This window comes from Esox lucius, chromosome 11 (genome assembly GCF_011004845.1).
Source record: "Esox lucius isolate fEsoLuc1 chromosome 11, fEsoLuc1.pri, whole genome shotgun sequence".
NCBI lineage: Eukaryota > Metazoa > Chordata > Actinopteri > Esociformes > Esocidae > Esox > Esox lucius.
Window position 1 is genome coordinate 43,032,068 of NC_047579.1, and position 72,089 is coordinate 43,104,156.

General features: G+C 41.7%; 2 protein-coding genes across 3 annotated transcripts; both read right to left on the reverse strand.

Annotated features, from left to right (window-relative positions):
* Window positions 1–9,183: 9,183 nt before the first annotated feature.
* Window positions 9,184–9,729, reverse strand: LOC117595231 (leucine-rich repeat extensin-like protein 5). Its single transcript, XM_034295152.1, has one exon. The coding sequence runs from the start codon at window positions 9,727–9,729 to the stop codon at window positions 9,184–9,186; it is 546 nt and encodes a 181-aa protein (XP_034151043.1).
* Window positions 9,730–12,377: 2,648 nt separating this feature from the next.
* On the reverse strand, window positions 12,378–33,695 carry LOC105013192 (C1q-related factor). 2 transcript variants are annotated; one of them, XM_034295020.1, is made up of 3 exons: window positions 33,096–33,695; window positions 13,961–14,153; window positions 12,378–13,918 (listed from the first exon to the last, which is right to left on the reverse strand). In XM_034295020.1, the coding sequence occupies exons 1-2, from the start codon at window positions 33,693–33,695 to the stop codon at window positions 13,974–13,976; spliced, it is 780 nt and encodes a 259-aa protein (XP_034150911.1). In that variant the 3' UTR covers window positions 12,378–13,918; window positions 13,961–13,973. The 2 variants fall into 2 exon arrangements, with proteins under 2 accessions (XP_034150911.1, XP_010872843.1); XM_010874541.4 differs by having other exon boundaries at window positions 12,378–14,153.
* Between the last annotated feature and the right edge of the window lie 38,394 nt (window positions 33,696–72,089).

The following is a 72,089-nucleotide window of genomic DNA, read 5'->3' on the forward strand; positions in this document are numbered from 1 at the left end:
TTCTCCTCCTCTCCTCCCTCTCATCCCTTTTCTCATCCTCTCCTCCCTCCCCGTCATCTTTTCTCCTGTCCTCCCTCTCTCCCTCCCATCGTCTTTTTTCTCCTCCCTCTCATCTCTTCTCTCACCCTCTACACCCTCCGTCCCCCGCCTCCACCTCTCCCCTCTGCACTCTCCCCCTACCTCGCTTGGTTCAGTTCTTATTCAGGCGGAGGCTCTGTTTCACGCCACTCAAGTCAATTAGACTTGACCCTCTGAGATGTAAAGGTGTCACCTGATTATCTGTTGTGCATCTCTTCAGTGTCCGTGACCCTGCTACACACAAATGATGGGAACAGTCATTGATTGTTCAGTTGTCCTTGTTTCGGTGTCCTCTCTCCTGGACCTGTGTGTTGTCTAAGGCAGCGAGGATCGATCCCAGTGGTTTGCCTTCACCACTATAGATGGTTCTTGTGAATGTGTTTACAGGGCTTTCTGTTCTAAGAGAGTACAGCAGAAAACAGCCGATCTGTTTTCACTCACCCCAGACAATTCATCTTCCAACAATCTTTTTTTAGCTGGTCCCCACAGCGAAAAATGCTATTTCTGGATTAGGATTCAGGGTCAAACTAAACGCTTGTGTTCGTTTTAGAATTGGGGTTACTTGGAACATGTTAGATGAACCATTTATTGAAGAACTAAGCAGCAATGTAAACGAATGACTTGGCATTAGGTTCTGTTCCTCTGGGGTAACTCATTGCCATCATATGATCATAGATACGATTCTACCAACAAAAATTGTAATATTGTTAATAGCAATCCCCATAGACAATGAGCAAGATACACAGTACCGATCCCCCTCTCAAAGGAAACAGAACCAAGAGGTGTAGGCAGGGGTTGTAGGTGGATTTGTGTGGGTGTGTGTATGTGTGTTTGTGTGTGTGTGTGTGTGTGTGTGTGTATGTGTGCAAGTGCTTCTACTTCTTATGGAAAATTACATTCAGACATTATGCTTTGCAAGATGAGGATTGACAACTATTTCATTAAGATGGCCACCTGAAGTGGAATTAAAATGTGATTCATGTCCATTATACTGGCAATGTAATGTTTGCCTTTTATTAATGCCATTTTTTTAATGTTTAAAAGTATTGAGGTTTTGCAAACATAAATACAGTCTCAGAACTGTGGTTGTTTACTTTTTTTTCCACAGTCATAGAGTAATTGTTTCATGCATCATAAACAATATTTCTGGTCCAGCCAAGTGTGATTCTGTGTGAATGTGTCTGTGTGAATGTGTCTGTGTGCTATAAATAAGATGGTGTACAGTGACAGGTGTCCATGTGTGTTCATCACAGAAGTCTCTTCCTCCCCCAGTTCCCTCTGGTTGCCCTGGTTCCTTTCACGACCACGGCTTCCCTCCCTCCCGCCTACCTCTCAGCGCGGCCTGGGGCTGCCGCCCCAACCCACCATCAAATCAGAGAAAAAGTTACGGTGCTATCGGATTCCCGCCATGTCACTTTTCCCACAACCTAAATCCTAAAATCTACTTAATTCTTGTATTCCTCATCAAGCTCTGCGCAATAACCCATTTATTCAGAAATATCGCCAGTCCATTTCCATAAGTATTTGACCCTTTGCTAAGATTCTCAAGCTCAGGTGCATCCTATTTCCATACATTAACCTTGAGAAGTTTCTACAACTTGATTAGAGTCCACTAGTGATAAGTGCAATTGATTGGACATGATTTAAAAAGGCTCACACCTCTCTTTGTAGGGTCCCACATTTGACAGTGCATGTCAGAGCCAAAGCCAAGCCATGGGATTGTGTCAAGGTATCTGGGAAAGTTGAAACAAAGTTGGTTTGGCCTCTAGTTTGAATGGTTCAAGAGATACTGTTTCGGTGTTAATTTATGCAGATTATGCAAATGTATGTTTTCCACCATAGTCAATATGCATTTAGGGATAGCCTAAACATATGAATCAGATTTGGTTTGCTATCTATAGCTTGTTCGATATTTATTTTTCAGGTTAATGAATGCTAATTATGCAAAAATATGTATGTTATATGTTTAAGCATTTTCATTTTGGATAGACTAACATATGAAACAAAGTTGGTTTGGTCTTCGCAGGTTGAAAGGCTCAAGTGAAAGAGGGACTGTTAGTATCCTATTAAACTCAATTACAAATTCCCATTTAAAAATGTAATAAAAGTAAAGTATTGAAAAAGAGTAAAAGATATCAAAACATTGATTGAAAGCAACCTGCAATATTCCAAACCAAAATAATGTAAAAAAAACACACACTAAACGGGACCAAAATCGAACTCTTTGGCATCAACTCAACTCGCCGTGTTTGGAGGAGGAGGAATGCTGCCTATGACCCCAAGAACACCATCCCCACCGTCAAACATGGAGGTGGAAACATTATGCTTTGGGGGTGTTTTTCTGCAAAGGGGACAGTACATCAAAAGGACGATGGACGGGGCCAAAATTACTTTTCCCACCAGATTTCTTTGATTAAATACAATATGCCTCAGTAGACCCAAGAGAAAATATAATTCAAGTGTTTAACATAGCGTATTTACACGAAGGACGTTTAGTTTGTTAAACAGGCAACAGGCTACACGTTAAACCCATTAAGTTTCATTCATATTTTCAGTGGTAAATAATGATACATTTTTTTCTAAAGTTTCTAAGAAAATGACGTTTGAACCAAACATGTACTGTAATTTTTATCATAGGTATTCTTTAACTGTGAGTGATGGAATCTAAAACAAAAATCCAGAAAATCACATTGTATGATTTTTAAGTAATTAATTTGCAATTTATTGCATGACATAAGTATTTGAAACATCAGAAAAGCTGATATTTGCTACAGAAACCTTTGTTTGCAATTACAGAGATCATACATTTCCTGTAGTTCTTGACCAGGTTTGCACATACTGCAGCAGGGATTTTGGCCCACTTCTCCATACAGACCTTCTCCAGATCCTTCAGGTTTCGGGGTTGTCGCTGGGCAATACGGACTTTCAGCTCCCTCCAAAGATTTTCTATTGGGTTCAGGTCTGGAGACTGGCTAGGCCACTCCAGGACCTTGAGATGCTTCTTACGGAGCCACTCCTTAATTGCCCTGGCTGTGTGTTTCGGGACGTTATCATGCTGGAAGACCCAGCCACGACCCATCTTCCAAGCTCTTACTGAGGGAAGGAGGTTATTGGCCAAGATCTCGCGATACATGGCCCCATACATCCTCCCCTCAATATGGTGCAGTCGTCCTATCCCCTTTGCAGAAAAGCATCCCCAAAGAATGATATTTCCACCTCCATGCTTCACAGTTGGGATGGTGTTCTTGGGGTTTTACTCATCCTTCTTCTTCCTCCAAATACGGCGAGTGGAGTTTAGACCAAAAAGCTATATTTTTGTCTCATCAGACCACATGAACTTCTCCCATTCCTCCTCTGGATCATCCAGATGGTCATTGGCAAACTTCAGACGGGCCTGGACATGCGCTGGCTTGAGCAGGGGGACCTTGCATGCGCTGCAGGATTTTAATCCATGACGCCGTAGTGTGTTACTAATGGTTTTCTTTGAGACTGCGGTCCCAGCTCTCTTCAGGTCATTGACCAGGTCCTGCCATGTAGTTCTGGGCTGATCCCTCACCTTCTTCATGATCATTGATGCCCCACGAGGTGGGATCTTGCATGGAGCACCAGACTGAGGGAGACCGTCATCTTTAACTTTTTCCATTTTCTAATAATTCCACCAACAGTTGTTGCCTTCTCACCAAGTTGCTTGCCTATTGTCCTGTAGCCCATCCCAGCCTTGTGCAGATCTACAATTTTATCACTGATGTCCTTAAACAGCTCTCTGGTCTTGGCCATTGTGGAGAGGTTGAGGTCTTTTTGACTGAGTGTGTGGACAGGTGTCTTTTATACAGGTAACGAGTTCAAACAGGTGCAGTTAATACAGGTAATGAGTGGAGAACAGGAGGGCTTCTTAAAGAAAAACTAACAGGTCTGTGAGAGACGGAATTCTTACTGGTTGGTAGGTGATCAAATACTTATGTAATGCAATAAAATGGTAATTCATTCATTTTACATTCCGTCTCTCACATTTGAAGAGTACCTATGATAAAAATTATAGACCTCTACATGCTTTTTAAGTAGGAAAACCTGCAAAGCCGTCAGTGTATCAAATACTTGTTCCCCCCACTGTAATTCGTTTATTTACTGTACAATGGCCTAAAGTCGACAAATATATGTTAAATATGTTAACATTAACCCAAAGAGAGAGACTGGTGAGACAAAGCACCTGTTACAATACTTTTACTCTCACATGCCTAATCAGTTATTAAGTAGGAATACAAAACGGTAATTAGTCTCTAAATAGTTTTCAGTTTGTGAGTATAGAATTCTGACAACGGAGCAATGTAGTATATGCTACACCTATTTAGGCAAAGTAATCGAATGTGGGTGTTCAAAATGGTATGATCCAATTAAATCAGTTGCATTGACAAATAAAAGTTGCGTCTAAATTTCAGTATGTTTAAATCAGTTTAGAATAGATACATTGCAATGCCGCAATGTAGCTTAATTTTGCATCATTATTATTTAATAGACAAGAGCAGTCTCTTATTAGTCTTATCAAAACAGCCAAATATGGAGTTAAAATTCCAGAATTCCAGCCATACAGAAGAGCTACCGGACATATGTTTTAAATAGCAGTACTGTATACCCTACACATAAACAACAATAAAACACAAACTCTGTGATCCAACAAATGTTTTTATTAAAATTAGTCAGATGAATGAGCTCTTCACAATCTTTGCGAGCTGAGAATATACAGTATGAATACTGTATACCAACTGTAGGGCTGTCGCAATTATTAGCTACATAATAGCCTTGTCTAAATTATTTGAGCCAGTTCGCAATTCTGTTTATAGACTACATTCTTTTTGCACAATATTTTGATTCCAATGTCATGTTTCCAATCTGACTAAGGTATTTTGAGGTAAGTGTTTGAAATGTCAAAAAAAATAGGCTACCAAGCAGTGTGCTGCTTTTGATTCTCGCGCCGAGCTTAGTCACATGACTCAATAATGTCTTATTGTGAGAGTGAGCGGATACTCTCTGGTTTCTTGGCAACAGACCATACAGGTCACACAATATTGGGCTATTTAATATGCTAATACTCTATTTACTTATTCATTTGGCATATTTCCCACCGGACATTCTGGCGGTTGATATTTTCATCTAGCAGAATACAACTGATACCGGCGAAAAGCCTTTTCCGGCTAATGTAAACCCTGGTGCACAGTTTTCCTTAGCTGTAAGCCTAGTAATGAGGATTTGGTGTGCATAATGATGGGAAGTCCTGGGTGATGTGATCAGGAACAGGTGTGCTTAATAGTGGAGACCGTGAATGCGGCACGGTGAATGCAGTGCCAGCAGCTGTAGGCTGGCTTGATCACGGGTGGCACAGTGGCACTGTAGGCTACTGTAACTCATCCTTTCCTTTATTTATTTATCAGATTTATTGTGTTCATCATGCAACCGTGCTTTAGGCCTTTGTAAGGCTATTCATGCCAATATCCTTTGATCGTAGTCTGACAGTGTCTCTTATTTGACCTTTTGACATCATCAAAATGAGATGGAAATGAAAACTAAATTCTAGCTGAATTATTTTGAATAACTTAGGTGTTGTGTAATTTTAATTAATTACATTTGTAGAGCCTAATGAACAAATGTTATTGCCTTTGTTCTTAGAAATAATGATTCTATGTAGGCTATTCTTTTTTTGAGTTGGACATTTTGTCAGGTAAAGTGGGACACTATAAAAACTTTTAACCACATTTATTAATTAATTCAGTTGTACAGTAAATATAAAATCCGTTATTCAGATTGGAAACATGATTTGGAAATCAAAACATTGTGCAAAAAGGCAATCAGCCAGGTGGCCAGAGAGTACCCTGGCAGACGCAAATCATTCTGAATGGGCGATACCCCCAGATAAAGGATGACGCTCCCTGGGAATTAACTTAACAATGAGAATGAAGGGAAATGTTGATCACATAGTTGATCACATGCAGCGCGACAAAATTAGTTTAACCTCTAAACTTAGTATTGCAATCTTATTCATAAAATGCATTTTTTAGGAGATAAACAAAATATGAAACATACTCTGTCTGAGTGAGAAGTTTCGCTAATTATTTTATAGAACCATGAAGATTATCCAGCTTCCTACGTAATTCATCAAAGGTATCGCAGTAATTCTTTATTAATGAAACAAAATGGAAATGATATCCTTGACCAGAGGCGTTTTTAGGTTCACAATACATTCCAGGCTTAGCACCCGCCCAGCAAGCCCTACTCTGCACTATTCTTTCACAGTGGGCTCTACACCGCATCTTCATGTTTCTGACTGGTTACTTTGCTGTTCAGAGTACCAGCACAGCTAATATCATTTCCCCCACCCGTGCAAGTTACTTTATTGGGTTAAGGCCATTACTTTTGTTAGTTATAGAGCCATCGCAGAATTGGGATGTTTTAAGAGTGTTCACTTTAACTCACTTTTAATAAATTGGTACGAGTGAGAGGCATGAACAAGAACAATGTCTTGTATAGGTTGATTGACCGATTTGAGACATACAGCTGGACAGTTTAATTGTAAACCTTTTTTTTTGGCTCAATCAAAATATTTGTTTTTTTACTTGTGCAATATCATATACTTATTGGTATGCTGTTGATTAGGAGTTGATTTTAGAATCTGTTTGCCTACTTAAAAATAATAATTCAGATCATTAATACAAAGGTTGGAGTCTGGAAAGCGATCGGCACAATTTGCTTGCCACGATTAGGGCTTGCTGTTAAAAAGAGGAAGAGGATCGATTAAGAAAATAAATCCAGAGGACAATGAGATCATACCAAAGTCTCTGGTGTCGCCTATACTGTATGCTCAGTTCCCAAAGACTGTGAAGAGTTCATTATGCAGACCTATTTGAATTTTAAAAATTTGTTGGATTATAGAATTTGTGTTTTATTGCTGTTGAAATGTAGGCTGTTATACAGTATGGCTATTTAAAACATATGTTTGGTAGCTATTCTATATGGCTGGAATTCGGGAATTTTTACAGCCATATTGACTGATTTGATTAAACAAATAATTTGATGCAACAGATATGCTACTGACGCATTTGTCTATTAAATAAAAGAGTAAACTCTGACTGCCTATGGCCAATGTGTTTTTCTACCATGCTATACTTCAAAACTATGATCGTAACAAATAGTTCTGCTTTGTATTTTATTATTTCTTAAGATAATTTAAATGTTTAAACAAATAGTCTTTATTTCTGTGTAGGCTATTGGTGTATTTCTTTATTAAAACATTTCATAATTATATCAGTGATCAAGTTGCAACTAGAAACATTTCACTTTTAAATTCGTTATAACCTGTTAATTTAGGAGAACATTGTGTGGACTGTCGTTTAGAAAACGATTTTCGAGAATGAATAGCATTTTCAGCATTCTAGCTCTCCCATGTGTTTGGAAAAGTGCAATCACAGTTTGATTAACCCAGTAGTATCCCTATCATTCATGACCTGCATCAATCACACCAGAGAGTTTTTCTCAAGCTCCAGTGTTAATTAGAGACTGGCTATGTGGCCATGTTTAAATTCTATAAAGCCGGTGTCTATCAATAACATTCACTAATAATATCATGAAACCAATGAGTTTGTAAAACAATTAATATATATATATATATAATCCTTAGTCTTGACCTACCAGTGCACGTTCTGTTGACCAATAGAATTCCGGCATTTTACAAACCCGTGTACAAAAATGTTGGGACGCTGCACAAAATGCAGATCATTCAACCCCTATATTTAATTGAAAATAGTACAAAGACAGCATATCAAATGTTGAACCAGAGAAATGTTATTAATTTTGAAAAATATATATACCCCTTTGGAATGTGATGCCGTGTTTCAAAAATGTTTGGAAAGGGACAACAAAAGACTGGAAAAGTTTGTGGAACGTCTCACAACTATTTAGCTTCAAAGGCAACAGGTCAGTTACATGATTGGGCATAAAAAGAAAACCCTCCTCTGTCTTCCATCTGGGCCCAATAAGGTTGTGTTCAGAAATACTGTCTGGTGGGGATTATTTAAGTGTCCTGTTCCATTTCTTCACTGTTCCATTTCTGAAATGGACTCTTTAAAATTCCCAATTTGGGATTATGTGACAGACACTTCCTAAAACTGAAACATTTTCGCTAACACTAAAATGTAGTTCTAAATTAAATTAATTTTCAGTGATCATAGTTCAATTAGAACTAACAGTTTTATCACTCCTTAAAATGTCTTCTTTCTTTAAATGTTATGCAATTTTTTGTATGATGGGGCCTGTGGCAAACAGTAGAGGAAACCAAGCTTTGAAAGGTCACTGACACATCCTGCTGGCTGAAGGAGGGGAAACAGGTATGTTTGTATGACTGTTTGTTCTTTATCTCAGGATGTCCTCTGGAGACATAGCAGTAGTAGCTACATCATCAGAGTGTGCTAACTCTGATAGAGGGAAACACAGCACACTGCCCTACACCATGACCTTCTGGGAGCTGCTCTGTGAATCTCAGCCTGCAGCCATAAAGAAACATTACGAACTGTGATGATAGAAAGGAAAGAGAAGGGAGTCTGTAGTTGAAGAAAGGGATGTTTGTAAAGAATCTGTCTGCAGTGTGAAGGTTAAAGGTGCAATTCTGTTCAAGTGAGGTTCTGAGGTGTTTGGGAACATAGTTTTGTGATGTTAACCAAGCAGAGATGGTGAGGCATTAAACCAAGCAGGATCATAACCTTGGACCTGGATTCTGCAAACTGCTGTTCCTCTCGCTCTCTTTCTCTTTCTCGCTTCCTCTCAATTTCCTACTCTACATCTCTCTATCTCTTTCTTTCACTTCCTCACTCTTTTACTCTCTCTTTACATTCTCTCTTTCTCAATTTGCCGTACTTTCTCTCTCACTTTTTCATTACATCTCTGTCTTTCTCCTTATCTGTCTTTTTCTATTTCTCTCTTTCCTGGTCACGTGTGAAGGGGACTGACTGGATAGTACACGTTAGTTGACGGCCTCAACCCATCTGGGGAAAACTACAAAAGTATTTTTTCACGGCTGTGGCCAAAAATGACAAAGAGAATCATGTATATGTGCAGATAGAGTCAGGGAAAGTACTGGGGCTGGAGAATGTGGTAGTGTGGAATGGGGGCTGTGGGAGTTTGGAGTGGGGGCTGTGGTTGTGTGGAGTGGGGAATGTGGGAGTGTGGAGTGGGGAATGTGGGAGTGTGGAGTGGGGAATGTGGGAGTGTGGAGTGGGGAATGTGGGAGTGTGGAGTGTGGGCTGTTGGAGTCTGGAGTGGATGCTGTGGGAGTGTGGATTGGGGGCTGTGGGAGTCTGGGATGGAGGCTGTGGGAGTGTGGAGTGGGGGCTGTGGGAGTCTGGGATGGAGGTTGTGGGAGTGTGGAGTGGAGGCTGTGGGAGTATGGAGTGGGGGCTTTGGGAGTCTGGAGTGGAGGCTTTGGGAGTCTGTAGTGGAGGCTGTTGGAGTGTGGAGTGGGGGCTGTGGTAGTGTGGAGTGGGGGCTGTGGGAGTGTGGAGTAGATGCTGTGGGAGTGTGGAGTGGGGGCTGTGGGAGTCTGGGATGGAGGCTGTGGGAGTGTGGGCTGTAGTAGTCTGGAGGGAGGGCTGGGGGCTTGCTGCTTACCATAACAGCTGGGTATATCTCTGTTTGTCAGAGCATGTAAAAGATGGATATGGGTTAGAAAAGTGGACAAAGGGACCAAGACAAGAAAAGGGGACAGAGATAGGTTTGGTCACATCCCATCGTTTTGGTCACATCCCATAGTTTTGGTCACATCCCATAGGTTTGGTCACATCCCATAGTTTTGGTCACATCCCATAGTTTTGGTAATATCCCATAGCTTTGATATGACAGTAAACACTTTCCATTGCCTTCTTAGCCCTCACGTCAGACCCAATCTAAATTAGCCTCCAATTCCAAGGCCTCTATCTGGTTCTCTCTTTATCTCTCCTGCCCTCCCATTCTATTCCACCCTTGATGTCTTTCTCACCTCCCCTCCTCTCTATCTCCCTGTCACACCTCTGTCTCCCACTGACTGTCTCTCTGTTCTCTCTCACTCTTTCTTGCCCTCTTCACAGGACAAATCGTTCCACTGTGGATGAGTATCTGTGAATACGGTCTAAGATCTACAATTTAGGTAGACTGTGGAGTTCTTTCAGGGGTTTTGAGATTTTTAAATGAGCGTTTATTCTGCTGCTGTGCTGACGGACTTCTCAGGAGTCGGGTGGACTTTATCTCCCAGTCCACCTTTTCTGTAGGAGAGAAGAGGCAAGGGAAACCGGGTGGGGAGGGAACTGTCTTTGTCTCCCTGATGCCTTTCAACCCAAATTTTTTGTTTTATTTTTTAAGGAGAGGGAGAGAAGCCAGTCATGATAGGATCTGTATTATGTTTCCTGACAATCAATTGTATCTACAGTTGTGCTGAAACGTTTGCATACCCTTGGAGAATTGGTAATATACAGTAAGTATATAAAACATGAGTGAGCAGGCAAAACGCACATATTTTATTTCTTATGGGATTCACATTCAACCGTAGGACATAACAGAATGGCACAATATTAAAACAAAACATGGCAACAAAGAAAAAAATGAACTGATCCCTGTTCAAAAGTCTGCATACCCTTAGTTCTTAATACTGTGTATTCCCCCCTTTAGCATCAATGACAGCTTGCAGTCTTTTGTAATAGTTTTCTATGAGGCCCTGAATTCTTGCAGGTGGTATATCTACCCTTCCGTCTTGGCAAAATGCCTCCGGGTCATGCAAAGTCTTTGGTCGTCTTGCTTGAACCGCATGTTTGAGATCTGCCCAGAGTGGCTCGATGATATTATTAAGGTCTGGAGACTGTGATGGCCACTCCAGAACCTTCACCTTTTTCTGCTGTAACCACTGGAGAGTCAACTTGGCCTTGAACTTAAGGTCATTGTCATGCTGGAATGTCCAAGAGCGTCCCATGCACAGATTCAGTGCAGAAGAATACAAATAGTCTGCCAGTATTTTCTGATGAGTTGCTGCATTCATTTTGCCATCAATTTTCACAAGATTCCCGGTGCCTTTAGAGCTCACACACCCCTAAAACATCAGTGAGCCACCACCATGCTTCACAGTGGGCATGGTTTTCCGTTCACTATAGGCCAGTAGTATTCAAATCTGGACCTTGAAGCCAGTTTTGCTCCATTTTTTCATTGCAGCCTTCTAATCAGGCACTTATTTTTACATTGGACACCAGGTGGGAGAAATTAATGGTTAGGTAGAACAGAAAACCAGCAGGCTGCGGACCTCAGGGTAAGATTTGAATACCCCTGCTAAAGGCCTTATTGACCCCTTATGCTTTATGGTCACGGTAATAGTTGTGACCATAAAGCTCTATTTTGATCTTGTCACTATAAATTACAGTGTGCTGGAAGCTGTGAGGTGTGTCAAAGTGTTGTTGGGCATATTGTAACCAGGGTTTTTTGTGGCATTGGTGCAGTAAAGGGTTCTTTCTGGCAACTCGAGCATGCAGCTCATTTTCAAGTATCGTCGTATTGTGCTCCTTGAAACAAACACATCGTCTTTTTCCAGAGCAGCCTGTATTTCTCCTGAGGTTACCTGTGGGATTTTCTTTGTATCCCGAACAATTCTTCTGGCAGTTTTGGCTGAAATCTTTCTTGGATGCCCGAATGTTCCACTTCTTAATAAGTGATTGAACAGTATTGACTGGCATTTGCAAGGCTTTGGATATCTTTTTATATCCTTTTCCATCTTTATAAAGTTCCATTACCTTGTTATGCAGGTATTTTGACAGTTCTTTTCTGCTCCCCATGGCTCAGTATCTAGCCTGCTCAGTGCATCCACGTGAGAGCTAACAAACTCATTGACTATTTATACACAGACTCTAATTGCAATTTAAAAAGCCACAGGTGTAGGAAATTCATCTGTAATTGCCATTTTCACCTGTGTGTGTCATCTTGTGTCTGAAACAACATTGAAGGGTATGTAAACTTTTGAACAGGGCCATTTGGGAGATTTCTGTTATCATTATGATTTAAAAAGGTGCCAAACAACTATGTGATAATAATGGCTTCATATGATAGATATCCTTGAATGAAAGACAGTTTTTCGCATGATCAGTCATATTTTCAAAATCAATGCCAAGGTATGCAAACTTATCTTAACTGTATATATTATTTTCAAACTAAATAGGATTACAGATATTTGTGTCATGTTGTTTGCTCTATAAATAGTCAATTTAGCAATTAGCGCATTTGGGGTAAAATTATTATCTTGAGACAAGTGACTCCAAAAATTCCATTTATTATTTAAATGTATTCAACAATTCCAAAAGATAAAATAAGATAGACAAACATAGCATAGATTTAATTTACAAGCTGTTTGTTCTTCTTGTCCTCTCTACAGAGGTTGCCCTCTCTACACGATGCAGTCTCATTGGTTGAGTAAAATGTCTGTCATTGGCTGTAGCACAGAATAACAGAAAAACAACAATGTAGCAATGTCACAGCACATGCTCTGATGTATGTACTCACATACAGTAACACACACACACACACACACACACACACACACACGCATCCGCAAGTGCACACACACACTCAAACACACACACACACACACACAAACACACACACACACAAACACATGGTGCTAAACAAGCGAAGTCACTCAACAAATCAATTGAATCCTCAAACAAGCTGTCAGCCTGCAATGTTGAGTAAATATTACCATAATGCTTGTGTATCAGTGAATATGCAGCTAATGAATGAATGGCATCCAGTGAAGCCAGAGACACACTGAAACAGAAAATTGACCTCGCCATAGAAAACACCACTCTCCCTTTTCTCTCTTTTCTATTTTCTCCCCCAAACACGCACACCTATTTCCGCTTTCGTTGTTTAACTTCCCCACACCGGAGTTCTCCTGCGGATGGAGCTGAAGTAATGGACATTGGTTTTCATAAAATAGGTTACCTCAGAATCTGAATATTTTGCTTTGTTGCACAACTGGTGGTGCAGAGGAGGATATATACATAAAAAAGAACATCTAATATACATTTGAGTCTATTATCCACCCACGGGGCCCCTGTGTAGACAAATAGGATTGGATGACAGGGACTGGGGAAGGGCAAGCGCAGACACTGTATTTGCCTTTTTTTTTTTTTTTTTAGATACATTGGATGGGACAAGGGAAAACGTAATGTTGTCTAAAACGCTTTGCATGAACAACATTCGCCCACAAACCAAGCCTGTGTTCCTGTTCTCCCAGCTGACGTCACACTCAACGCCATGAGAATGGCCAGGCATCACTGTGTGAAATGAAGAAGCACACAGTGACAACACAGGGGAACTTCAGTCAACAGAGTCCATATAGACCACTATTTTCTAGTTTGGGTTGCGATGATGTGGACAGATCTAGTTTATGGGTGGTTCATGGTTTATTTTCCAGTTTGAAGAGGCGGGATACTCCGAAAGTAAGGAGCAACTGATGGGTTTGAATTCTTATGAGAGATAAGCATCTATTTCTCCCTTGTTTCATTACCCCCTAACCCCCCCCAAACACACACACCCTCTCCTCTCTCCCTTTGACCAAGGCAGACTGGCAGGTCCATCTGAGTTGAAGAACCTTGATTTGGGACTGATGTGTATAAGAGCTTTGCATGACAGTGGAGAGAAACAGGAAACTAGAAAGCATTCCGGCTTTTAACCCCTTCCTTCCCCCTCACAACACTCTCAATCTCCCTCTTCCTTTTTTCTCTCTCTCCTTTCGCCTGGGCGACGCCTCCTTTCGCCTGGGCGACGCCTCCTTTCGCCTGGGCGACGCCTCCTTTCGCCTGGGCGACGCCTCCTTTCGCCTGGGCGACGCCTCCTACGTGGGTTCAGTCAGCGTAGAGGATGAACCCGGAGAAGGTGCTGTATTTATTGTTGTTGCCGCCGTGAGCCTTGCCACCGTCCAGCTTGATGTAGACCTCATCTCCGGCATCCAGATGGAGGATGACGCTGTTGGAGGCGTAGTCATAGTTCTGGTCTGCGTCTTGGGCAATGGCACTGGCTCGCACCTGCAACACAGAACGAGAGGAAAGAGACAAACCAGGCGCATTACATGCTGCAGTCCGTTCATTTCAACTGGTTATTTCAGTTGTCAGTTAGTTACGTCGTACTGGCAGTCATTTTTGTGTCGGTTTTGAAACGTGATGTCAGTGTTTTTTTCTATTTTGTTAATGTTTTAGGAAATGCCACACAACCCATAAACAAAATAATTATATTAGACTATCAGGGGTTCTTCGTTGAATGTCCCGCAATGAATAGAAGGCAGAGGGGTCAGACGCCTGTTGTCTCACTTCAAAGAGAATGGTCTGTATTTCTAGTCTGAGTCGACATTCTAATAATCCTTAATAACAGGGCTCACTCTTCTGGTGACCTGGCTTTAATGTACACTACACATTAGACACTCCCAGGTGGCGCCATGGTTTTAGGCTCTCTTTTGCAGTGCCAAGCTGTGCACCACTGTCTAGGTATGTGCCTTGGCTGTTCTGCTGACTGACTGATGTATCTCATGCTTACTGACAAAAGCATCTTTCAGGGTGGTGGGTATTAGCGTGGTTGTATCGTCAGCATGGATGTCCTTGATGCACTGTTCTCTAGCAACTCCTTCAGGTGGGGTTGGGGGCCAGCAAAAGTTGTCCGTTGAGGGAACATGTGCTCATGCACTGATCTGACTTCCTAGTTGGACTTGAGGGCTGAGGGGTGGGGAAATCTGGGGCAAGATTTTTTTTAAATGGTGTGGGGGGGCAGGTGAAAAATTTATTAATATACTTCAGTGAATAGAATTTTCTTCATAAATAGAATTTTCTTTAAAAATAAAAATAAACTTTGTCAAGACTAGCTACTTCGGCACGTTAAATATATATATATATATATATATATATATATATATATATATGTATATATTAAAAAAACATATCTTTAGGAGGAGCACAGAAGTGGGTACCTTAACATAGAAACTGTTATCATCTTTTTGTGTTTTGCACAGTATGTGTGTATTTTATATAGTATGTGTGTGCGTGTTATAGTGTGTGTTTAGAAGTTCTCGCTTGTGTATGATTACATGAAACAAAGAGGGCCTGTGATTATGTTGTTAACAGAAATACATACTTTTAAAAGCATTTTAAAAGCAAACTACCATTCTAGTAGTTTATTTTTTTCGATTGTACAAGCTGACATTGGTATCTGAAGCGAAAGAACAATAAGGAAATTCCTGATTAGATAGCTGGCTCCTAGATAATGCCATATTTGCCTAGTGATATATTTCTGATATTGATGTAGTAATGTATGTAAGAGGCTTAAATATTAGCCACCCTTCCTAAGTATAGCAACAGAATTCTCTGCATCAATGATGTCAGAACGAAATAGGTGTAGGCAGTCCCGTACAGAAACATTTAGACAGTCCCCTACAACCTAAACAAGTGCAGACTGTCCCCTACGGCCTAAATAGGTATAGACAGTCCCCTACGGCCTAAATAGGTATAGACAGTCCCCTACAACCTAAACAGGTATAGACAGTCCCCTACAACCTAAACAGGTATAGACAGTCCCCTACAATCTAAACAGGTATAGACAGTCCCCTACAATCTAAACAGGTATAGACAGTCCCCTACGGCCTAAACAGGTATAGACTGTCCCCTACGGCCTAAACAGGTATAGACAGTCCCCTACGGTCTAAATAGGTATAGACAGTCCCCTACAACCTAAACAGGTATAGACTGTCCCCTACGGCTTAAACAGGTATAGACAGTCCCCTACAATCTAAACAGGTATAGACAGTCCCCTACGGTCTAAATAGGTATAGACAGTCCCCTACAACCTAAACAAGTGCAGACTGTCCCCTATGGCTTAAACAGGTATAGACAGTCCCCTACAATCTAAACAGGTATAGACAGTCCCCTACGGCCTACACAGGTATAGACTGTCCCCTACGGCCTAAACAGGTAAAGACTGTCCCCTACGGCCTAAATAGGTATAGACAGTCCCCTACGGTCTAAACAGGTATAGACTGTCCCCTACGGCCTAAACAGGTATAGACAGTCCCCTACGGTCTAAATAGGAATAGACAGTCCCCTACAACCTAAACAGGTATAGACTGTCCCCTACGGCTTAAACAGGTATAGACAGTCCCCTACAATCTAAACAGGTATAGACAGTCCCCTACGGTCTAAATAGGTATAGACAGTCCCCTACAACCTAAACAAGTGCAGACTGTCCCCTATGGCTTAAACAGGTATAGACAGTCCCCTACAATCTAAACAGTTATAGACAGTCCCCTACGGCCTACACAGGTATAGACTGTCCCCTACGGCCTAAACAGGTAAAGACTGTCCCCTACGGCCTAAATAGGTATAGACAGTCCCCTACGGTCTAAACAGGTATAGACAGTCCCCTACGGCCTAAACAGGTATAGACAGTCCCCTACAACCTATACAATTATTTACTGTCCCCTACAACCTAAACAGGTATAGACAGTCCCTTACAACCTAAACAGGTATAGACAGTCCCTTACAACCTAAACAGGTATAGACAGTCCCCTACAACCTAAACAGGTATAGACAGTCCCCTACAACCTATACAAGTATTTACTGTCCCCTACAACCTAAACAGGTATAGACAGTCCCCTACAACCTAAACAGGTATAGACTGTCACCTACAACCTAAACAGATACAAACAGTCACCTACGGCCTAAACAGATATAAACAGTCCCCTACAACCTAAACAAGTTTAGACAGTCCCCTACAACCTAAACAGATATAGAATGAGAAGACATGGCAACAATAACATTTGTTTTGATCACTGCCAGGGTTGGAAGAGGCACTCCAGTCCCAGGCTAGTCACACAATATACTGACAAACATTTATAGCCAGAGACAAATAACTTTTCAGTTTTGACTAATAGTCTGCAAAATAGGAATAATACAGTATATGAGAAGTTAGATTAACCTTTCATTTCGACAATTTATTTTTGTTTGACATAACTAATTATATTCTTCTCAAAAGAGACTCCCAAATATATACCTACATCTAAACACGAAGGTAAGGACGCATGGAATGATGCATGGAATGTCCATGGGTGTTGGTAACGTTGAGTTCCTAATGCCGAGGGAAGTGCTGCCAATACTCCATGATGTTAAGGGTGAAGTTAGACAATAAAAACATTGAGGTTAGATAACTCTTCCAGTATGGTTAAGGTTAGCATTACGGTTAGGCATAACGCTAGAGAACAAAAACAAGGTTAGATAACACTTCCTGAAAACAAGAAAATGCCACCCCTGAGATTCAACCGTGCAAGCACTGGGGTGCATGTCATTGGTATTTACGCCTGGCAAAAACATGACTTTAAAGCTACATGTGTGCACTACTGCCCCTAGTGGCAGTACGTACTGTTAAAATGTGTACATTCATCAAAAAGGAAGCTTTACTATTCTTAAGTTTAAGTTATTGTCATTTGTAATTGTAATACATATGAGTTGTGTCTTGAGAACAATGTTTAGAATAGGTGTCTTTTAAATGCTCTTTCATGAATCAGTAAAACAATATATATGTGCATTGCAAAATTATCTACAGCATTGGTTTTATGCTGCACTGACCCATCACATCAGCAGTTGCAGCCTAAATAAGAATTGCCTATGTAAGTGCAATCATTTACTATGGGATTTCAGTTAATTGACCATGTGACTTTATTAACTGACCGTGTGATTTTGTACTTGGTGAAGTCATTAATTGACAATGTGACTATATCAATTTAAATTCAGTTTTGTTAATTAACCTTTTGAATTTATTAATTGACCTTGCCGTTTTCTTATAATGTGATTGTTTAATTTTCTGTAGTATAATACATTAATGTTGTAAATCTTTCCAGGTCATTGTTGCAAGTAAGAATTAACTGTCAGTCAATCATATCCAGAATGCATTTAAATTAAAAGAATCTGAAATGAATAGCCCAAAACATCTGAGGTAGTTCAGTACCATACAATAGATTTTGGAAGACCCAAGGACCAGAATCATATAATCATGAACACAAATTTTCTCTGTAGCCACAGCAAGAATCTTTTGTGACCTACCAAACCAATTGAAATGCATTCTGAAAAATAATCTAAAGTACTGGCAGATGGGTAGGGTAGGTGGGTGCTTGGGGGGTGGGGACACACGGTATCCTGGCTGAACACAGAGGTAGGGATGGGAACGGATCATTAATTGGCCTGTTTAACCAGAGGCAACTCAACAGACTTATTGACACGTATGAGGGCCAGAGCCCTGCCAGTGACCCCCTGCATCAACAGGACAGAGACGCACAGAGATTAGCTGTCTAATGTATTACACAACCCTCAGCCTACTAGAGCTGTAATTATCACTTATTTATCTTAAGAGAGCAGATTAAACCACATATTTATAATGTCCTAAAAATACTTGTTTTATTAGAAAGTAGCCTGTATAAAGAGACAGTCATCAAAACATCAATTTTCCGTCCGCGTAAATGACATTTTACTGTGTGAAACATTATATGCAATGAAAGCTAATTCAATGAAAGCCTAGTAAAGCCTATTATCTCTAATGGGTTGTGAGTCACTGCAAGCAGCAGACAGGGACATTGAACCTATCTATTCATTTAAATCAAATGGCTTCAGACAGTCCCTAGTCAGTGCTGAACAAAGTGTTGTGAGAGCTACGCTATTGATTTGACACATTGTGTTTAAAAAAGATTCCCGGACACACTGTGAGTGACAATGCATCACCAATGGAACATGAAATTGACTAAAAACATCCCATCATTGAGGACATGATGACAGCTGCCAGAAAAGGGATGCTGAGGCCTCTAAAGGCTATAAGAAATCACTCAGTGAAAAAGCATATTATTTCTTCTATATAAGCTGTGAAAACATGTGTCCGGTCTTCCCAGGGAGTTGCGTGAACAGCTGTACACCACAGAATGGAAACGAGCGAGAGAGAAATCCGTTGGCAGGTCACTCACACTGGCTTTGTGAAAACTGGCGTGTGTTGTTCGCGTGTTGTGCTGATTTGACTTGGTTTTTCTACCGTTGTATGAATACTTTCGATACTCAGGTGGTGTTTAAGTCATCTGTTCTAATTAGCGTCTTCATTTCGGAGACCATAGGGCAAAGCTTCAGTGGTTGCAGTGGGTGTGTGTCCCCATGGCAGCCATTGAGAGGCCTACAACACCATGTGTTAAATCACTGAAACAATCGAAACAATCGAAACAATCGTTTTTTTTTTTCTGTGGTGGATTTGCTGTATGTTTAGTTCAGAGAGAAAAAGCATTTTGGCCAATCCCATGAAATAATGACTTCTAAACACATTACGAAGCATAGACAAGGTGTTTCGTGATGTCAATGTTTCATAATGTTTAAAATGAATCTGTCAATACTCTTTAAACCAAGGCGCTTAATCCTAATTGCTCCAGGATTGCTGTTGATAACGGCAAAGCCTGACTGTGAGTATCTCAGGAGGGGCATCCTGGGAAGTTGGAACATGCAAAAAATACCCATTTCCAATTCACACTGGTTTTTAATACATACCTGTATATTTATGAAATGAGACAATTACAATATAATCAGCCACCTAATTACTAATATCATTAATTGGAAATCTTCTCAAAGCCCATGAGAAGACTGAGGATGCAAGTGCAAAATGCAAGATTATTTTCCACACTTACAAGGCACCATCACATTGACTGCGACCATCACACCTGTCGTCTTCGCTCCTAAGCAGGTCTTGTGAAAAACGGAAAGGCTTAACTTCTTCCCCACGAATACAAAACGATGATATGATATTTGGCATAGAGCAGCAATTTATCTTCTGACATCAGTGCCTCATCGCCTTTATCGCACTCAAGCGTCCTGGAAGCCTTGCCGGGCCTTTGGAATGGACCGACCTCTTTGACAGCTGGCTGTGAAACACCCTGCTGACCATCAGGCCGTCAGGATAATGAGAAGCCTTCTACTTTAGCTAAAAAGGTTGAAGGTTTTTTATTCTGTCTGACACTATTTTGACATTTTGGCTTATAAAATGGACCTCTTTCATAGTAGAATGAGGTGCTTTATAGCTGTGGATTTTGCAGACTCTCAGCTTCAAGTACAATGAAGGACAAACTACCCTTTTCAGGCACTTATATGAGCTATGAGTTACAATGTGACACAATGGCAAAATAATTTAATAAACGTATGTGTCGTGTTTTGACTTTTATTCATATACAAATATTGTGGAGTTCAGACATCACACTGGCACATATGGTTTTGCTACAATTAATAGAAATGTGTGGCTGACTAATGATTTCGTCAAACAACTTTTAAGGATTTAACTCCTTCCTGCCCTTTTCACTGTCATCACAACATAGCGAGAGAGTGGAGCAAGCCTGTGTTAGCATATCCCTTTCAAGAAAACTGTGACCTCTGAGATCTCTGACCTATCACAACTGTAATTTCAAGACAACTGGGAAGTCACCGGGGAAATTGATTGCCAGTGGGGAGAAATCATTTCAAACAAAAATCAAACAGAAAGTTCCAGGTTAGAAACAAATCGTGTATGCCGCCTCAGCACAGATAACTTGTACGGGACACTTTTTAGTCAGTACCTGATGACAGTGATGTGCTATACACACTGCACTGTTTCAGGCTGTACTGCTGAAAAATAAACATTATCTAACTTAGGGCAGTCTGCAGTAATCAAATTTGCTCTCAAGTCTGGCTAGTCCATGCTTACTAACAGCGTTTTTCCACACTACTCATGGAATAACTTGCAGTGGTCTTAAGCTAAATGTTCTGTTGCCCATATGGGAATTAAAATGTTTGATCATTGAAATAATATAATCTATAATGTGTATTTTAGATTTCATTCATTATTTCACCATGCATTTCATTTGGTATATTTCCGTTTTTTTATTATAATTGTTATTATTGCTATATTATAGAGTGCAAAAAAATAAATAAACACAGGCCTCAGCTATATAGATAAATGAAATGAAAAAGCCATTGTGACTGCAGTGTTTAATCTTAACCAGACATAGGGGCACACTCAATAAAGTGAAGGAATAGTTCACCCTGATCACCTTATTGGTGGGTACTTTCAAGGTGAAGGGTACTCTGGGTAATGCTCTGAAGTCAGCCTTAAAGGTGCAGGTTTATATGTGGCATTGGCATATTGTACTATAGGCATCCATGAGTAGTCCCCCCCACCCTCCCCCCTTGTTTACCTTCCTGATTAAATCTGGCGAGGCTCATATCGATGTGCAAACAAAGCCTCTCTACTGATCTAGAGCACCAGTCGTCCAGTGCATATTAATATCAGATGATTCGCCCTGAACACACAAAGTCAACACACTTTTATTAGAAGGCTGCTGCTCTGCTCCCTGACGGGGCCTGGTTGGATCTGTCTTTGGGGGCTTTGATGAAACTTAAAATATTTGTCTTATTGCTTTCACACTGAACTCAGGAACCTCTGTTACTGTGAGAGGTGATACTTGACTTGATTCAGCTTTTGTCAAGTTCACTTCGAAGGTATCGAAGTGAACTTGACTAAGACTCAGAAGTTAAGGAAGTGAACTTGCAGATCATTTGTAAGCTATTGGAAATCGAATACGTTTTGTTTTCACTAACCACAGGCTCGAAAGAATCAAACCATATTAAAAAATTTAGAGTTTCAATGCTGAATTCATTGTCCCTTTAACTTTTAAAAGTCTTCTGACTCCCATGTACTGTACACAGACATGCTTAGATCTTCACACTCGTTAAAGGTGAGCAACTGCTATTTTCTGTCATTTGTTTCCAATTCATCACGTTTTACATTTTTCATGCCATAATTTCGCTTCTATCAGAGTCCCTATTTTACACAATGACAGACAAGCCATTGCCATGTCCCGACACCAATGATTTGGTGGTAATAATAGCAACGATAAAAATACTTCTTGTAAATTCAAGACAAATTATATATATAAATATATATATATATATATATATAAATATATATATATATATATATATATATATATATATAAATATATATATATATATATATATATATATATATATATATATATATATATATTAATAAAAGAATAACTGTTTACTTGACTTAACCTCCACTAAGCCCCTTGTACTATTGGCTACTCACAACACCCCATCAAAATACATTTGAAACCCATAGCATGAACTTAAAAAAGTGAGAGAGGCAACTGTTGGAGCATGACGTTGAAATAAAATGTGAACAGAAACCTTTGACAGAACAAGCAATGCGAACAAGTATGCCCCCAGACACGTTAGCTCTGTATACCCTGACGGCAAACCGGTCCGTAGTCACCTGACACCGGTCTCATCTTCCCCGGCGTGGTCGCTGGAGCGCGTTAAAGTCCGTCACATTGTCACTGTCATGTCTCTGATTGAATAATGGACCGCGTGGCTCCCTGGCATCGGAGAGCGGCGAGGGCTGGGCTCAGACTGCGCTGCCTCAGCTTAATAGATAATGCGGCTGTACTCCGCAGTGAATGCCACTCTACTCTGCCTGTATTCCGAATGCATTTGAATATGAATGCGGAGTTTATCAATAATGACAGCACTCGTATCTATAATAGGCCTCTGACATGACGGCGTGACAGCTTTTTGCAAATTCGCTGTCCTGCGCTAAAGCTGATTACTTCCACAGGGTTGAGTTACGCTGACATTTTGAATTATCCTATACAGTAACTAACCGCTGAAATATCCGGCATTGTGTTGTTTTCTTGGGTTTCAATAAGATACCAATGACAACTAATTGAAATAATGTATAGGAATGAGATTGATTTTGAATTATCTGTGGTTTGCCAGTGGCAGGAAGAGTAAGCCCTCCAGGACATTGATCTGTTCTCAGTTGGAGTGACTAGGATGTGTTTGGATGGAGGACAGCTGCTGATATTTCTTATGGCAGGAACTTGTTGACTCACAGTTAAGCGTGCATTCTTGAAATTTCGCTTGCCTCTTTCTTAAGCCGTGTGCCGCCACCTAATTGGGTTTGAAAACTGAGCCGCATGGATGATGGCAGCTCAGTCACGTTGTCACAAGCCTGTCACATCTCCTAACCCCCCCCCCCCCCCCCCCCCCCCCGACGAGACCTCTCAGTTTCAAGCTGAAGTGTCTATTTTTAATGTATTTTGGACTGTGTTAAATTCTGTTTGTTCGCAGGTTTTGCGATGATAAGAAATCTGTGCAGTTAAAACTTTTGGTTATTCATTTTCATCGGTTAAGGTACGGGCTTAGGGCTTTGACGGTTGTAATTCTAATGAACCAAAAAACGAACCACATCCAGCAGCCTACGTTAACGGTTGGCCCAAGAGTGGATGGTGTGGGGAGTAAGCTTGTGGGTGGGGTTCTGCACGTTCATAATAATTTGTTTAGGGGAAAATAACTAATTATGCAACGTTTGTGGGACCCGGACAATATTTCACGTTGAAGTGCTAAAATAGCCATCTCCATTAACATACACAGATCTTCCAAGTGAAACAACCGTTGCCCCGTAGATTCTTCATGTCAGCTGTCGTTCTAGAATTGTAGCGGTGGCAAAAAAAAACGTCATTGCACTTTTTTGCAATAGGTTTATTTCTGGTGAAAACCTGATTAAGTGCATGATATGTTCTTGAGAAGAGGAGATGGTACTGGAGGAGCCGCCATCTGTCAGGGAGGGGGGGAGGGAGGGGGAGAAAGTATTTGTGCATTAATCACACCTGCTTACCTGCAGGGCCTCCCTCCTTACTTGAATGCCTCATCGTCACATGAACCTCCTCACACTTCATATAATGTTTCATACCACGCCAAGTCTCCCTCCCACTTGGTGTCAAGGAAGAATCCTGTAATCACGGAAGTTAATAATTGTACTCCATTCAGTATGTGCTATCGGTTAGAAATAACAAGCACTCAGGGAGGATAATTACACAATAAAACAAAGAGGGGATGGAGGGAGCACCAGTGATAACGGCTGGGATGACAAGTCTTCTAGCGTCTTTGTGATTTACGGGCACAGACTTGTCACTGGAAATTGGCTTGAAGGAGAGAATCGGAGGGGGGAAGCAGGAACTGTGACCTGTGTTCTCGCCGCTCTTTCTTCGACTGTGATCTCTGTCCTAGCCACTCTCTGGGTAAACTGTGACCTGTGTCCTAGCCACTCTCTGGGTAAACTGTGACCTGTGTCCTAGCTGCTCTCTGGGTAAACTGTGACCTGTGTCCTAGCCACTCTCTGGGTAAACTGTGACCTGTGTCCTAGCTGCTCTCTGGGTAAACTGTGACCTGTGTCCTAGCCACTCTCTGGGTAAACTGTGACCTGTGTCCTAGCCGCTCTCTGGGTAAACTGTGACCTGTGTCCTAGCCGCTCTCTGGGTAAACTGTGACCTGTGTCCTAGCCGCTCTCTGGGTAAACTGTGACCTGTGTCCTAGCCGCTCTCTGGGTAAACTGTGACCTGTGTCCTTGCCGCTTGGTGTCAACTCTGTCCCATTGCTTGTTTGTGATTCTGTCAGTTGCCGTGAGATGGGCTAAGCTTTCCGCAAACCACCATCTCAAATATCTCTCACACCCTGCATGTTGCCAACAGAGTGTATCAAGGTGTAATGGCACGCTGAATCCTTGATCAACAAAATACTTTGTGTCACTATACGAATGAAATAAAACAGTTGTTTGAAATGCATTACAAAGTATGTGGGCCACTGAGAATAGCGTTCTGTGGTGTGGGCAACCTCCCTAACGATACGCTGCTCAGGCAGAGTTCTAATAGTCTTTGGGGAGAGGCAGGTTCAGACGTTTTGCTGCTGCATACATTTTTCATGAAGTGCCCTATTCATCATTTCTCGCTGGAAGGATTGTTGACATCCCTCACTGCTGATATCTCCCATATTCATTTTTAGAGAGGAGGGCCACCATGTTAAACACATACGGTACTTAGCCATCTGAGGTGTGAGTCACTTGGAGGCGCCGACTTGATGTTTCTTCCTGAAGTGAAAGATGGGGGCTGTGGGTATCAGAGTGTACTGGGACGGTTATGGCGAGACGTCGGGTCATGGAGTGATGTTTGTGTAAGAACAGAGCCGGGGGCCCTTTCCCGCCCCAACCCCCCCCCCCCAACCCCCCCCCCCCCCCCCCGCCGTGTCTGCTCTCAATATAATGAAAGGAGCCTTGTGAGTCAACACCAATGTCACAGAAGAGTCGTTCGTCTCCGGCTGTGAATTCACAGCCCGTTTTAGACGTATGTTCCTTGTGTTCCCGCGACACACGGGGATGACACGGCGCTTGTTCAATTCACCCGTTCAGTCTGACACGACAGTACAGAGAAGGTGTGTTCCAGTGGGGTCTGACTGACTGCCGCTCAACTGTTTAAAGGACCGCACAGGACACGATGCAGAGAAAATAAGTCGTAGCAGTGCGGTGATTGTGTTTGCTTTCAGTTTGGGAAACTTTTCCAATAAGTTATTTTCTTCCCCCTTGGTGCGGCGATGACAACCGGGTGCCGTCTTGACATTACCAAAGTGTGTGGTATTTCTCAGCAACATGGACAAATCTTAATTTCATAGCCCATACCGCACCTAATTAGACGGCCTCTTATGTTTCACTCGGCAGAGTGTCAGATCCGTTGTCCAATTACACAGAAGATCAAGGCCAAAGGTCCGCCTCTTCCACCTCTACAGCTGATTATAGAGTGGGGGTCACGAAATACATCACAGGAGGAAGGAATGTCAGAGTGGGAGAAGGTTACACACCCAGGCACATGCACAAAGAGTCACGCGCGCACACACGCATACACACACGCATACACAATTGCACAGAAATGCACGCACACATGCAAAGAGAAATGCACAAGAATGGGGGGATTGATCCCAGGGGCCAAGGGCAGCTTGCCTCTCACTGTCCCGCTCTGTTCCTGGAGACGCACAGAGGCTGCCCAGTCGCTGTATTAAAACACCTAACCCTAGCCTCAGCTCACTGTCTGGCTTTATTTCAGCATCGCCAAGTTTAGTAGAACGTTGAGCTGATGAGACAGATAATATCTAATGAATATTAGGATTTTTAACACCTAACGCAGCTTGAACTTTCTTTCAGTCCGTGACATTTTTTTGTGAATTTAATGAAATTTTATTTATGCCTCCAGACAGGTTTGGTTAATCCAAAGAGACATTAATATAACACACCAGATTTACATCCAGATGGTTCACGTTGGTTCAATTAGCTGTGCCCAGGCTGCCTCCTTATACTGAACACAGCGTGGATCACACCTGGATGAACACTGCACGGTAAACCGCTGTGTTGATGTTCACCAGAGCTCAGGAGATGTACTGTAGGCCAGTTTCAGGAAGGGACCGCTGAGTTCCTCTGGGACTGGCTGGAATGGAATCTACACGGATGGCTCCAGTGACACCACGTGGTTGTCTGAAACAGCCCAGCAGGGAGAACACCACGTGGTTGTCTGAAACAGCCCAGCAGGGAGAGATGTAATGGCGTGTTCTAAATGTTACATCTCACTCTTTTCAATATGAAAATCTATGGGCCATCATACCAAAGGCCTCTGTTGGGCAAAGGTTTAAAATATTTTTAAACGGGCCCAGGGGCATCTGGTGGGCCAGCAGGGCGCACGGCAGGCGACCCACATTTGGATCCCAGCTGCGGACAACCTCCAAACAGCGCAGACTCTGAAACCCTGGGAGTGCAGGACAGTTAGCTCAAGTCAGTGGTGATTCACTTTACTTGAAAACGTTCTAACAACCTGTGGTATGCTTTGGCTCAGAACAACCACAATCAAGACATGAATGAAAAATCTCTGCCTTTCCCCAAGTTTATAATGATCCTACAGCTGGCCCAAACATTTGGAGTATGTTGTTGGTTTTTCAAGCAAGTGAGAGATGCGATCCAGTGATTTTGAATAAATTCAGCTATGAACCAAAACCCATCCTCATTTATTGTGTACCACATCATGTAATTGTGCAGTACATCACACATGCTGTAAACGCTGCAGACTTTAGGAAACACGCACTGCGCATGATTGGTAAATCCCATCCCTAACATATCTTACTGATTTGGTGTCTTTACAATTCCCAAACGCATTTCTGACCTCCAAGAGCATAACTTTGTGTTTCCGATGATCACCTTTTCGGGGCTGCATTTCTAAGACCCACACTGACATTAAACTGCCGTTAAAGGGATGTGCAGAAACGACACATGGGAGGACGTCACCTTGAATGGGCGGAGGAGAGCGTAGTGCCCAACGCCCGGGGGCAGCTGGTGTGTGCGTCTGCGTTTCTGTATTAGGGGGCATGGAGCAGTAATTGTTGCGGGAGACACATGTGCTGCTCAGGGGACTCTGGAGCTTAAAGGCGACAGAGATTTTTTACAGGGCCCTCCTGAGAGAGTGACGCTCAAGTCATTGCTTTTAATTAACTCGGTTCTGCGGATTAATAACAATATTATGAAGGGAAAAGCAGAGCAAGAGCACCAATACATCATGGATCTGGTTCAAGGTTTTTAATTACCATTAAATAGACTCTTTGGCACGACAGAGCTATAATTTACCCTGCTTATTTTTTGGGGGGTTTCATTTTCTCTCCATTCGTTGTAGTGTGGCATTGGATTTATTATGACTGTCTCCTCTACCGTGATGTGTCCAACTCAGGGAGAAAAGACTGACACTTCCCTCTGGGAAGACCGGGACTGGTTGGAGATATTTGGAAAGGGAGTCAAAGAACCACAGACGAATAGGAGCCAAGTAGAGAGGAGAACAGAGGAACTTGGGAGAGCAGACGAAGTACACCAAGCTGAAAATAGACTCTTATTTGCCTGCTTACCAAGAGGAGCTAACTCTTTGGTGTAGCTTGAAATGTGTCAAGGTAATGGGGACAGTGTTGCATTTCACCCACTGAGCCAAAAGGGGAAGAGGCAAGGAGAGGGAGATAGAGGAAGAGAGCGAAAAAGCCTGACTGTTGAGGCTAGACAGACACATTGTATGGACTCGCAGTGGGCAGGATACAGGCTGCAGAAAAACAGCAGTCAGAGAACCTGCAGGTCCATGATGCACCAACATTTAAGGATGATAAAATACTTGCATTGTCTGCTATTCCCAGTCCTCCCCAGCCTCCTATTCCCCACACAGCTTCTCCTTTAATGGGTAGAGGATTGTTCCAGCCCGGGCAGCCCTGTTCCAGGACCATCAGCCTTCCTGTGGCCACTTCATCAATGACACAGCACCGGTTAGCCCACATTTATAACCATTCACAGTCATTAACAGGGGACAGAGACACTTGGGCATCTTCACTTGACGTGAGTTCAACAGACACAGTCACAGACTGACACGTTACACATACGAAAACCGTGCGGTATTCTCAGGCAACTTGTAGACTACACCCTTTAAGCTGTGCTCAATGAGAGAGAGAAAATGAGAAAGAAAGAGAGAGGTATGTTTCATTAGGCAGGCAGTTACCACTTTATAAACATTACCCCATTCTCAGGAGATGTGCGTTGCCTGTGTCTAACTTAAGTGCCTCCACTCCCTCCTCTTGGGAACACAATGAAGCAGGAACAGAAGGTGCTTTATAGGAACATATGTTCGCCTTGCCTATTATGTATCAACACTTTTACACCCCCCAGAAATGTTATGGGGAAGTGACACATTATATATAGAGGAGAGACCCTTCATATAGACTCCACCTCTCCTCTCCTTGGAGGACCTGGCTGGGAAGTTTGGCGACATGTTTGAAAGGCACTCAACCTAATTAATCACTTTTTATCTCATTTAAATTATCACACAGCTGTATATCAGTAGAACAACAAAACATCGTTCTGGGGAAAAAAAGAAAGTAGTCAAGGAGCCTTTGGTTGCTGTGGTGTCAAACGTCTAGTCAATCAGATCGTATGTCTGATGTTTACCCAAACCTTTCTGTTGAACCTTTCTCATATATTACCTTCCAACAATGTTCCATTAGCATTCTGTAGCCAATCAGAAGCCTTGGGGTGTCACACGGGTGACAGGTCAAAAGCGGTCGTGGACAATGGTCCTTCCCCGCGAGGACAACGCTCTCAGTCACTGTCCAGCAGATGCGATCAAACGCACGCCAACCTGGCTGGCAGATATCCTTTTGAAATGGTATTTATCTTTCTAAAATATTGCCCATCTCTAGGATAGAACCGTTGCTCTGGTAACAGTGATGTGGTTGTGACAGTTTTAGAGGTTGATGGAAAGATGTGACCTCACTAGCCACAGAGACCAGACCCAGTGCACTCTGTACATTTACATATGTACCACAGCAGTATGCTTTCGTTGCATTTCACTTGTTTTTTCTCTTTAACTGTGAAAATCCATCAATATAAAAGCTCTTTGTACGAAGGACAAAATTGTTCTAAGATTAAAACGTGCTGGATGAACTTGTCTGTTTCCTAACATCCTCTACAAAGACACATTTCTAATTAGAATAATAACTTGATATGCTGCCAGAAATAACCCTACATTGATTTACATTAAGATGTTTTATAGTTGCAAAAAATAAAATGGACATGAAGAAAATTGTTAGAACAAAAAAATGTAGGAAAGTGTATTTTCTGCCTTTTTACGTATACAGACAACCGTTTACTGTTAAGAGACCAAACATCTGAATGTAAATATGTATAGCTCCGTAAAAAATTAAGAGACCACTGCACCTTTTTCTTTCCTTTCCAAAAAAGTTGATAAGGAAAGTTTTGAGTGAGGAACAGAACCGTTCAATTTGCAGTGGTCTCTTAATTTTAAACCCTTCTGTTCCTCACTCAAAACCTTTCTTTTCGACTTTTTTGGAAAGGAAAGAAAAAGTGTCTCTTCAGTTCAGTGTCTGTTAATTTTTTCTGATGCTGGATATATATATATATATATATATATATATATATATATATATATAACTGTAGTTGTTATATAACTGTTATATATATAACTGTAGCTGTTCAACTACTATAACTGTAGTTGAACAGCCAGTTCTTTGCTGAGAAAAACAATCTAATTAATGTGGCATGTGTTTTCAAACAAAAACTATTATTATTAATACTGGTACAATATTTGATGAAAAACACCTTCATTCCTCCTCCTCTGTCTCCTTCTATTGGCTCACATTGTATAGGCTGCTTATGTTCTATTCTCTTAGAGTTATCTGATTGCTGGGGGCAGCTTATAAAACGCCAGTCTTTATTTGATATATATATATATATGTGTGTGTGTGTGTGTGTATACATGTATGTACATTAATGTATGTTGATTCCATGTACAAATAGTAAAGCAACCAGATGTGACAGACTTGTGAGTTTCATTTTGTTGATCAAATGTTTAAGCAACCTCACTGTCCTTTTGCAGCTGAGCACTATTTGACTGTATGTTTAATCTACTTTAATGCAGGCTTGCAAAGTGATCTGTAATTCTGTGTAAGAGTCAATTGTATCCAACAAATGGAAGGAATGATAGACTTACTGAAAGATTACTGAAAAATCATAATATTAATAAAGATTCTGCAAAAGCCATCTCAGTCAGGGGTAGAGTCAAAGTTCTATCCGATCAGAGAAAAATATGTGTTTTTTTATGTTTGTGTAAGTGTTGGTTAGTCAACTAATCAGTGTACATAAAAAAATACAGGTAGTGAAACCCGTTTTAAAAAATCAGTACACCATGCTTTGAATGTGAAAAGGGTGAGGATGGTTTTTAATGATTTTAATGATCCAGCATGTCCTTGCTTCCGAAGAAAAACGCTTCCGAAGGAAAACGCTATTTTGAAATTGAACCAGCTTTTCCAAATTTAGCTCAATTCCAGCAAAATGTGGCGAGGCAACTAACATTCACACCTTAACTATACTTCTTGTCATTCTAAAGTCCAGACAACTCGCCAAATAGTGCTGATTAAGCAGTTGGTTAGGTTGGAGTTGTTACAGTGTATGATGAGGCTGAACATATATACAGTGGCTGCAATAAAGTGCAATGGAGGGCAAATAAGTGAGCTGGAGGCGGTGGATGCATATGCGTGAATCAGAATGTAACTGACAGTAAATGGTGACTCGATCGAGTTATGTGCAATAATGTCGGGCACAAGAGCCGTTAAAACAGAAGAAAATTACATATGCACTCCAAAGACATGGCATGCTAAACGCAAACACAGCCAACGTCGGATACAGTCGTTATGACACAGTTTCCAGTAGTGGCCATAGGTGAACTACATATTCACGTTTAAGTGAAAGCTTTCTTATATCAATGCAATTAACATAAAACAAAGTTGCTCAAACGAGTAATTGTCAGTGTAAGGGAAGTTCGCTTTTTTAGTGGGCTTAATGAAAGATAATTGTGAGGATTTTAATAAACTACACTAGGCTATTGAAACTGTAATAGTATACTCTATGTCACTGTAAAACGGTATGCAGCATTTAGCCAAGGAACGAGTGGTCATCACCAAGAGAATATTATATCCCAAAATAATTGAATGCGCACTAAATCTTGTATCATTAGCTCGTTACAAATAGCACATACCTTAATGGTAATTATATATATATATATATATATATATATATATATATATATATATATATATATATATATATATATATATATATATATATATTCTCTACTGTTGATTATTCTAACCAAGGCGTAGGCTACATAGCTACTGGAGGTACCTGAGAGCATCCCCTGGGCGAGGTGTGTCAATTTCCCGCACGGTCAACTGATGCTTAAAAATCTGCATAGATCATGCAAATGCTTTGTATTTGGAGCAAATGAAACACCAATATCCCCTAGTCCAATCACCCATACACGTGACATAATTAGCAACACTTTCATTTTCCAGCCTGTCCACTCTGACGGATTCGTAATCGTTGTCCTCCTGTTTCACGCGCGAGACGTTTGGATAATTACCGCCTTGTTGAGTCCCTCCAGGAGTGCAATGTTAGATTACATGTCATTAAATAAGCGAACCCGACCGTTAAATGTAGCACAATGTAATTTGTGCCTGAACACATTACTTGGCTGAGGCTACTTGCTGGAGTTTACAGAATAATCGAGCACAAAGAGAAGCGCTTCTAGTGTTTTACAATGACACGTTTCGCAATAACATAATAGTAATTATCGTAAATATGATTAAAATAATCATATAAAGAGTCAGGGAACTACTGTCTTTTTCATATTATTCTGAAATGCCCTTTCGGCAAATTTAAGGCACCTGCCATCGTGCTTTCCCAACTCACATGCATTTTCGGTTACATCAATTGAACCTCCACAACCAGATATATGAAAGTGATACGATCCTGAATCGTATACTTCTAAAAAGAGGAATGATTTATTCCATTTGTGTAAAGCTCCGAATACATTAATAGAGTCCCAATAAAGAAAGCACACTTCTCTCAACAGTCAACATTTTAAGTGAAAAATAAATCTTACAGCCTAATTGATTCTATATTGCCAAACCTTGGCTCAACTTAGACATAAGCAGAAAAGGACACTGGCACTGACTCAACTCGGGGGAAACTGTCTGTCCTTTCATTCGAGGGACGCGGGCAATGTCAGTGTCCTTTCATGCTATGAGGGGACGCGCGTCGAGCACCAGATTACACATCGTCCTCCCTGAGTGCGTTTGGCGCCACAGCTGTGTGACCGTCATCTGTTCGCTCTGGGGTCGGGTGAGTTTGGGAACGCACAGCCGCTACTCTCCAGTCCACCAGCCCCCGTTTCTTTGGAAATAAAGCTTTGGTGTTATATAACGCCGTTTCAGGGCAATTTGATTTTGATGCTCCGATTACATTTCCACCAATAAAGTTGGTAACAACAAGTGACACCCAGAGAGAAGAAGGGAGAGCAACAGCCTATCAAGAAATAAGTTTGTCTGACAATTTTAGATGGGACTGGAGGCTGTAGTAGAGAAAATATAGTAGTTTTAATGAAAACAACCAGCAGTGAAGTGTATTTGATCCCTTTTTGCCAGGGAAGTGATTTGACTCACCTGTCCGTTTTTGCAGAGGTCTGCCCACATGCTGGTCCCGTCCCCTCCTCTCATCAGCACATGGTAGATAAAGAAGTAGGTGCCTGGAATGCTGCAAATGAACTTGCCAGAGATGCCGTCGTAGTTGTTGCCCAGGTTCGTGACCACGTCGTCAAACTTGAGGATCTCATAGCCTTCATGGGGGTTCTTAAGCCCTGCGTAGAAGGCCACGCGGGGCACCGTGCTGTAGGTGGCTGTGCTGATAGCTCCATTCCCCATGCCCAAAATCCCAGTCCTTGCCCCAGACCCTTTGTCTCCGGGGGGGCCAATTGGCCCAGGGGGACCCGGCTCCCCGGGCGGCCCCGGGGGTCCGGGCTTCCCCGGCCTGCCCGGCTTGCCCTGGGGGCCCTGCACCAGCGTGGAGGGCATGTTGCTGTGATCGCTCAGCGCCTCCGCCTCCCCCTGGACGTCGCTGGAGCCGGTGGTGCTGGCCGGAGTGCCCTTGTTCAGGTACGGGTCGCAGACCATGCGGCAGGTGCCCAGCATCTCGTAGTGGCTGGCGTCGGTGCCCACGGAGCTGACCAGCACGGGGATGAGCACCACCAGCACCAGGACCAGCATGACCCCGACGGCGGCCGCCACCAGGGTCTTCCTCCCGATGCTGAGCCGGGGGAGGGGCTGCGCCGCCAGAGTGGGTCTCCCGGGGGCGGAAATGGTGACCGCCGGGTGTGGGGAGCCTGCCACCGAGGAAAGGGGTCACGGGGATCCCGAGGAGAGGAGGAGGAAGAGGAGGAGGAGGAGCGGCGGCGAGTGTGTGAGGGTAAGAGGGAGCCCCACATACACCCGCTGATGCGCCTCACTGCGTTCACTCACGCGCACACATCCGCCCGCACACGGAGGCACACGGGGGACAACGCGGGCACACGGGCATGCATACAGGAACGCTGTCCCGAACACTGGAGACGCAGTGGAGAGGAGAGAGAAGGAGGGTGTAGGAGGAGAGACGGAGAGCCAGGAGGACCAGGAAGAGGACGGACAGTTTTGAGTGAGTGTGAGGATGAGAGTCGGAGAGAGAAGTCATTCAGTCCATGTGCATGTGTGGTGTGTTTGTGGTGACGGATTCTCAGGCTTGGCTATTTATACGGCGGCAGCCGTGGAGTCCCTGTCTCCCCTCCTCTTTTTCCCCTCCTCTGGTGAAAGGTTGGCGTGGTTACGGGGAGGGGGGAGGAGGGAGCCCCACACCAGCCCTTCCCTCTGTCTCAGCGAGAGGATGGGCTCTCATCACATCACATTACTTTCTGCCACACTTCACTCCCTCGCTCCCTCTCTCCTTCCTCCCACTTTTGATGTTCTTTCTCCCTCCCATCCCCTCCCTCTCTCTCCCCAAGCTTTCCGATCCGTCCTCACTCCTTCCTTCCACTTTTCATGCTGTTTTTTCTGCTCTCTCTTCAGCCTCCAGCCTCTAAAAATAAAGATGGAGTGCCAGGAAAGGAAACAGCTTTCTCCTGGAGGTGGGTACCAGAAATGTTTATGGTTTCTGCACTTTATTTTTGGCTCAACCACACACGCATACACGCGTACACACACGCACACATGCACACGCATATCATACACATATGCTCTTATACACTGACAGCTTTTGAATGATAATATATGAGGTGTTAATTATGAAGGCTAATGCCAAGTAGCAACACATGAGCCGACAACAGTTGTAACAGAAATTTGATCTCTACTTTTGGATGGGTTGGCTTTGTCCCCCGCTTGTCTTTCCTGGCAGCGGCCACCTCCTGCATTGGGGGAGATTGTATTCATGGCAAATGACAGAGTTTACAGACACTGAGTAGAGGCCAATCAGAACTTCCATGGTCTACGTTCCATTGACATTGACTCCATTTTGCTGTTATTGTATTTCACTTTGTTTGCCCACTCTCTCAGTGTCAATAACCCCACTTCCCCACCTGAATATGCTGACACGTTTTTTTTTATTGGTGTCTTTTTTTAGCTATTGATTTCCTGGTTTTATTAAGTTAAGGGTCCCATTTGGAGAGGGTTGGGGGTGAAAGATCCATGTGCGTCAGGGATATCATATTTGAAATTGTTATCTTTCAGTGTGATGAATGGTAACTAGGGAGGTAAATGACAATATTAGAAAATAGTTCTCCAATAGAGTATGCTTTGGCAGAGGAGGTCAGTTCAGGTACATTGTCTTCGGGAAATTAGTTAGAACACTTACATTCTCCAAATGGTTTATGCACTTGATTTATACAAATATATTTATGTACATTTTTGGCAATCAATCCACATGCAATAAGGACAAAGCAAATGACAAAGCAAAAGTACTGCCAATTTATTTATTCATGTAAAAAGACATTCAAAATTGAGATCTGATGCATCCTGTGTTCTTTGAGATCCCTGTAATACTTGATTGGAGTCCACCCATGAGAAATTAAATTGATTTAGAAAGGCGCAAAAGCTGTCTTTATAAGGTCTCACACTTCACAGTGCATGTCAGAGCAAACATCAAGTGCAAAATCAAGCATTAACTCAAAGAAATTCTGAGATTTGTGTTAAGGCACAGGTGAAGGTTATGAAGAAAAAAAAATGCTAAAGGATTGAAAGTTCACAGGAGCACAGTGGGCCACCCAGAGCGGTAGAGTTTGCATCGGTGTTAGAGTTTGCCAAATGACACTTAAAGGGCTCTGAGAGCATAAGGGAAAACAATAAAAAAATCTTATCAGACCGACATCTAACTTTTAGGCCTGAATGCAAACTGTTATATCTGGTGAAAACAAAGTACTGCTCAGCACCTGGTTAATACAATCTCTATGTTGAAGCATGGCGGTGGGATCATGCTATGGGGATGCTTCTCAGCGGTATGGACTGGGAGAGTGGTCAGGATTGAGGGAAGGTTGAACAGAACAAAATAGAAAGAGGTCCTTGGAGAAAGCCTGATCCAGAGGACACAGGATCTCAGATTGGGGTGAAGATTAATTTTTCAGCTTTACAATGACCTAAAGCACACTGCCTAGACAACATTTGAGGGGCTTCAGCACATGTCTGTGAATATCATTGAGTGGATCAGCCAAAGCCTGGACTTGAACCATTGAAGAAATGTGGGGAGACCTGAAAATAGCAGCTCACTTACTCTCCCCATCCAATCTGAGCATGAGAAGATCTACTAGTAAGAATGGGAGAAACATTCCACCTCCAGGTGAGCAAAGCTGGTAGGGGAATACCCAAGAAGTCTCATAACTGGTAGAGGAATACCCAAGAAGACTCATAACTGGTTGAGGAATACCCAAGAAGACTGAAAACTGGTAGGGGAATTTTCAAGGCACTTCTATAAAGTATGGAATCATGGGTCTGAATATTTATGTACACGAAATCATTTCATTTTTTTTGAAGAAGAATTGGCACACATTTCTAACACTTTAAAATGTTGTTATTATGGGGGTAATGTGTGTAGATTGAGAATAAATATGTTATGTCCATAATGAAACAAAATGCGGAGCAAGCAAATTGTTTAGTTTTTTCACTTTATGTTTTTTTTAAACATGGTGCGAAGCATAAAGGCTGAGTTAGGCAGTATTTTATGTATACTATTTACTATGCTTTACCAGGGATGTCCCTAACAATTAAGGACAATTCCCTGGAGTGCTGTTAATCTGCTGTTGTTGTTGGAGTGGAAGTTGTTGTGTAGTGATAAAGGCCAGCACTGAAGTACGATGTAAACCTTTCCCAGATGGAGGACTGTGGTGTTGTTTGCACTAGATTTGGTCAGGGCTCTCATGGAAGATTGAGATGGATCAGTACACACCAGGATGCCTGAACATTTGTCACCACTAGACATGACGTGTCACCAATTAAACCAGTCCACTTCCACCTCTTTATCATCATTAAACAGCAGTTCTGGTGGTATGGTTTATTCAGTTGGGTCTCTAATTCATCTTGCAAGGAGAGTGCAACCACAGACTCAACACACAAACCAGAAACGTCACAGATGAGCGGATGTGAGTCTGACCTGGTCAAGTTTGTCCAATATGTGTCATGCAATATAAATTATCATTGAGGTTTTTTTTTTTTTGTATGAAGAAACACACAAGACATTAATTGCTTTTTGGGTTTATTTAGTGGAATTGTTTGTTTTAGGCACCTGACGGCAGTATCTGTCGTCAGGCCTCAGATCTCTACAGCTCTCAACCAGGCATTTTAAAACACAATAGACAGAGTGAATGGGAAGAAGAAATGTAACTTATTTTACATAATCACATACATAACTTTTAAACGTACGTTGTCATATGGAGAGACGAGCCGAGAGGGGGGTGGTGGGCTCCTGAGAAGTCTCCACGCAGCACCTTATTACCGCCCAGAGACCTTTCATGAGGTGTACTGTATACATTATGTTCAACTAAGCTTAGGTGCACAAAGCTGAATTATACCAGCACTCATTCGGCACCTGGTTGAATAAACAGGTCTACCTGCCACTACCACTCAGTCTTGTCCTGTCTCAGGCCTGGCGGTATGAGCATGGAGATCAACTGGAGCCACATTCTGTATGATGACCAGACATATGTGTTCTTTTTGTGACCCTGCTACATTTTCCCCTGGGAATGTCGATAATGAAACGCTGTAGTCCGTTCAGAATTAGTGCATTCCCGGTAACAAACCTGCCTGCTTCTGCTGAGCGTTTATAAGCAAGTTTGATCAGGTATGCATTGTATCTACGGAATAAACAACCGCGACTTTGTTGCAAAGCGTGTCGTTACTATGACAGCAGCAACACTGTCTCCTCAAAGGTAAATGTAAAATAAATGCGTCTTGAGATTTCAGTGCAGAAATCTGGTCACCTTTGTCCATAAGTAGCCTACAATATACAGTATGTTGGTTTTCACACGGCAACTCTTGGAGGAAAGGGGAAAATGCACCATGCACATCCGAAGGTAGTGGCTCAAGAAAGAGGCTTTAGCTTTATATAAGTTTCTATGACAAAAGAGATCCGAACACAGCACAGAGGACGAGCACATAAAGGAAGATATTCAACATTAAAGAGAGGAAGACATGTTGGTGGGAGGGAGGCAGAGGGCAGGGAAGGATGGAGGGAGGAGGGAGGGATGGAGGGGGCGGGGGGGCTGGGGGGGGGGGGTCTGGAGACAAGAGGCAAGAGAGAGATGGCATTGAATGTGTTATGAGTTGAGGTATCTCAGTGGAGTGGGCCGGCTTTGATTGATTGTTTGGTTGGTTGGGAAGTAAGAATATGTTTTAAGAAGTCAATCAAAACCTGTGACTGCCTTTTACTGGGGAAGAACATGTATTGTGTTGGAGTGACATTGAGGATTGGGGCTAGGGCTTTTAGAACAAACGTTTAAAAGGCCCCCCTGCTCGTGAGCATCAATTTTTCAACTACAAAAGCTAAAATTACATACATCTCCACTGTGCATCTTTGGCTCTTTATCAAGGTTTCATTTGTCCTCACTGCAGTATTCCTGAAGCATTAGAGTGTTAGAAAGTATGAAATAATGGATTAGAACATTGAGAGCTCAAAATAGATAAAATGTATCTACATCTTAACATAACTTCCCAGGATAAACCTATTGCAAAAACATTGACAATCTAAATAGATACACTGTCTATCTATCAATATACTTAGGGTCAGAGTTTTTCAATACCTAAAAATACCTTTGTACATGGCTTGACTTATCACTCTCATTCAATACCGGTATCACCCACCTACATGCTAAAGTTAAATAGAGAATTGGTTTCTCATTCCACAACAAAGCATCCTTCGCCCACACAGCCAAGCATACTCTTTGCCAAATCATTGAGCATGGCAATGTAGTGTGCAGACCTGCCACTATAAAGCTCCTCAATAAACTTAAAGTAATTTACCACACTGCCATCTTTTCTCTGAATCACAGTGACCTTTAACTTTTGTTTTACTGACCTTTGCTACATACACAACGCCAGATTCACTGATACTAATTTATAAGTCAATGCTAGCAAAACACCTGTATATACAGCACTGTGCAAACGTTTTCGGAATCTGAAAGTTGAACTAAAGTAATTTACTTAGATACTAAGTGTTTATTTGTAAATATATACACCGATCAGCAATAACATTATGACCACCTGCCTAATATTGTGTAGGTCACCCTTTTGCTGCCAAAACAGCCCTAATCCATCGAGGCATAGATTCCACTGGACCTCTGAAAGTGTACTGTGATATCTGGCACCAACACGTTAGCTGAAGATCCTTTAGGTTCTGTAAGTTGCGAGGAGGGGCCTCCATGGATCGGACCTGTTTATCCAGCACATCCCACAGATGCTCGATTGGATTGAGATCTGGTGAATTTGGAGGCTAAGTCAACACCAATAACTTGTTGTTGTATTCCTCAAACCATTCCTGAATAATTTTTGCTTTGTGGCAGGGCACATTTTCCTGCTGAAAGAGGCCAATGCCATCAGCAATACCGTTGACATGAAAGGGTGCACATGGTCTGCTACAATGCTCAGGTAGGTGGTACATGTCAAAGTAACAGCCACTTGAATGGCAGGACCCAAGGTTTCCCAGCAGAACATTGCCCAAAGAATCACACTGCCCCGTCGGCTTGCCTTCTTCCCATAGTGCATCCTGGTGCCATGTGTTCTCCAGGTAAGCGACGCACATGCACCCGGCCATTCACGTGATGTAAAAGGAAACGTGATTTGTCAGACGAGGCCACCTTATTCCATTGCTCTGTGGTCCAGTTCTGATGCTCATGTGCCCATTGTAGGCGCTTTCAGCTGTGGACAGAGGTCAGCATGGGCACCCTGACTGGTCTGCCTCTATGCAGCCCCATACACAACAAACTGCAATGCACTGTGTGTTCTGACACCTTTCTATCAGTACCAGCATTAACTTTCTCAGCCACATAGGCCAGCCTTCGCTCCCCACATTCATCAATGAGCCTTGGCCACCCATGACCCTGTTGCCGGATCACCACTTTTCCTTCCTTGGACCACTTGTGACAGGTACTGACCACTGCAGACCCCCACAAGGGCTGCAGTTTTGTAGATGCTCTGACCCAGTCATCTAGCCATCACAATTTAGCCCTTGTCTAAGTCACTCAGATCCTTACGCTTGCTAATTACTCCTGCTTCTAACACATCAACTTTGAGAACAGAATCTTCACTTGCTGCCTGATATATCCTACCCACTGACAGGTGCCATGATATCAAGATTATCAGTGTTACTCACTTCACTTGTCAGTGGTCATAATGTTATGGCTGATCGGTGTGTGTGTATATATATATATATATATATATATATATATATATATATATATATACAGCTCTAAAAAAAAAAGACTGCTGCAAAATTATCAGTTTCTTTGGTTTTACTATTCATATTCATAGGTATGTGTTTGAGTAAGATGAACATTTTTGTTCTATTCTATAAACTAATGACAACATTACTCCCAATTTCCAAATACAAATTTAGAGCATTATTTGTAGAAAAATGCAACTGGTCAAAATAACCAAAAAATAATGCATTGTTTTCAGACCTCAAATAAGGCAAAGAAAACACATTTTTATACATTTTTCAACAACAAAATACTAATGTTTCAACTTGGGAAGAGTTCAGAAATCAGTATTCAGTGGAATAACCCTGCTTTTTAATCACAGCTTTCATGCATCTTGGCATGCTCTCCACCAGTCTGTCACATTGCTGTTGAGTGACTTTATGTCACTCCTGGCACAAAAATTCAAGTACCTCAGCTTTGTTTGATGGCTTGTGACCATCCATCTTCCTCTTGATCAAATTCCAGAGGTTTTTAATGGGGTTGAGATCTGGAGATCAAGACGCATGACAGGGTCTTGATCTGGTGGTCCTCCATCCACACCTTGATTGACCTGGCTGTGTGGCATGGAGCATTGTCCTGCTGGAAAAAACTATTCTCAGAGTTGGGGAACATTGTCAGAGCAGAAGGAAGCAGGTGTTCTTCCAGGATAACCTTGTACTTGGCTTGATTCATGCGTCCTTCACAAAGACAAATCTGCCCGATTCCAGCCATGCTGAAGCATCCCCAGATCATCAACGATGCTCCACCAAATTTCACAGTGGGTGCGAGACACTGTGGCTTGTAGGCCTCTCCAGGTCTCCGTCTAACCATTAAACGACCAGGTGTTGGGCAAAGCTAAAAATTTGACTCGTCGGAGAAGATGACCTTCCTCCATTCCTCTACTGTCCAATCCTTATTGTCTTTTGCAAACTTCAGCCTGGCTCTTCTTTGCTTCTCATTGATCAAGGTTTTTTTTTAAGCTTTGCATGACTTCAGCCCTGCCCTAGGAGCCTGTTTTGAACCGTCCTTGCCGTGCACTTCACCCCAGCTGCTGTTTTCCATTCTTTTTGTAGGTCACTTGATCCTATGGTTGTTGAGTGACATTCAAATGAGTTGATGGTCATCTCGGTCAGCGGACAGTCGTTTTCGTCCTCTTCCAATCTGTAGCTGGTGTTGAGTGTTTATATATATTAGAGGTGTGCAAAGCAGCCAGTATTTGTATCTGTATCTGTATTTGTATTTGTTAAGTGGGAAAAAGTATTTGTATTTGTATTCGAGTAAAATTCAAAATAGGCGCAAAAATTTCGTTAGGGCTGGTTCACCCAATTGCAGCGTAATGAAATAATATCCCAATCAAACGCCGCTTCCTAAAAGTTATAAATTGCCTTTGGAAACCAGTTAAGGTACAAAAATCTATTCAACAAAAGTTTTTTCGCTCAGCCGAGGGCTCTCTGTTGCTGTGTGGAGAATGGAGATGTGTGGAGCAGCCTGTGTCAGTTACCGCTTTTATTCTTTTCCCCTCCCCCGATTGAACGTCACTCACTCACTCATCCGGGCATGTACTGCGGTCTCATGAGAAAACGCAGCTTTTGGATATAACGGTTTTCCTGTTCCCGAATACAAATATTTTTGTTTGAGTATTTGTTTGAAATAAGTATTTGTAAAAACCACGTTATTTGTGCCTTTCCGAATACCGTATAAGGAAAAGATGTGGTAGAAAAAAGTGTACAAGCAAAAGGGATAACCGCACCCTGGAGAGGACTGTGAAACAAAACCCATTCAAAAATGTGGGGGAGATTCACAGAGAATGGACTGCAGCTGAAGTCAGTGCTTCAAGAACCACCACGCACAGACGTATGCAAGACATGGGTTTGGCACTGCAAACAGTGCCAAAGCTACCAGTACCTGGTTTAAGGACCATGGTATCCCTGAAAATCCATGGGGTATTGTGAAGAGGAAGATGTGATACGTCAGAACCAACAATGCAGAAGAGCTGAAGGCCACTATCAGAGCATCCTGGGCTCTCATAACACCTGAGCAGTGCCACAGACTAATCGACTCCATGCCACGCCGCATTGCTGCAGTAATTCAGGCAAAAGGAGCCCCAACTAAGTATTGAGTGCTGTACATACTTTTCAGTTGGCCAACATTTCTAAAAATCCTTTTTTTGTATTGGTCTTAAGTAATATTCTAATTTTCAGAGATACTGAATTTGGGATTTTCATTAGTTATCAGTTATAATCATCACAATTAAAATAAATAAACATTTGAAATATATCAGTCTGTGTGTAATGAATGAATATAATATACAAGTTTCACTTTTTGAATGGAATTACTGAAATAAATCAACTTTTTGATGATATTCAAATTTTATGACCAGCACCTGTATATATATGTATACACTCACCTAAAGGATTATTAGGAACACCATACTAATACTGTGTTTGACCCCCTTTCGCCTTCAGAACTGCCTTAATTCTATGTGGCATTGATTCAACAAGGTGCTGAAAGCATTCTGGCCCATATTTATAGGATAGCATCTTGCAGTTGATGGAGATTTGTGGGATGCACATCCAGGGCACGAAGCTCCCATTCCACCACATCCCAAAGATGCTCTATTGGGTTGAGATCTGGTGACTGTGGGGGCCATTTCACTACAGTGAACTTATTGTCATGTTCAAGCTTTGTGACATGGTGCATTATCCTGCTGGAAGTAGCCATCAGAGGATGGGTACATGGCCAAGAAAACATCCCCCACACCATTACACAACCACCACCAGCCTGCACAGTGGTAACAAGGCATGATGGATCCATGTTCTCATTCTGTTTACGCCAAATTCTGACTCTAACATCTGAATGTCTCAACAGAAATTGAGACTCATCAGACCAGGTAACATTCTTCCAGTCTTCAACTGTCCAATTTTGGTGAGCTTGTACAAATTGTAGCCTCTTTTTCCTATTTGTAGTGGAGATGAGTGGTACCCGGTGGGATCTTCTGCTGTTGTAGCCCATCCGCCTCAAGGTTGTGCGTGTTGTGGCTTCACAAATGCTTTGCTGCATACCTCGGTTGTAACGAGTGGTTATTTCAGTCAAAGTTGTCTTCTATCAGCTTGAATCAGTCGGCCCATTCTCCTCTGACCTCTAGCATCAGCAAGGTATTTTCGCCCACAGGACTGCCGCATACTGGATGTTTTTCCCTTTTCACACCATTCTTTGTAAACCCTAGAAATGGTTGTGCGTGAAAATCCCAGTAACTGAGCAGATTGTGAAATACTCAGACCGGCCCGTCTGGCACCAACAACCATGCCACGCTCAAAATTGCTTAAATCACCTTTCTTTCCCATTCTTACATTCAGTTTGGAGTTCAGGAGATTGTCTTGAACAGGACCACACCCCTAAATGCATTGAAGCAACTGCCATGTGATTGGTTGATTAGATAATTGCATTAATGAGAAATTGAACAGGTGTTCCCAATAATCCTTTAGGTGAGTGTATATACAGTATCTCACACAATGTAGTACACCCCTCACAAATAAATATTTGATTATATATTTTCATGTGACAACACGGAGGAAAAGACACTTTGCTACAATTTAAAGTAGTGAGTGTTCAGCTTGTATAACGGTGTACATTTGCTGTCCCCTCAAAATAACACAACACACAGTCATTAATGTCTAAACCGCTGGCAACAAAAGTGAGTACATCCCTAAGTGAAAACTTTCCAAATTGGGCCCAATTAGTCATTTTCCCTCCCCTGTGTCATGTGACTCATTAGTGTTACAAGGTCTCAGGTGTGAATGGGGAGCAGGTGTGTTCAATTTGGTGTCATTGTTCTCACACTCCCTCATACTGGCCACTGGAAGTTCAACATGGCACCTGATGGCAAAGAACTCTCTGATGATCTGAAAAAAGAATTGTTGCTCTACATAAAGATGGCCTAGGCTATAAGAAGATTGTCAAGACCTTGAAACTGAGCTGCAGCACAATGGCCAAGACCATACATCGGTTTAACAGGACAGGTTCCAATCAGAACAGGCCTCGCCATGGTCGACCAAAGAAGTTGAGTGCGCGTGCTCAGCGTCATATCCAGAGGTTGTCTTTGGGAAATAGACATATGAGTGCTGCCAGCATTGCTGCAAAGGTTGAAGGGGTGGGGGGTCAGCCTATCAGTGCTCAGACTATATGCCCCACACTGCATCAAATTGGTCTGCATGGCTGTTGTCCCAGAAGGAAGCCTCTTCTAAAGATGATGCACAAGAAAGCCCGCAAACAGTTTGCTGAACACAAGCAGACTAAGGACATGGATTACTGGAACCATGTCCTGTGGTCTGATGAGACAAAGATAAACGTATTTGTTTCAGATGGTGTCAAGCATGTGTGGCAGCAACCAGGTGAGGAGTACAAAGACAAGTGTGTCTTGCCTACAGTCATGCATTGGTGTTGGAGTGTCATGGTCTGGGAGTGCATGAGTGCTGCGGGGACTGGGGAGCTACAGTTCATTAAGGGAACCATGAATGCCAACATGTACTGTGACATACTGAAGCAGAGCATGATCCCTTCCCTTCGGAGACTGGGCCACAGGGCAGTATTCCAACATGATAATGACCCCAAACACACCTCCAAGACGATCATTGCCTTGCTAAAGAAGCTGCGGGTAAAGTTGAGCATGTGTCCTGACCTAAACCCTGCAGCGCAAGGTCTCTAACATCATGTAGGAGTGGAAGAGCACTCCAGGGGCAACCTGTGAAGCTCGGGTGAACTCCATGCCCAAGAGGGTTAATTTGTTTCGGAGCTGTATATCCTGTGTGGATAATACCTCAATATCAAAGCTCACCTCCATTTACATCTTACAGTATAATGGTCACTCCTAAAACTCCTTAAACCTTCACTTCCTTTAGCTGTCAATAATTTCAGTTCTCCACAGTTGCAAGAGACCCTTAAACTCTGGGTCTTACTATATGTTGTTATTATTGGATGTTCCTTGTATATAGTGTTTTTTTCTATATATGCTGTACATTTTCCACATTATGTAATTCTATGTGTTTTCCTGCCCTCTTGCATTTGAAAGCCTTTGGCTAGTTGTCGTTGGAAATGAGAATTGGTTCCCAAGTGACCGACCAGGTTAAATAATGGAGAATCATAGATCTAAGTGTATCAGTTGACATTCGTATCTTTCATGTTCGATGGCCACTGAAAGGTGCTGCTAAAACAATCTGCAAATAGCATCTTGTGAGAGGGAAGTCAAACTGATATTTTATTGATGGTGGTTTTAAATAAGGTTTAACGTTTTAATGGCTTATATAGATCACGTGAAAAAATATAACCAGTTGCCATGAAATGGAGGAAGGGCAATTGGAAACATGCCTTCAAGTTGGTTTTCACTGAGGGGGAGAAGAGGGTGTGGGAGGGAGGGCAGAAGCCTTTTTCAATTGAATGAGTGAATGGCTGGTCATGGCCTTAGAACTATAGCCCTGTGGACCGCATTTACTCCAAGATTGTTTAACTCCCTTCTGGCCAGGGTCGTCAGAGGAGCCAGTAACCCCATCTCCTCCGAGGCCAGGCATCAGATACAACAACCAAACACAGCTCAGTGCACTCTGCAGCTTTGTAGTTCTTTCATCACAAGAAAAACAAAGATACCAAAATGTGTTTCAAAAAATGGGAGAGAGAGAGAGAGAGCGAGAGGGAGAGAGTGAGAGGGGTCCATAAGGAGGACAGTCTGAACATGAGAAAAAATGAAATGGGAAAAAAAAATGTAAGAAAAAAGTAAGAAAGACAAGGTGTTAAGGGTCTGATTCTTTTCAAAGAAAACTGGAACAGGTAAACACACGCACACACACACACACACACACACGCACACACACACATACACCCACACACACACACAAAAATCAGTCTTCACAAAGATTAAGTCCTTCATGCTGTTTATCCAGTTCCATTTGACTTCGTGTTATGCAACACTGTGCACCGTGTTGAGCTGTACCGAGCTTTGCTGTTTTGAGCTGTGCTAAACTGTGCTGTGTTGAACTCTGTTTTGCTATGATGTGTTGTGCAAAAATATAGTGTGTTCTGTTATGCAGTGGTCAGTTGTGCTGATCTGTGTTAAGCTTTGCTATGTTGGGTTTTGTTCAGCTTCACTGTAAAGTTTTGAGCTGTGTTATGTTGAGCTTTACTGTACAGTAAATTACAATAGAGATATGCTGTGTTAAGTTGCATTGCTCTATACTTTGCAGTGTTGAGCTGTGTTGCTCTATTCTTTTCTGTGCTGAGCTGTGTTGTGATGTATTGAGTTGTGTTGCTCTATTCTTTCCAGTGTTGAGCTGTGTTGTGCTTTGTTGACATGCATTGCTCTATTCTTTCCTGTGTTGAGCTGTGTTGTGCCGTGTTGAGTTGCATTGCTCTATTCTTTCCATTGTTGAGCTGTTTTGTGCTGTGTTGCGTTGCAATGCTCTATTCTTTAGAGTGTAGTGTTGTGCTGTGTTGACTTGCGTTGCTCCATTCTTTGCAGTGCTGAGCTGTGATGTGCTGTGTTGAGTAGTGTTAATCTATTCTTTGCAGTGTTGAGCTGTGTTGTGCTCTGTTGAGTTGCATTACTCTATTCTTTCCATTGTTGAGCTGTGTTGTGCTGTGTTGACTTGTGTTGCTCTACTCTTTCAATTATTGTTGAGAAGCGTTGCTCTATTCTTTCCAGTGTGGAGCTGTGTTTTGCTGTGTTGAAAAGCATTGCTCTATTCTTTCCAGTGTTGAGCTGTGTTGTGCTGTGTTGGGAAGCGTTAATCTATTCTTTCCAGTGTTGAGCTGTGTTGAGATGCATTGCTCTATTCTTTCCAGTGTTGAGCTGTGTTGGGAAGCGTTGCTCTATTCTTTCCAGTGTTGAGCTGTGTTGAGATGCATTGCTCTATTCTTTCCTGTGTTGAGATGCATTGCTCTATTCTTTCCAGTGTTGAGCTTTGTTGTGCCGTGTACATCCAGACTGGGTCTTATCAAAGGACCCCTTTCATACCCAGCAGAAACAAGTCCCTCCTGTCTGTGGACACTTGGCTGAGAGGGGGTGGGGAGGACTCACCGCAAAAAGCAGAGAGAGAACCAACAGAGTGAAGGTCAAAGATGCATTGCTCTATTCTTTCCAGTGTTGAGCAGTGTTGTGCTGTGTTGGGAAGCGTTGCTCTATTCTTTCCAGTGTTGAGCTGTGTTGAGATGCATTGCTCTATTCTTTCCAGTGTTGAGCTGTGTTTTGCTGTGTTGGGAAGCGTTGCTCTATTCTTTCCATTGTTGAGCTTTGTTGACATGCATTGCTCTATTCTTTCCTGTGTTGAGCTGTGTTGTGCCGTGTACCTCCAGACTGGGTCTCATCAAAGGACTCCTTTCATACCCGGCAGAAACAAGTCCCTCCTGTCTGTGGACACTTGGCTGAGAGGGGGTGGGGAGGACTCACCGCAAAAAGCAGAGAGAGAACCAACAGAGTGAAGGTCAAAGGTCAGAAAGCTGGCAGTGTAGGGGAGGTGTGGGAGGTAAGAGTCAGAAGAGAGTGGGTGCGTTTAAGGGAGCCGGTGGATGGAGTGTGATTGGCTGGGAGTGTCAGGAAACAGTTGGCACAGAGTTGGCATGGAAGGTTGTAAACCAAGTGCCTACGTGCGCGTGTTAATTAATGTGTGTTTGCTCTAAGCCAGCTCTGCCTTGCTGCCGATGCAGTTCCCGAGGCCGGGTCCATCCAGGTGAACACGGAGACACAGCGAGGCCTGTGACGTCAGTGGGAACAACTAACGCTTACATGTGTATGCCGTCCCCTCAGGGCGTGTTCCTCTTCTGCATAGTTTACTAAGGCATGGGACTGCGTTGCCCCCTAACATGATGTTCTGACATCCTCATGAGACTGACCAGAGTTTAGCCACAGGTCATTTGAGCATATCATTGCTGTTGGGTGGAAACCTTGTAACTCCGTTTTCTGACAATTTTCATGTTTCTGTGTGTGTTGAAAGTAACTTCCCCCCTATGTACACTGCATTTTTAATGACTGCAGGAGAGAGAAAATCTAATCAATACATGTTCTGAAGTGTAATGATTTCATGTTTTGTCATCGGAAAATAATGATATTTTGATATACATAGATATGTTAACTGACATGGATTTATCTACACAGGACAATATGCTTGTGAGTAGACATGGATGTAGCAATCATGGGTTGCACATTTTGTCACAATACTGTTCTAAATGTGGGTTAAGGGCTGAGTCTAAAGTGTATTACTGAGGCTTGAAAATGTGACAACATTTCTAAAGAATACAAATTATATGTAGCTTCATTTCTCATTTCATTAAATTGATTTTAGTAACAGTACAAAGTTATCATGCCAGTTAAGATTGAGGAGAGTTCACAGAATTTGACTTTGCTAATGTTAGCAATGCTAGGTAATTTAGCCATGTCATCACATTCCAAGCCCACAGAGTGAAATGTAGGCATGACCGTAGCTATGCTTTGTTTAAACCAATCAGCCCCTAAACTTCTTACCATAAAAGTGGCTACAGTATCTGTAGAATCTTGATAACAGAGCAAAGCGACCAAATGACCGAGATGCAATCCAAACAGTGTATATCAAATGACTGCCATCTCCTTGCATGTTCTACATGTGACTGTGATTAGAATGCCAGGTTGAGTCTTTATATGTCTCTATTCTTAGCAACAGGCGAGCAGTGAATGTCTAATCCAGATGTCTAGTCAAGGTAAACTGCACAATTATTTCTCAGAAGAGCGAAGGGAATAACTGAAGTGCACAGTCATAATGTCAAAAGGGAAACCAGCCACAGTAGTTTACCACTGTCCACACTGCCTGGTGCTCTGTTTTAGTAATGTAGGCCTGGAATTCAACTGCACTGTGTAACTGTACAGAAACCTTTCAAAAACCCACAGAGACCAATAAAAACTCAGACACATACACGGAAACACTAAGAATGACAATGTCCTTTATGTGCCGAGTACATTCGTACTTTGTCAGAATTGTGCTTGGTGTGAAGGCGCTACTACAGGTGGAGAGAATACAGAAAATCAGTCATATGTGTGTTCAATATGCTAAGTGGCAGTCCTTGAGATAAAAAGATGTGAGAGAAGAAGAATATATCCGATTCATTAGTTTTCAGTTATTTACAGTTGACTTGCAAATTTACAGATTTTGAGATCCATCCAGATAATATATGCGTTTATCTACATAGAGGTGCAAAACACAGATATACGTGGGCTAGACAGGTCAGGGCCTTACGATGTAAATTCGTCAACCAGTGGGGCCTGTGACTTGACGTTAAGTGGAGATGAGTGTGAGATAATGTCCTTCTGAGGGCTATGCTCTGACAGACTTACTCTACTGTACATAGCCTGAATGTGGCCTTGGTTGCTGACTCGTGGTGAGTCACACGATGCGTGGTCCATTCCATCTTGAATTACCATTGATAACACATGCAATCATTCATTGTGAAACACGCCTCTATTTATTCCGACCTTCTAGATGAGGACCCATTTGTGCCAAACGACTGGTGGATTCACCCAATAGTCCTACCCCTCAATCAGAAAGTTCAAAATTATCATAAGTATTAACATTAAAATTTGTATTGATAGATGGTTTGGGGTTCTTCCTGGCCCAACAGAGGATAGATGTAGAAAATCCACTTCAGAACTGTCGCTATTATGTCTTCTAAACCACAGCAGAAACTAGAGATAGACACTGAACTCTTATAGCCTCTGAGACCGTGCCTGGTTTCTCTCTCTGGTTTTCGCATGCGGTGATGTATACTTTATTAAAAACATTGCTGTTGTTTTTAGAATCAACTGCTAGAGCTATTAGTCAAGGCAATATGTATTGAAAGAAAACCAAGCTGGGAGGTAATAACACTCTTAAGTGGTAATGTCTCTTAACTGTGATTCAGCTGCAATTTAATGCATTTTTGGCTGTTAGTGTTTTCATTTCTCTCCTCAGTCGTGCCAAGGTCATGCAGTCAGAAATCCTCCATGGGTGTTAATGAGTCAGACCCTTTGGCTTGAGTTGAATGGATAGACAGAATCAATGTGACAAACTCCCTCTCTAACCACCCCATACACACACACACACACACACACACACACACACACACATGCACACACAAACGCACACACACGAACACACAAACCCTCACACCCCTCCTCCAGCCACAGGTTCTGGATGCTCTGTCTGGCCGGGCTGCTTCGTGTGTCACTCACTTTGTTGTCAATGGCGACGCGCTGACTGGTTGTTGCCAGAGAATGCTGCTTCTGGTGACAGTCTCCAAGCTGCGAATGGTTGAAGGGAATGCGACGGTCCAAAAAAAATACAGTGTCTGCACACTTATTACAGTCTTCAAATTTAACTTCCTTGAAATTAAATCTAAAACGGGATTCTCTTCACAATCTTGTCCACATTTTCAAAGGGAAATACAGGTTATGGGTACGATCCAAGTTACTAGGAAAGAAAAGGTGAAGATGTATTGATTGTATCTCCACAACCCAGAGTTAATAGTCTGTGGAAACACATTTGGCGTTCATAACTAATTTGTTTTAAAGAATATTTGATCCACGTTTGTACCCCACTTAGAGCTACACTGTACATTGGATCTATTGTTTTGATTTAAAAAAAAGTATCTCAAGCTTAGTGCATGTTTTGGGAATCACTTAAAGACAGCAGTATTGAAATCTTGTTTTAGATGTTCTTTAAGCAGATTTAAGTCAGAACGGAAACAGGACAATTCAGGAACACTCGGGAACTATTGGAAAGCCAATCTGTTCTGCCTTTTGGAATAGAATGTGTTGCAATTGTCCCACAGAAAAATCTAATTGCATCTGTGGGTTCGGTTTTCAAATCGCACATTATGAAAAGGGCTTTCTAGTAAAAGTGCAACACATTACAGCCGAGAAGATGGCCCCTGATTGGAGCACGTGGTGCACGTAAACTCACTGGTTTTCAGTTAGCTGAGACACCTGAAGAGCTGAAAGTACCATCTCTTCTTTTGTTGTGTTTCACAATACTTTTGTACATGTGAGTGGGTACGGATGGGTAGGGATATTTCATAATGCACTAAAAAGGTCTATGTTCTCCCTTTCGTTTGTGGGTTAATCCTAGCTGTAACAACAAAAAAGAAAAAACTAGGCGAGTCAAGTTCAGCCGGCCCACGGGTAGAGGTGACTGTAGTGAGCTGGGGATGGGGCTCACCAATGAGCAGCTATTTTTGGGGCAAGTCTAGGTACGATACCTATTAGCCAGTAGACAGGTTTTGGATAGTTACCATGATGTTATAACTCAAGAGCAGACAAACATTTTAATGATATTGCAATGCCACCTCCCACATTCCAATGCCACCTCCCACATTTCCCACAAGTGTCACGAAAAAGATCCAAGCTTTGTCAGAGGGGGACGATGATGTAAACTTGGGCCTACACCTTATTTCATAGCCGCAATTAAACTGTTGGTATAGCAGTTTGAATATAATTGAAATAGTTGAACGGCATGTTATAAAGGCAAAATGGTTATCACATCAGCAAGCCATGGGTTCTAACCTAAGCTGCAAACAGGAATCTGCCTAAGTATCCAAAAGTGGTGGGCTGAGGATTCCATGCTAAGACGTTGTGCATGCAAATCCATGTCTCTAACCACTATGCAATGAATTGTTGCTAGGCAGAATTTCTGAATTATTAAAGACAAGCATGCACAGTACTGTGTAGAATAGGACACTTATTTTATTCACTGAGCTAACCTGCGGACCCGGCACTGCCTGTCTGGAACTGAACTTAAACCTTGAAGCCATGCCTTTCTGTTAAAATATTCTGCGGTTAGTCTGGGCAGACTGAAACGGGAATCTAGCTAGTCTGGGCAGGCTGGAATTTAAATTGATTTCATAGCTAGAATGAGTGGTAGATCATAATACAGCGTGAAACACTGATATCGCCGGAACCTAATATAGTAGCTTAACAGCAAAGAAAACTAGCTAGCTTTAGGAAGGAAATAGGAGTTTTATCCCTTCTTTCTGGCCATGACCAAAGTAATGTAGGCTGCCTTTCCTGCAATGACAGGCGTGCATCACAACTGTCCTGGCATCATCACATGCATACCAAAGAATCACTGTGAAACACGCATTATGAAAGATATATGAAATGTAAACTCTTCGTGCTGTGGAAACTTACATTTGATATATGAAAAATATATATATATATATATATATATATATATATATATGAAAATAATGAACAGGCCTTTGTTCTGGCTCACATCTGTGAAAGTAATTAATAGATCATAGGGCACTCTGTTAATCTGTTAAAGAGATCTTGCTTGTATCCATTTTTGTTCTGTAAGTGTATAGCCCATCTGTCTTGAAAGGATCATTTACACATTTACAATGGTCACTTAATGTCCTGGGGAAAGGGATGACTCCTATTTAACCAGGAACAGGAGCAGTGTTGCACAGAAGACTGTAACCACTGATTCCTCCAATTGCTGTATAAATAAAATGACTTTTCTTCACCATTTGTGGTAATCTCCATGACAGTGTAAAAAACAATCTACATGTAAAGAATAAAGTCACAATAGGTCATATTCAAGTGCTGATTGATCAATAGGCTTATTCAATGTGTTAAATAATGTTATTTGACACATACATTTTGACGCAAAGACTCAAATGTTGTTTCGTAATGGTGGATTTCAGATCTGCATTTCAAAGCCCTGTGGTGAATTTTCCGGCAGAAAGCCGATACGGCTATATTTTCCTTTTGGCTTATTTGGTTGGTTTACTGTATGTACAGACTGCTTGTAGCCAGATTATCCTCAGCTACTATATCTTGTCCCTGGCTGGCCCCCTGTGTGGCACTCTGTGTCTCTAAACACTACACTATTTAACAGTGGGCCGGCAGGTGGTTGGTCAGTCAGTCATTGGCCAAAAACACGTTTGTATGACAAGTCAACATTCTTGAAAGATCCAGTTACAAAAGACGACAATAAACGACAGGAAGATTCGTAAAAAAGATAGTAAAAAAAACAATCACTGTTTATCTACGGGTCAAATGGGTCAGCAATTGACCAATAATATAGTTGGTTCACATTTGATTTTGGTTTTTGATGGCGTCTGGTGTGGACAGACAAATTCAATTTGCAGGCAATGGTACACATTGCCTTCTTTAGTCACGGTAGGTGGGAAGTGAGGACCAGTGAAGCAATCCCTCAGGAAGGACTGGTGCCTGGAAGCTAACTGTGATCGTTCTATTCCAAGCCCATTGGTACTGGCTAACTTCTTGATTGAGCACACAGTGTGGAAAGAAGCAGAACAGCTTGGCAGGTCTGTCTCTGAGAATCTTCAATGCCACTGAGCCCATTGGGAGACAAGGCCCAACCGCTAATGGAATATCACAAAACTGGGAGAAAAGGAGGTAGATTTATTAAAATAAGATTTATTAAAAAAATTAAGAAAAAGCTTCCTCAATAAAACTTGACCATGGGTTAGAGCTTTACTTTTCAGGAACATGATAACACACTTTGTTTATGCCAAACACACCAGAATGACTTTTCAATTCGTTTTGAGTGTTCCTGCAATGTCCAGTTTGAATCGTGACTGAATTATTCTTGGAAATAAGGTGTGAATATGGCTATCATTTATGATTCCTAATAAAATTGTCTCTAGATAAGATTATATTCAATTTACTGTCATTGAACAGTAAAAGTACAGTACAAGGAAATGCATTTAGCATCTAACCACAAGTGCAAATAGAGGACAGAAAATGTACAAGTATATACAAGTATAAAGTATATGTACACTGAACAAAACTATAAATACAACACTTTTGTTTTTGTCCCCATTTATCAAGAGCTGAACTCAAAGATCTAAGACTTTCTCTATGTACACAAAAAGCCTATTTCTCTCATATATTGTTCACAAATCTGTCTAAATCTGTGTTAGTGAGCACTTCTCCTTTGCCGAGATAATCCATCCACCTCACTGGTGTGGCATATCAAGATGCTGATTAGACAGCATGATTATTGCACAGGTGTGCCTTAGGCTGGCCACAATAAAAGGCCACTCTAAAATGTGCAGTTTCACAGTTTCACTGTGCAATAAAATGCTAATTAATTATTAAAAGATTTTTCTCACAGTTGAAGTGTACCTATGATAAAAATTACAGACCTCTACATGCTTTGTAAGTAGGAAAACCTGTAAAATCGGCAGTCTATCAAATACTCGTTCTCCCCACTGTAGGTTTTGGTTTCGTTCAGGTGGGAGGCAGGAATTAAGGTGGGACAGAACTTGTCTTTCGAAGCACTTCATGATTGTGGGGGCGAGTGCAAGAGGTCTTTGGAAAATCAATTTGTGATTGTTGCGTTAAACAGTGCTTACACTTCTTTTTAATGACTTTCACAACTGTTGTTTTTGGTAAGCCCAATGTGACTTGGACAACCTGTCAAGTGAATGTGTGATATACTATTATATAGCAAAACAGTTATGTTGGACAGTAGTTTTGATGGGACTGTGATTCAGGCACACTTAATAATCTCGTAATGTTGATGACTTGGTTTTCTTTGCGTCTGACATTATCCAACACTTACTTTCACTTTACACAACAAGTAGCAGTGAAAAATGTCATTCTGACCATCAGGGATGGAAAGTAAATGCACCCGAGGTATTGATCAACTCTCCACTCAGTTGGCAGACAATAAACCCAGGTTATATCTGCAGTTTATAGTATCCATTGATTGAAAGGTTTTTTATGGTTTTGGTAAATACAAAAAAAATATATATATAAGAAAACGAAAAGGGAACATTATTATTTTGTTGAGTGTTTGAGTGCTGTCAAAAAGCTATTTGTACTTGACAAAATATATAAATAAATGGGAGACTTTTGAGTTGTCTGTCTTTCATCTCTTTTATGTGACTCTGGGGAGAAATCCCAGAGTGGTTGCCATCATCCAGCAAGGGAGACAGGGGCCTGTCAAAACCTCAGCAGGAGCCCAGCTGGGCTGTACTGTGGCCTGGCCTTGCTCACAGCATCTCTGCGGCTCTGTGGATGAACCATGGAGGATTTTTCCCCCCATGGGATGGTAGGCTGGTGTGGAGTGGTGTATTTCTAAGGAGACAGAATGGACGGATGGTAGAAGAGGTGAAGAGGCTACCTCCGTTCTTTAAGCTCATCTAACTTTTGTTGTTGGATCTTTTTATCTTTCCTGACACTGTAGTTTGGTATTCCCTTGTGAATATGAGTTGAATTAAGAAGACACAGTAACAGCATTTAAATACATTAAGCTAATGTTTTATCTTATGGCCTGGGGTTATCACCACATTTATTGAAGTTATACATTTTGTCAGTGCTGTCTGAACTAAAATCTACAAACCATATATTTGTTACCACTGAATTTTGACCTTATGATTTCTTTACTTGGACTTTGAGAAACACTAAATAGCAGTGGTGGCTTCTGATTTCCTGTGTAGTTGTGTGGTGCCAAATACTGACAGAATTTCTATATTAAAAAATGTACCTTACATTTTAACAATCAATTAAAGCTAAAATAAATAAAATGTATAGCTAATAAACTTTCACTCTGTTAACATGAAGGGTAAGAATAAATCGTACTGGCAGGGGCAAGCATGGGTTTAGCAATACAATAAACTATCAATTGCAATTAACTGCATACTATACTAGCTATACTGTAGAGAAAAAAGCAATGATATGTCAGGTTGACATTCATTATAGCTAAGTTGATAACTTGAACAATAACTAGACAACTAGGGATTCTAACAACTAAGACTATTCTAACTATACCTCATACAATATTGTTGCAGAGGTTGCCTTGCTAGTTAGTTAGCTACAGCCAGTATCTCAGCAGTTGCTAGCAATGACAACAAAGTGAAACATGTTTCTTATAATTGTTTCAAGCCGATGACCAAAGCTAAACATGAACCAACTCATTCTAGCTAAGTATGATTACAGAGTCAATTTTAGTGTGACTGCCATAGCTGCCGGGAGGCAGATAAATTCTAAGTTAAGTAAGCTATTACCTTGCATTATGGCGAGAATACAGTCCAACTTGCACTTGAAGAAGGTATTTTAATGATTGTACTGTACAATTCCAATGTCCAAAATCCAAAAGTCCTTGTTCTCTAATCCTTTGGTTTCCTGACCCGTATTACTGCCAGCTCATAGTTGAACTTGATAGTCAATTTGTTTCAAGATTCTTCCAGCCCAGTAAAGCTGTATGCTATTTTAGCTTTGGCTAATATCTGTGCTAATAGTTAACATGTCAAAGTATTCCCAAAGTGTACAGCCCACACAACCATGCTTTCTTCCATTCCGGTAACAAGTATTATTTTCCAGGTTTTGGGCATATTTTTATAAATTTGATGCTGCAGCTTGTTTAATCCATATGTCATGTTTATCCAGTCCAATCACTCTTTTTCTAGCCCTGTTGTATCGACATGATGACAGCAACTGAGTGACAATTTTTTATTTTATTTGGTGCCATCTAGGCTATACCTGATGTAGAGATCTACCTTCATGAATACATAGCAACCCGGTTGTTAATTCAAACGCCACAAAGTGGTCCATTTACACTGTGTTGTATCCGTAGTATCTCATTTGTGCAGCCTTGAACCCATAGGCAAACAACTGATGTGAAATCCCAATGCTGGCAGTTCTGCCCAATGGGTAACTGAAAAAAATATATATTTAAAAAATATATATAAATTGTAAAATGTTAACACTTTCACCACACTTGTATCAGCATTTGTAGCATAATCAATAATATAATGAAAAAATATTTTGCAATGCCAAGTGGGATTCCTCTAATGCCCGAATTGGCGTGTCACAGCTACAGTTTACAGGTGTATTACTGTGTATTTCAATGCCAAGCTCTGTTTACTCCAATACACTTCAGATGAATGTTTTTCATCTCCAACACTCAAGAGATTGAGCTGAACATGTGAGTGTCCTCCATGGTCCTTAAGTACCCAAATCATATTGCCTCGTGGCAATGTAAATGTTGATATTATTGAGGTGTTATAATTATGTGGCTCTTGAGGAAACTCGGGAAATATATGCATAATGATATCACTACATAATGTTTGGCCTGAGGAAACCCTTTGCTGCTTAGTGTTGCCTAACAACATTGCTTTTTACATAGGGGGGTGGGCTTGGACTCGCCATGCAGAAGTTACATGAGTAGCTACTAGTTGGTTATTTATTATGGGTTCCTACCAGTGCTGACCAGTCCAGTTGACAGCTGGCAGTTTTAGAACTCAATACTATTTTTGAGAACATGTCTAGCAATACAGGATAAAACTATTCAAGTGGCCCCATTGATACCAGGTCAGGGCAGTTCTGTGTGGTCGCTACACTATAGTCAAGCTGTTAAATTAGAAACAGAATACTGTAGATGGCTAGTTAATAGCTATACAGTACCTATAATTAAAACAATGACTTTAATCACTCCATGGATGGTTTGATTTTTTTAGAAAACAATGACAGTTAAATAGTTAACACTATGCTATGTGAACTAAACTATTTAAATCAAAATCAAGAGCAATATGTTTGTTGTATGTGCAGTTCCTTCTTCGCAAAAAAATTAAACATAAACAGTTTTTCTTTAGGCTTAATATAATGTGACTTGTAGCCAGTGAAGTTTTAGTCTAGCTCAGGGGTGGGCAATATTTTTCACTGGGGGGCCACACTGAAAATGCCAGAGAGCATCATAGGCCAGATAACTTTTTTAACCAACATGCCTAAAAAACACACAACATAGCTAACTCTGTTAACTTGCATATTATATTGATGCATATTTATTTTCCATGCAACATCGTTTTCATAAATGAACTTAATTTACTTTAACAATGTTTTTTGTTTTTGTTTTTTTAAACCCTTTTTAGGGTTATTACTCAACAGAAATTTTGCAACACATATTTGCCTTAAAACTTAACTTTCAATTCAACAGAGGAAGCTACATTACATAGGTATAGTGCATACAAGTTAAATAGGTATAATAGTTATTTGGGGCAGACATAAGTCTATGAAATCACTTCTGAAGATTGTCACTCAAAGCAAATGTTGGTATAATTGCCGTCATCTAACGTCATACAGTATATTTTTTGTACTACGTGCTTTTAACGACAGCGATTCCAGCAGCCCAGACCCAAGAAATCAACTTTTAGGGCTACTCACTGAATATGAACAGGAGAGCCTCGTATGGGCGTTGACAAGTGAGGTGAAGTCAGGAGCCATTTCTGTTAAAGTAGTGTGCGGTACTGTTGAAGCAGTGTACGGTACGGCTGCAAGATGTTCATCAGTAAGGATGCATCTGCGCTTGGACTTGTTGAACTGTAGTATCGGGTGACAGTTTTTGTATTTCGCTGAATGCTTACTCTGGAAGTGCCTCTGCAAATTTTACTCTTTAAAAACCATGACGTTAGCTTAACATATTAAGCAAGTTGCCTTTCCTGCGACATCTGCAAATAAATATTTTCCTGTCAGTAGTTTTTTTAAATACCCTGCTTTCGTTATCAACTTTTCTTAGGCTCATTTCCAGAGATCGCTAGCTATCAATTGCGTATAGTACGTACAAATGATAACTTCCGCGCGTGGATTGTGGCGCTGGTCCCTACGTATCATAGCAATGCAAATACCTTGTTTCAACTTAAAGGTGTTTTAAACAGACAGTATGATACTGCTGTACTTATTACTGGGAGTGTCAAGGGACTTTTAAATGTAAAATGAATAAATATGCAACAGTAAATTAACGTAATATGCAGACCTCGTCAGGTATTTTTTATTTTGTATTATTTTTAAAGTTTTGGATGTAACGCGGGTCGGATAGAATGACTCAGCGGGCCGGATCCGGCCCGGGGGCCTTATCTTGCCCAGGTCTGGTCTAGCTAAAAGACCTACATAACTTCATAAAGATGGAAAAATATATAAAAAGATATCCAAAGCCCTGCAAATGCTAGTCAGTACTGTTCAATCACATATTAAGAAGTTGAAAAATCAGGGATCTCTTGATACCCAACCATGGTCAGGTAGACCAAGAAAGATTTCAGCCAAAACTGCCAGAAGAATTGTTCGGGATACAAAGAAAATCCCACAGGTACCTCAGGAGAAATACAGGCTCCTCAGGCCATACCACCTGCAAGAATTCGGGGCCTCATAGACAACTATTACAAAGGACCGCTGTCATTGATGCTAAAGGGTGCAATACACAGTATTAAGAACTAAGCCTTAGGACCGATAGTACATTGACAGCATGTGAACAACGTGAAACATTTGCCAAAAATAGATACATTTTATAAATGTACAGGTTTCCACAATTCCTGCAAGGAATAATTCCATATTCCTGAAATCATTCAACAAGGATTTTCTGGAGAAAGATTTACAAATAATTTATGGAATGGCAGCGGAATGGTGTACCACTAGCTGTGAGCCAGACCTACTGTGTCACCTAGTGTAAGCTTCAACTGTCACTCTTTCCTTCAGCGCTGCACCTTGGGACTCTTGGGGCCCAGCCAATCACCAAAGACTACCCAGCAGCGCTTGCCCCAAAAGGACAGCAAACCCACAAGCTTTGTCTCCTTAGGTATTCATGGTTATGAAGTCATGTAGATTAATCATGAGCAATGTGAAAATAATTATGATGAACTTTGAGTGTGTGGCTGTGAGTCAGATTCTACATCAGCGGTCCACTCCAGGCATGGATGTCTCCTCTCTCAATTATACATAATCTAGCCTTTAGGGATGTGTGTAGGGTACACAGCATCATTAATATGGATCTACAGACTGTGGCCAATAACACTGGCACAGCAAGCGGAGGCATGTTTATTATTCATAGTTACAGCACTATGTAATATGGTGATAGTTATATGCCTGATTTTAACAGTTGCAAGTGTGTGGTGTTGATATCCAGAAAACACAGTCACACTGCAGAACAAACATCAGCGCATGAGAAGATCGCCTTTTTGCCGACTTGCACCTCAACCCTGCCCTCATTGCACATTTAGAACTGCCACTGTACTTGCATTTTTTTATTGTACACACACGTCTACTTCGAGAACCTTATTGCTACTATCCCTGCATTTCAGTTGCACATGCTACCCTACTCCTTCAGTTTGCCTCGATTGCAAATTCAGAATGCCATTGAGAATTGCCACAACTATTTATCTCACTTGTACAGACATTATACTTAATTACCTGTGCATTTTCTGTGAATTTAGAGTTGCCAAATAGAATGCATTTGTGTTAATTGCACACCTATACATTCCACTTGTATCTACATATACTTTTTTCTGCACTCCTGAATTGGCACTTCTGGTTAACCGCAAAACTGCATTTTGTTGTACTGTACTTGCACAGTTCAATCACAGTAAAGTTGAATCTAATCTAAATCTAATCTTTTGTTTGCGCTAAATAGGACAGATGAGCAATTTTCTTTAATGCTATCGAACCAATGTGTAAGCCTAAATTAACATAGCCTACCAATGTGTCAATTCAAAATCTGCAGGCACTCAAGAACAAAAGTAAAACACTTGATAGTAAATTGTGCTTTATTTTGTTGTTGGCTTAAATATGCAAATATTAATGGGATTTGGGTAATGTTCATTGTCTTATTTTATGCAGGCTCTAATAATAAAGGTTAACTTATCAATAGGCTCTGTGCACAAGCGTATGGACGAACTTCCACTTAAGCCAGATGTTGGCATATCATTTTCCGGTTTACTTAAGGCGATCACCCACGTCGACCAAAATTTCAGTTTTTAGTAGATGTCTCCAAGACCTGCCTAAAATAAGCATTAGTGATGTCTGTCGAATTGTTGATGCCTGGTCCCCTGCTCCAACAAGCAAGCGGAACAAGGGATTCAAACTCTATGTATGGAGTTATCTGCACAACTACGAGGCTATCGGCTAAGATAGTTAGCGACGTGTTCCTTTTTAGTGTATTATTAGGCAGGACAATAGAACGCATAAAAATTCACCCTAGCCTCAAAAACGGCAAAAGAACGCTGACTGAGCTGGAACGCTAGCGCGTCCCCATAGCAATTGAATTGAAACAAACCTTAGTGCAGCCTCTTCTAACCTGAATGAAGCTTAAAATTCCATAACCTCAAAAAAGAACCAAAACAGGTCTCCTCTTTTATTTTACTACTGTAACCTCATTTCACAACGAAACTCAAAAATAACAACTGGCATAGGAAGTAAACATCTGGTCCTATATGGTATTAATTGCGCTTAAACCTGCGTTACGTGGAAGTATATAAAAAAATCGCCATTTCTGACTATTTGTAGTCTAGTGCTATTTGTAGGCTTGTGCCATTCAAGTCATTGAATGGCACAAGCCATATTTTATTAAAAAGAGGACATTCTTCTGATTAAAATGATGCCCCACTTGTACCTTGAAACTTAAATGAGTCACGTACATTATATCTCTTTTTTTTCCATACAACAGCATCACTCATCTTGTTGTGAGTTTAGGTGTTTACTAATGCGGATGAGTATTAGTAAGTAAACCGGAAACTGCAATACCGACTTCTAGACAAAAGCAAAAGTTTGTCACTACGCTGGTGTACAGAGTCTATTGCTTCCGTTTGTTGTACCGGACAATACTAAGCAATTTATTATTAAGCAATAATGTTAAAAAAAAAGCGTGCCAGAACAATTCTTACACATTTCACTCACAAGACCCGACATTTGCTCAGTGCCAAAACAAATTAGAGGGAACATTGATGCTGATGTAACGAGATGAATGTGAAAGGCTCCTTTAGATCTGTGTAGAGCAGATGTTGGGAAGTAGAGGCAGACAAGGACTAGTTTTGTAACATTGAATAAATGAAGGCATGGTTTCATAAGTTTACCTTGTCAGTGTGGATTTTCTCTGTGCAGGAGCACACTCTAGCCATGCAACCTCCTTGACTGTAGACACATCAAGTTCATATGATACACAAATAATTTTATAAAGTGTGATTTTGTTTATTTTCTTGTCAAATTATAAACGCAAAACTTATTTGTGCCCCCATTTATCATCAGCTGAACTCAAAGATGTAAGACTTCCTCTATGTACACAAAAGGCTCTCTCAAATATTGCTCACAAAACTGTCTAAATCTGGGTTAGTGAGCACTTCTCTTTTGCCGAGATAATCCATCCACCTCACAGGTGTGGCATATCTAGATGCTGATTAGACAGCATGATTATTACACAGGCCACTCTAAAATGTGCATTTCCATCACACAGCACAATGCCACAGATGTCGCAAATTCTGAGGGAGCGTGCAATTGGCATGCTGACTGCAGGAATGTCCACCAGAGCTGTTGCCCGTGAATTTAATGTTCATTTCTCTACCATAAGCCGTCTCCAAAGGCGTTTCAGAGAATTTGGCAGTACATCCAACCAGCCTCACAACCGCAGACCACATGTAACCACACCAGCCCAGGACCTCCACATCCAGCATCTTCACCTCCAAGATCATCTGAGACCAGCCACCCGGACAGCTGCTGCAACAATCGGTTTGCAGAACCAAAGAATTTCTGCACAAACTGTCAGAAACCATCTCAGGGAAGCTCATCTGCATGCTCGTCGTCCTCATCGGGGTCTCGACCTGACTGCAGTTCGTCGTCATAACCGACTTGAGTGGGCAAATGCTCACATTTGATGGCATCTGGCACTTTGGAGAGGTGTTCTCTTCATGGATTAATCCCGGTTTTCACTGTACAGGGCAGATGGCAGACGTGTGGGTGAGCGGTTTGCTGGTGTCAACGTTGTGGATCAAGTGGCCCATGGTGGCGGTGGGGTTATGGTATGGGCAGGCTGTGAGGCGTGTTAAGGTGTTGTCAGGCATAATGTAACCGGGCTTTTCTGTGGCACTGGCGCAGTAAAGGCTTCTTTCTGGCAACTCGACCATGCAGCTAATTTTCGTTCAAGTATCGTCTTATTATGCTTCTTGAAACAACCACACTGACTTTTTCCAGAGCAGCCTGTATTTCTCCTGAGGTTACCTGTGGGTTTTTCTTTGTATCTGGAAAAATTATTCTGGCTGGTTTGGCTAAAATCTTTCTTGGTCTACATGACCATGGCTTGGTATCAAGAGATCCCTGAATTTTTGACTTCTTAATATGTGATTGAACAGTACTGACTGGCATTTGCAAGGCTTTGGATATCTTTTTATATCCTTTTCCATCTATATAAAGTTCCATTACCTTGTTACACAGGTCTTTTGACAGTTATTTTCTGCTCCCCATGGCTCAGTATCTAGCCCACTCAGTGCATCCACGTGAGAGCTAACAAACACATTGACTATTTTTACAGAGACACCAATTGCAATTTAAAAAGCCACAGGTGTGGGAATTTCAACTTTATTGCCATTTTCACCTTGTGTGTCTGTAACAATGCCATACATTCAAGGGTATGTAAACTTTTGATCAGGGCCATTTGGGTGATTTCTGTTATCATTATGATTGAAAAAGGAGCCAAACAACTATGTGATAATGAATGGCTTCATATGATCACTATCCTTAAATAAAAGACAGTTATTTTGCATGATCAGTCATATTTTCAAAATCAATGCCAAAATGTCACAGTTCCTGCCAGGGTATGCAAACTTATGAGCACAACAATATACATTATGTAAATCCAACAGAAATACTTTTCAAACAGCCAAAATCATTTGAATCATTGCGTAATGAGCATGCTTGTTTAATAAAGAGGCACGATAAATACATTTTACCCTGTTGGCTCCTACCAAGACACCAGACATGTGCCAGAAACTCAACACATTTCTTCAACTTGGCCTCTGACCTCAGGAACAACCACAAAGTAGGCAGGTCACAACACACGTTTCACAACACTGGAATTTACAAGACAGATCTTTTGTTATGTCAAGACCCTGGCTGCAGACTGAGCAATGGCAAGATTATTCAGACAGCGAGTAAACTTTGACTTCTCCCACTATGTAAAGATTGTGGCCTCAAGGTCTTACTGTAGTCGAAAGCCCATAAGCACACACATCAGTATGGTAGGATGGTTATTAAAAAAATCGCAGCACAGCTTAAGCTGTCAGTGCATTCAAATGAATAGAAGATGTGTAGACGAGCTGCTCTGTTAACTGGGAAATTTATGGTGATGTGTTTGGGCCGGGCTGATGATGATTTCAGATCCTGGTAGATGTGTATTTCACTATGGGATGCTTCACTGTTTGTTCCAGGTGTCAGATTTGTGCGTTGTATGACCTCTGACGTCTGGGATTCAGATTGTATTTCATTGTTTTTTTGCTTGTCAGTGAGATCAGAATAAGTCTTACTGTTTACTGTTCTTGCTTAAAACGTTAGCCTAATTTGTCCCAAGTGAGAAGAGAGACAGTCAGCAACAGAGAGAGAGAGAGTGAGACATTGAGTGAGCAGTAGAGCACATAGGGGAACAACCAAAAGGCACTACGTCCCTGCCTCCGTAGCCACCCCCTACGTCTCCCCTCTGTCCTTCCTTCCTTCCCTACTCCCCAGCCCCTCCCCCTTTGCAGTTGCAGTTCGTTTAAATTCTGCAAGGAGACAACCAATAAATCACCTGCATTCTGACTAATGGCTCCTGCACTAAGGGGAAAACTTTCTCTCTCGCCTTTGTACCTGGAGACATTTCACACTGCAAAGAAATACAGGAAAGAGCTACTAGCTGCACACACCTTGTCCGCACACCAAAACACACACACACCTGCTTGCATAGCATGCACACATTCACGAAAACACACGTACAGTAATACACACCGACAGGCTGCAGTTGTACGAGTCAGCAGAAGCACAACTCCCCTGCCATGTTTGCACTTCCTCCAGAGGCAAACATCCCCCAAAGTGTTGGTCTATAATTAGCTTCCGCAGTTCCACCTTAGCTTTCAGCATTGACTTTTAAGACATAGAACTTAACCTTGAACCAGCCTTCAAATGCCCAGCAATGTAGGTTTGGGGATACTGAAGCTGGGGCAGAGTAAGTTGAGGTTGGGGCAAACTGTACAGTGGTGGGGGGGACAGACTGTACAGTGGTGGGGGGGTAGACTGTACAGTGGTGGGGGGATAGACTGTACAGTGGTGGGGGGACAGACTGCACAGTGGTGGGGGGACAGACTGCACAGTGATGGGGGGGTAGACTGTACAGTTGTGGCGGGACAGACTGCACAGTGGTGGGGGGACAGACTGCACAATGATGGGGAGATAGACTGTACAGTGACTGGGGTTAGGACAGATGGTACAGTGACTAGGGTTAGGACAGATAGTACATTGACAGGGGTTCGAACAGATGGTAAAGTGATGGAGGCTGGGGACAGATGGTACAGTGTGGGGGCTGGGAGAAGCCAGTACAGTGAAGTGGATTAGGGACAGTACTGTTGGGTGGGGGGGTGGCAGTATTGTATCGGGGGTAGCTGGAGACAGTACTGTGGAGTGTGTGGCAGTACTGTAAAAGAGGGGGCTGGGGACAGTCATCTCTGCTGGCTCTGAGTATCATCTTAGGGCTTGTTCTCTCTGCAGTTTGTGCCAGGTCCTGTGCTGAGGGACAAGAGGTCCTGTGCTCTGGCCCCCTCTGTTCCTCCCCGGCCCTCTCGTGACCTGTCACTCTCACTCCATCACCATGACACTGTGTCGTCCATGCATTCACTCATTACCACTCCTCCTTCATTCCTTTTCTATCACTCTATAACACTCACACAGATACACAAACCCACACATATTTGAGATATTTTATTTGAGCCCAGAAATCAAATTAGCAGTACCCTGTTAGCTACTTAATCCTTGACTTATGTAGGTCTGACATTTGAAGACCACGTACATGTCGGCCAGTGAACATGGCCCAAACTACCGAATATCAGTCCTGTAAGTGTTTACACTGATAACCCAGGCTGTTCAGACATAACGTGAGAGGCAATTACTTAAAGGGGTAATCCACCCTCTGAAAGGCAAACCAAGCCTATGTTCTGTCCGTGGGTCAAATTAATATTTTTCAACCATGATTTAACTTCTGAGGTGTCTGCCTGTAATCCAACAATTGTGTATTAACGCTTCATACTGTAGGTATGTACTGTATTGTTTTGACTGGATTCATTATGGGGAAAAACACGCTGTGTAAAACAATTACATACAGTCCAGGTGGCGAATTCAACGAGTAATACTGAGCATACTGGTGTAGAACAAATCCATCTATCCATATGGTCATGGCAGGGTACACAGTGTGCTGTCAAGAATTGCAGCTTACTTGAAAGTGAAATATTTAGGCTAACCTAGGTAGCAAACCTTTCCTGAATTTTTGAACTGCTTCAGTGGTATACGTGTCTAATAGATCTTAAATCATTGATCCTTTATCTTCAGTGGTATAAGTCTAATAGAACTTACATCACTGATCCTTTATCTTCAGTGGTATAAGTGTCTAATATATCTTACATCATTGATCCTTTATCTTCAGTGGTATAAGTATAATATATCTTACATAATTGATTCTTTATCATCAGTGGTATAAGTGTCTAATATATCTTACATCATTGATCCTTTTTCGTCAATGGTATAAGTGTCTAATATATCTTACATCATTGATCCTTTTTAGTCAATGTTATAAGTGTCTAATATATCTTACATCATTGATCCTTTATCTTCAGTGGTATAAGTGTCTAATATATCTTACATCATTGATCCTTTATCTTCATTGGTATAAGTGTCTAATATATCTTACATCATTGATCATGTATCTTCAGTGGTATAAGTGTCTAATATATCTTACATCATTGATCATTTATCTTCAGTGGTATAAGTATAATAGATCTTACATCATTGATCATGTATCTTCATTGGTATAAGTGTCTAATATATCTTACATCATTGATCCTTTTTCGTCAATGGTATAAGTGTCTAATATATCTTACATCATTGATCCTTTTTAGTCAATGTTATAAGTGTCTAATATATCTTACATCATTGATCCTTTATCTTCAGTGGTATAAGTGTCTAATATATCTTACATCATTGATCCTTTATCTTCAGTGGTATAAGTGTCTAATATATCTTACATCATTGATCATGTATCTTCAGTGGTATAAGTGTTTAATATATCTTACATCATTGATCCTTTATCTTCAGTGGTATAAGTGTCTAATATATCTTACATCATTGATCCTTTATCTTCAGTGGTATAACTGTCTAATATATCTTACATCATTGATCCTTTATCTTCAGTGGTATAAGTGTCTAATATTTCTTACATCATTGATCCTTTATCTTCAGTGGTATAAGTGTCTAATATATCTTACATCATTGATCCTTTATCTTCAGTGGTATAAGTGTCTAATATATCTTACATCATTGATCCTTTAACTCTTGAGAATTACACCACCAATCCATGATACCTTGTGGTGCCCTTCACAACTCTGTCTTTGTCACTTTAAACAGCCCTTTCTCTGTTTACCTCTGGGACCAACTTGTAAGCCTGAAGGATTCTAGATTTAACTTGCGGTGCATTGTCACTGGTGTGGTACGTGTGCATGTAGTTCCCACTGTGTTGTGCGCTACTTAAAAGTGACTATCACACTTTAAAGAACCGTCTGGTAATAATGCAGTTATGCATTGCAATGAGGGAGGTAACAAATTGCTGTTTTGTCAATGACTACTTTTAAGTCATCTTTCCAACTATATAACCCAACTGTGTGAGCTCAAAACAACTGTTTGGTGCCAATTTTATGACTAACAGCTATCTCTGAGGTGTGGGGTGGCCTGACTTGATTCAAAGCGCTTCCAGTTCAATCTCTCTTAAATGTCAAACTCACATTTTTGTTCTTTGGCTGCAAGTTCACATTCGTCATGTCTTTTCCTACGTTCAAATCTCAGATCTTTGTTGCTCCAAATTCTCTTCATATTTTACTCTCTGTTTGAATATTTCAGTGGCTTCAGGCAGCAGGTGTATCCAAGATTGACACATCGAAAATGCGCAACTGAAGGAAAAGATTATTAGGAAAGCTCTTTCAAAGTGTTTTTTAAAGGGAATTACAAAAACAATCTTCCAGACAGAAACATTTCTCCCCAATGACATTCAGAACGTTCTGTTTGGTTTGTTTCTCTGTTATTATTTGTCATATTTGAAACAAAAAAAAGCATACCAGAATGAATACCTATACACAGAAAGAGGAAATCAAAGTATAGTTAAACAAATAGGGGATAAAAGTGTCATTCCAACTGAAGCTCATTGCCAGCAGCTCCTAAACACCAGTCATCTCAGTCCAGGTGAAAATCATCCAGACTGAGGTGACCAGCACAGGTGAAACACATGTTCACTAACGAGCAGACTCCCCACAGTGCCCACCCTAATTATGTCGGCTGAGTCAAAAGACAACCTCGGAATCAGGTGAAAACGTTGCCCATTACACTCGCGGCCTAGGAGAATTATGGGTGGTGGATGGCGTGCACTCCATAATCTTTTCAGTTTTCACAGCTTTTGATGAAATCGGGCGATCACATGTGCAGTGACCTAGGGTAACCCAGTGCAGCTAGCCTGAACTCCCATGCCTCCCGAGACAAATGTCTGACCGCCAGCTGTGACTGAGGTGTCCTGTACACAAGGCTGGGTTCCTCATCGCTCTTTCGCTCCTCTCCTGCCTCCTCTCCCCTCCGTCCACTATCTCCTCCTCAGTCCCTCCGCCTTCATCCTTTTCCTCTGCAATCCCTTCCGCTCCTCTGTTCTCCCTTGCCTCTCTCATCCCCGTCTCGCCATCTCCTCCTGAGACTCGGGGAGGGGGGGGTCAGCCACCTCTCTACACTGTAAAACCAGCTCACCAGAAATGATAATACAGCTCCGGAAAGAATTAAGAGACCACTGCCCCTTTTTCTTTCCTTTCCAAAAAAAGTTGAAATGGAAGGTTTTGAGTGAGGAACAGAAGAGTTCAATTTGAAGTGATCTCTTAATTTTAACCCTTAAAATTAAGTAGTACATTAGTAGTACATTAGTAGTACATTAGTAGTACATTAGTAGTACATTAGTAGTACATTAGTAGTACATTAGTAGCATTAGCCCACACTCTGCTACTGCATATTTATATAATTAGCTGTATAGCTCGGTTGTCCTGTGTAGCTCAGTTGGTGGAGCACCATGCTTAAAACACTGGGGTCGTGGGTTTGATTCTCACCAGGGGCCAGTCCGAAAAAGAAGGAAAGAAATATGAGAATGTGTGCACCTGCTAAGTCGTTCTGGATAAGAGGGTCTGGTAAATGGAGGGGTCTCACTGTGAATCCATAATGGGGGATTGTGTGAGGAATCCTTCAATGATGTAGGATTTATCATCCGAGGGAACAGAAATTGATCCATTTATCCAGAGAGAGGTGACAAAAAAAAAAAAAACTCCTGAGAAATTATTATTATTGTAAAATGTTAAATTGAGAGAGAACAAGATAAGGACGGTGGGGGTTAGAGGGAGAAGGCCAAAGAAATAGTTTTTTAAAGCATTGTTTTCCTGTGGACTTTCACGTGGTTCTGCATGAATGCGTAAGTCATTAAGCTTAGTGAGAATCCTGAAAACATTTTTGCACAACTTCTTTCAGGCTTCCTGTAGACGTTTTCCTACTGAGAGGGGTGGAGAGTGGAGAATGGGGGTATGGGCTGGAGGGGTGGGGGTTGAAGAATGAAGTTAAGTTAAAGCTAATCGTTCCAATTATCTGTGGCATCTATTTGGGAAAGCACAGGGGTTTGGATGCACGGAGGAGAAAACTGGAGCTGTGGAGATGATTAGTTATGTGTGATGAGACTCCGCATAATAACAAGCTGTTTCATGCATTGTTCATTACAGCAAATGAGCCAATGATTGAAGAATAAAAAAGTCTGAACCAAATTGAGCCTGAAACTCCAGACTAAAATGTGTTTATGTGCATTGTGTAGGTTTAACATTAACAGTTCATTTTTAAGATGTCCTTTTTTTTTCTTAACTGCTTGTCTTTGGATTTGCCCATTATGAATGTGTTTGGGCCAGCCCTGTAAGTGTGTGTTTGTGGGGAATTAGGCCAGGGTTCATGGGGTGGCCGTGAAACATTTCAGGCATGATAATGCCACTGAGTTTGTATAATAAGAAGGAATGAGGGTCGACTGGCACCGTTAACCCAATAATATAATCGGCTTCCCATTAAAGGGTGTGAGAACTCCACAATTATCACCCTGACAATTTTTTTACTGCATGATTTATGAAGTGAATATTGCTTCCCCAATCTCTACCCTCAGACCCCTTTCCCTGGGTAAAGCAATAAAAGGAAGTTAAGGGACAGTATTGATTGTGGGAAAAAAAGCTCTTTGATTTGCCCGGGAACAATGGGATTAACCCCAGAGGAATGTGAGGAGGGCTCCTGTAACACTGCATCGCAGATTTAACGTCTGATGAGTTTCTCTACATCCCCTCCACCTCCTCCTTGTCCCACAGCACTATGGCTCCACCTCCTCCCTCTCCAACAGCACCACGGCTCCACCTCCTCCCTACACAACAGTACCCCCTTCACCTCCATCCCCAACAGCACCCCCTCCACCTCCTTCCTCTCTCACAGCACACCCTCCACCTCCTCGCTCTCCCACAGCACCCCCTCCATCTTCTGCCTCCCCAACAGCACCCCCTCCACCTCTCCCCTCTCCCACAGCAGCCCCTCCACCTCCTCCCTCTCCAACACCACCCCTCCACCTCCTCCCTCAGCACCACGGCTCCACCTCCTCCCTCTGGCTGTCAGGCCACCCGCCATGTGTGAACAGGCTTTCAAGTCAGATCAGCATCTCCACATTCACCTATAATTTGCCATATGTGTCACCACCACCCTGCTGTTATTGGTGGTGGAGGGAAGGGAAGGGCAAGAGGGCTCTGACAGGGTGGGAGTAGAATTGTCATTATCGTTATTATTATAATTATAAATATTTTGTTATTTCTGATATTTACTGATATTTGATTGCTCCCTCTGCAAAGGGCACAATTTTGAGCCCGTGAAACCTAGCCAGAAGGGCACGGCTGAATCCAGGTGAAAGTGTGACGTGTGGAATTCGGACCATGCCAGTAAACGGGGAGGTGTGTTACTGGGATGAATAATTCATTGAATAGAGCAGATGGATATAGAGGTACTACAGCACTAAGTGGTCTCTTCGAGGAGCTCCTCGGCAGACATGATCAAGGGCATTAGTATGAGTACCACACACTGGTTACAGTGTAATGCCCACATAAGCAGCAACACATGCCACATGACATTCAGCAAGCATTCATTAACATGCATTAACCTTTACTCCTGATCATAGGGTGTGGGTTTATCAGGGTCTAGTTTCCCTGGCAGTGTGGGTGAGACAGGGAGACCAAAAACAAACAAATGGGTAGAAACAATAGCTGACCTTCGGTGCTAGCATGATCCAGTAGACTGCTTGTCACTGACGTTAGCCTGTATGGGTAACTTTTACCCAGTTTTAGAGATGATACACTGGTTACGCTGAGGTCAGTTTTGACATGATTCTTCTCATATCCTTTCTCTAAATGGCAATGTCAAAACTGCCCAGAGAGAAAGAAGTAAAAAGAGGATTGGCTTAAGCAAATGCTAACAGCAGTATTTATGTCTTCCAACCAAAGCCAAACAGTGTGGTTCCCAGTGCCCGCAGAACCAGATTACCCTGAAGGGGGCAGAACATATAATTAGTGATACATGCAGAGGAGCAGAACATCGGCAGGTCAA

Bases quoted from the DNA above. Each gene is read 5' to 3' on its own strand.
- LOC117595231 (XM_034295152.1), bottom strand. From the start codon at position 9,729: ATGGTAAGCAGCAAGCCCCCAGCCCTCCCTCCAGACTACTACAGCCCA.
- LOC105013192 (XM_034295020.1), bottom strand. From the start codon at position 33,695: ATGCTGGTCCTGGTGCTGGTGGTGCTCATCCCCGTGCTGGTCAGCTCC. The intron at 14,154-33,095 runs GTGAGTCAAATC...TCTGTGTTGCAG, and splicing joins ACCTCTGCAAAAACGGACAG to GTGCGAGCCAGTGCCATTGC.